This window comes from Ranitomeya variabilis, chromosome 2 (assembly GCF_051348905.1).
Source record: "Ranitomeya variabilis isolate aRanVar5 chromosome 2, aRanVar5.hap1, whole genome shotgun sequence".
NCBI classification, from domain to species: Eukaryota; Metazoa; Chordata; class Amphibia; order Anura; family Dendrobatidae; genus Ranitomeya; species Ranitomeya variabilis.
Window position 1 is genome coordinate 438531082 of NC_135233.1, and position 72089 is coordinate 438603170.

Genomic DNA, 72089 nt, shown 5'->3' on the forward strand with positions numbered 1-72089 from the left:
CCTTTTAAAATCACGTATAGTAATGGTCATCAACCTGAAAGTCATATAAAGCCGCGATCTCCAGCATGAGGTCTACATAAAGCAACGATCGCTAACTTAAGAGCTCCATAAAACAGCAGTGCGCACATAGATCAATGATCTCTAAATTGGTGAGATTTTTGAGTTTTCTATTAAAATGTTCTTCTTATTTCTGAGGTTATAAAGTTCCACCAAATCCATTACTAATATCAGTAAGAAGTTGCCCATCCCCAGAAATCTTTCTGTTAATGGTCTCTGTAGGATTTTAGGAGTCAAAGTCAAAATATTGGACACATCTTTCAAGACAATGGGTTTCATTTACACGGGTCCAAAATTAAAGGGGTTGTACACTACTTTTATATTGATGACCTAAGTTGGTGGGGGTGCGACACCCAGGACCCCCACTGATCCACTGTCTCCGGTGAAGTCCCTGTAATAACCAGAGGGTCATGATTCCTGCTTCCCGCCTTACCGGCAGGGGGTCCCATGTCGCTTTTAATTATAGGACCCCCTATGCACATGGTTTAGTGAACAGACTATCGAACAAGGTCATTTTCTAACGAATGTGTGAAACAATGTATCTCTTTCAATACCTATTTTGGAATGATTATAACAGATCTGACACCCGGAGTTTTGATTCTTATTATCAGATTTGCAGATGTCACAAAAATGATCGAGAAGTAAAAAATATAAAACAAATCCCAGTGAAGATTTCTTATTTCTACGGTTTCCAGACGCCTGTGTAATTTTTCCTGTATTTGGAGTTTTTATTCAGCTTTAAATCCCATCTGCTACAAAGATGAATATTTTTACATTTGCTTCAGACAAAGAATTCTGAGCATGAAAAGAAAAAAAAAACACGTAGATTCCTGTTTTGTGCAATAAAGTTTCAAGGTTAGCAAAGCATTAAATAGTACGGGCTCTATCTTATTCTAACCTTTAGAATTATACTTAAGAAGAATGGAATAACATTGATTTAAAGAGGAAAAGCAAGGTATATTTTTTCTGCGATTTAAAGGGATTGTCTATAGTATAGGATACATTGCCAAAATCAGATTGGTGGGGGTCCGACACCCAGAACCTACACTGATCAGATTTTCACTGTAAGGTGAAGACCACCTAGTTGTCAATTTTTTTATCAATTTTCATAATCGTGTGAAATTTGTCAGGTTACTGGAAAAAAATGGGGCAAGCAGAGAAAAAAAAAGATAAAAAATATGCTCTGAAATTGGGAGGCATGGAAGAGTGAAGGTGTAATATGACCTCACTTTTTTGGGAGCTTAACTGGTCTTTTTTTGAAAACTACCTACAGCCATCACTAGGGGGAGCTAGGACCTTATGTAATTTTAGATATACATAAACAGTATACAGTGAGCTCCACCTAGTGGTGACTGCAGGGAAATTGAATTTTATCATTTAGAGGGTAACTAAACTTTTTTTATAAGTACATATCTGAGTTTTTAATTGGGGGGAATCCTGAGACCACCACTGACTCTGAAATAAGGCAGAGAATCGGTTTATACAACCATAGACACTGATCTGTTCATGCTTCGAGGATCACTTCTTTGTGTTAACAACAATCACTGGGGTCTCAGGATCCAGGCCCCCACCAATAAAAACTTCGGCCATGTAACTATAACGTGTCAAAAGTTTTTTAAAAGTTTAGTCGCCACTTAAGTCAATGTCTACGACCTCTTTCTATATGATAAAATGCCTTCAGTCACTTGCTATATGTGATCCTGAAAGAGCTGAGTGACCCACCTCCCCTCCTTTCTTTTTGCTGTATTTTATGGTGCCTGTATGGTTCTCAACCAGCTTTCCCAGACTCCAGAACGGCAGTTTTTTCTCACCCAGCACTGCGCAGAAAAAATAAAGGTCTTTGCACCTTATAATAACATTAGCAAGCTGTAAATTTAATTGAGCGGAAAGTTTATTTTATTAAAGCTGCAGCCATCGCATGAAGTTCCAAGACAAATGAGCAAGAGAACAATCGTCATGGAAACCATTAATCTATCTAAATTAACTCCCCTTTCTGATTTAGAGGAAAGAAAATTAGTATTGATCTGTCTTCGCTGTTCATCAGGAATAGGGCTGCTCTTTTGTTTAAATCCAGTGTTGATTTCTTTACGCTGCTGGAAAAAAAAAATGTGCAATTGTCCCGCATGGACATCCTGGTGGCCTTGTCATACAAATGACATTGTATCGATATATTGACAAGTCGCCATCGTATTCTATGGGATAATTGTGAGGTTGTATGGAAAAACGTTTGTAGGATGTATGCAGCGTGTGGTCATTAATAATCAGCTGCTTTACGCTGCAACAGGAATATTATCGCTCTTCTTATTAACGGTAATGACATGTAAGTGTCATTCTGTCTTGTGCCAGTAGGCGGCGCTGCTTGCTGATATGTGGAATATTCCCATTGTCTGCAGTATATTATATATATGGCATTTTCTGCATATGGTTTATTATACAGTAGAGATTAGTGTATATATATATATATATATATATATATATATATATATATATATACACATACACACAAGTGCTCTATACACATATTATCAATTTTATTTTCTTATTATACCCCATCATTCTCAGAAGGGTGACTCAAGTGGAGCCCTAATTAGATGCACTAATTCACTCTCTATATATGCATTCTATATATGTACTATTATAAGCACCTAATAGGACCCCCAATAGCACGATCCACCATTTTTACTCCCACATGTCTTAAGGGATAATTGACCTTCTTTATGTGCATTACCATTCCTGACCACATGGTGTGCTGTTCTACTTTATTAAAGATACAAACAGCGTACAGAGTACAGCGCCATCTAGTGGTGGAACCATTAGACACTCTAATTAATTTGCAATGTAACAACATCCTTTGTAAGATAAAAATTCAATGCATGCAATACCAGTACAATTAGAAGGACCCAACAGGGCCACAATCAGAAGATTCTCCATGTATTTCCAACAGGTGGCGCTGTAGAGTTTAAGTACTCTTTTTCTCAGAAGAGGCAATTTGCATATGTATTTAAAACAGTTAACTTCTTTATGTTCAATACCAGGCCTGACCACACGGTGTGCTGTTCTGTTTTTCAATCAAAGAACAAACAGAGTTGAACCATGTGTGCCGTGTCATCTAATCGTTGAAAATTAGATCAGACCTGGGCAAGATGCGGCCCGCGGGCCACATCCGGCACGCCTGATGATTTTAAACGGCCTGCCAGCTAGCTGTCACTTCTGACAGCCGCCCCCGGCACCGCTCGGACAGCCACCAGACGCTTCTGAGGACTGCTGGCGGCTGGAGTGAAGGCCCCGAGCTCTCTACGTCACGTGCAATGTGAGTAGCAGAGCCGGGTTGATCACTGGTTTATCGGTGGCGGAGGCCATCTTCCCGAGGCCGCGCATGCGCAGATGGAGTGCTCTGCTTCACTGGGCTTCAGGAAAATGGCCGCGAAAGGCCGCGCATGCGCAGATGGAGATCGCGGCGGCCATTTTCCTGAAGCCGAGTTTGCAGATTTAGATCTCGGCTTCAGGAAAATGGCAGCTGCGATCTCCATTTTCCTGAAGCCCCGTGAAGCAGATCACTCCATCTGCGCACGCGCGGCCTCGGGAAGATGGCCGCCGCCACCGATATTCAACCCGGCTCTGCTGCTCACATTGCATTCTGGGCCGCTGCGTCACCTCACCGGTGGAAAGGACCCTGCGCACGCCATACCGCACCTCTGCCATCGCCACACCACTGCTGCAACCCCCCCATGGACACCAGGCCGTGGTGTCGCCCACCTAAGCAGGAACGGACCCTGCTCAGGTGCACGCCACACCGCATAACCCCACCTCTGCCGACACCATGCCTCCTGTGACCCTGCTCTGCCACCGCCAGCCCTCAGGTAAGATACTGTAAATTCGGACAATAAGACGGACCCCCATCTTATAAAAAAATCTTTTTTTCTGCAATTTTCACCCCAAATTTGGGGTGCGCCTTATGGTCCGGTGCGTCTTATAGTCCGAAAAATATGGTAATTATATTAGTCCGGCCCTCTAAAACCATCCCAATTTCTCATGCGGCCCCATGCCAAAATTAATTGCCCACCCCTGAATTAGATGCTCTAGTTAAATTGCTACATAAAAAAGTACTCGTCAGATAAAACACAATGCATGATATATCTGTACCGTTAAAATCACCTAATAGGGCCAATTTGGGGAATTCTCCAATATTATGTCCATGCGTCCAAATTCTGTAAGTGCAATACCATGCCTGACCACATGGTATGCTGTTCTATTTGTTAATTAAGAAACAAAAAGCCTTGAACTATGTGTGGTACAGAGTATATTGCCATCTAGTGGTGAAACCATTATATGCACTAATTATTTGTGGTACAGAGAATATCACCATCTAGTGGTGGAACCATTATATGCACTAATTAATTATTTGTGGTACAGAGTATATCACCATCTAGTGGTGGAACCTTTATATGCACTAATTAATTATTTGGGGTACAGAGTATATCACCATCTAGTGGTGGAACCATTATATGCACTAATTAATTATTTGTGGTACAGAGTATCTCACCATCTAGTGGTGGAGCCATTATATGCACTAATTAATTATTTGTGGCACAGAGTATATCACCATCTAGTGGTGGAACCGTTATATGCACTAATTAATTATTTGTGGTACAGAGTATATCACCTTCTAGTGGTGGAGCCATTATATGCACTAATTAATTATTTGTGGTACAGAGTATATCACCATCTAGTGGTGGAACCATTATATGCACTAATTAATTATTTGTGGTACAGAGTATATCACCATCTAGTGGTGGAGCCATTATATGCACTAATTAATTATTTGTGGTACAGAGTATACCACTATCTAGTGGTGGAACCATTATATGCACTAATTAATCATTTGTGGCACAGAGTAGCGCTATCTAGTGGTGGAACCATTAGATGAACTCATTCATTATCCATTGTGAGATGACCATTTGATGCATGCTACTGTATATCTTTACTATTGCCATTACGATTTAGGGCCCCAGTTGGAGTTGGAATATTGCCTCCATGCGCTCAAATGGTTCATCTAACTGCTTTAAGTGCAATACCAGGCCTGACCACATGGTGCGCTGTTTCAATTCTCAATCAAGTGAGTACCATCTGTACCATTATATGCACCTAATAGGGCCAATATTATTTCCATGTGCCTAAAAAGGTTATCCAACGTCTTTACATGTAATACCATGCCTGGCCACAGGGTGTGCTGTTCTATTTTAAGATCAAAGAACAGTGTTGTCTATAAGCAGAACAGAGCACAGTAGAACCATTAGGGCTCATTTCCACATGCGAGAGACAAAACGGTCCGATTAACGGACCGAAAAAACGGAGGAAAATCATGCGAGTGTCATGCGAGTGTCATGCGATTTTTTATCGCAACATCCGTCTGACATCCGTATGACATCCGTATTGCTGTCCGATTTTTACGCACCGGTGTCCTTTGAAAAGCCGGCAAATCAGTGCTGTGTACAGTAAAATCACACTGACAGGTTAGAATAGAGAAGATATATACACATAGAATAGGTATATATACATATATATATGTCAGTGAGACACCTATATATGTATATTTATATTTAATGCAGCGCTAGATAGCATAAAAGCCCCTAATTCAATTGCCGGCTTTTTCCTTCTCCTTCACAAACCCGACAGGATATGAGACATGGTTTACATACAGTAAACCATCTCATATCCCTTCTTTTATTACATATTCCTCTTCACTAATGTAACAAGTGTCTGTGTGTCAAATTTGGGGGCTCTAGCTATGAAATTAAAGGGTTAAATGGCGGAAAAAATTGGTGTGGGCTCCCGCGCAATTTTCTCCGCCAGAGTGGTAAAGCCAGTGACTGAGGGCAGATATTAATAGCCAGGAGAGGGTCCATGGTTATTGACCCCCCCTGGCTACAAACATTTTAATTTCATAGCTAGAGCCCCCAAATTTGACACACAGACACTTGTTACATTAGTGAAGAGGAATATGTAATAAAAGACGGGATATGAGATGGTTTACTGTATGTAAACCATGTCTCATATCCTGTCGGGTTTGTGCAGGAGAAATGAAAAGCCGGTAATTGAATTAGCGGCTTTAATGCTATCTAGTGCTGCATTAAATATAAATATACATATATAGGTGTCTCACTGACATATATATATATGTATTTATACCTATTCTATGTGTATATATCTACTCTATTCTAACCTGTCAGTGTGATTTTACTGTACACCGCGCTGAATTGCCGGCTTTTCAAAGGACACCGGTGCGTAAAAATCGGACAGAACTCGCATGGTGCGAGTGCTGTGCGATTTTTTTCTCGCACCCATTGACTTGCATTGGCGAGTCTCGTCCGAGAATCGCAGCAATACGCAGCATGCTGCGATTTTTTTTATCAGTCCGATTTCGGCTGAGAAAAAAATCGCAAATGAAAAGACAACTATTGAATAACATTGGTCCGAGTGCAATCCGATTTTTTATCGGATTGCACTCGTCCGTTTTCCTCGCCAGTGGAAATGAGCCCTTAGATATGCACTAGAAGACTTGCTGAGTAAACCACATTATCTGATGAAAATGTGATGCATACTTTATCAGTATTTAATACAATTGTAATCAGTGGATCCTCCAATATTGACTCCACCTGCCCATAAGGGTTATCCAATTTTTTAACTGCAATACCATTCCTGACTACACAGTGTGCTGTTCTAGTTTCAGATAAAGAAAAAGTGTTTTCAGATGGGCAGTACAGATTACAGCGCCTTCTAGTGGAGGGAACATTAAATGCAAAAATGTATTTCCTACATAAAACTCAATATTTATTATGAAAAGAATATCTGTATGACATATCTGCAAACTGGTCACATCACCATCAAGGGCATAAGTACAATAGGGACCCAGACTGGTCCAGTTCTCTCCTTGTGGTCCCCAACTAGTAAACAAGTGGAGGGTAATGTCCAGGGGGCCGTGCCTATAGGGGCTGGGAAGGAAGGAATCAGCGGCCATGACAAGCTCTGAGCCTTAGTATCCCAGGGGGAGGGTAGCGCAGACACGGACTGGCACCAGATGGAGATGGCGGCCCCTCTTCCCAGAGAATCGTTAACATTGCACCTACGTGGACGGCTTTTCAACACAATTTGCCGTCACGTAAATGGAGTCTGACGACTTGTCACTTCGATGCGTCGCTTTCCTTTAATAGCCGTAATGGAGCGTAGTATTGAGGACAGTCTCCTGCAGCACATTACTATCAGTATGGCGGCACGTCGCTTCCATACTGGACGGGAAGCTCGGCATATTTTTAGATCAACAAGCACCATAATAACAACTCAGAAGCAATGGGAGGCGTAATTAACTCTAATTGCCAGGTTGCATGATGAGCCGGTTGTATTGACAGCATATGGAGCTGGCAGCCGACAGACCATTTACACACATAATCCGGTGCTTTTCGCTGCCCGCCATTACTTAGAGTATGCAAATACGGCACCCAGTGATGGACGCCTGTCAGAGGAGCAGGGAGGAGATGGAGATCGGCAATCTATGTATATATACGTGCTACCTGTGACATCCCATAGACCAAGTGGAAATCCTGGGGCCCCATATCGAATGTACAAGGGCTCCCCCTATGGGACTGAGGCTGTCATGACATCAATCCATCAGGTTCCCTCTAACGTCTTCAATGTTGCCGTTTACCAGAGCGTGTAAGGGGTTAAACTGCTGCAATCAGAGCTAGCTCCAATAGTAATGGTTACCAGTGGGTGCCCGCTGCCGAAAATACCCAACACACTGACTTCCCCCAACTCATAGACCCAATAGGCGCATGGGTTTCCACCATTGCCAGTACACCACAGCTTTTTCTAGTTTTCCAGAGGGAAGTGTTGCAAGAGTCAGATTTCCTTTAAGATTGTTCATGATTTGTGGTTTGCTCCATTGCAAAAATTAGCCCATGAATGGTCTAATCTGGGTTTTGGATGGAATGGCTTGCATTTTGTTTCCCCCTTGATGACATTTCCATGACCATAAGAGAAAAACGGAGCACTAAGCGCACTTGTGTTGTGCAGATGTGTCCCTCTGGAACTTTTGCTCTTAGCTCGGTAATCCCAAGATGTTTGGTGCTAGAGATCGGCTTTTACATTAAACCTGATTTTGTGATACTCTGCTGGAAGAGGTTTAAGTGTGTTCATGCGGCCACCTGGTGGTTGCGATGTGCATTGCAGCCTGAAGAGGGTTTCACAAGCATATGGCCACTTGCAAGTCAATATGGAATCCAAAGTCCAAAGTGACGGTGTTGTTGGTGGAGAGTGGGGCTTGATGCTGCTCATTGCAGATAGGAGCTTGATGGCGATCTTTGTGGAGTGGAGCTTTATGGTAGTGGTGGAGTACGGTTCTATATTATTCTTGTTGGAGAGGGAGTTTATGATGGTCATGGTGAAGTGGGACTTGATAGTATTCAATGTGGAATGAGGCTGGATGCTGATCCTTGAGTATGACTTGATGGTGATCATGGTGAAGTGGGACTTGATGATGGTCTTTGAGGAATGGGGTTTGATAGTAGTTATTATGGGTTGGAGCTGGTGGTCATCATGATGGATTATGCCTTGATGGTAGTACGTCATTACAGGAGCGTTATAGTAGTCTTGTTGGAGTGTTTTCTTGATTGTGATCATGGTGCACAGTGGCTTGGTGATGGCTGTGGTGAAAAGGGACTTGATGATATTGGTGGAGTGGGGTTTAACATTGTTTTTTGTGGAAAGGGGCTTGATGATGGTACAGGTTGAATGGGACTTGATGGTGACCTTGGTGTAGTGGGGCATACTAGTGGTCTTTATGGTGTGGGGCTTTATAATAGGCATTGTGGATAGGTGCTTCTGGTCGTGGAGGAGTAGGGCTGTATGGTGGTTATTGAGGATAGGGCACTTGATAGTAGTTCAGGTGAAAAGGAGCTTGATGGTGGTCCTGGGCAAGTGGGTTTTGGTGCAGTGGGACCTGATGCTTGTCTTAGTGGAGTGGGGTTTGATTGTGGATAGGGGACTAGATAGTGGTCAAGGTGAGGTTGGGCTTGATGCTGTGTTCTTGGCGAGTTGGGTTTTGGTGGAGTGGAACATAGTAGTGGTGTCCATGGAGCAGGGCTTGATGGTAGGCATTGTGGATGGTGCTTCTGGTCATGGTGGAGTATGGCTTGATGGTATTTTTGGGTGAGTAGGATTTGGTGTAGTGATGCTTGATGCTGGTCATAGTGGAGTGGGGCTGGATGGTGGTTATTGTGGATGGGAGGCTTGATCTCTTGATATTGGTGAAGGTGAAGTGGGGTTTGGTGTAGTGGGGCTTGAAGCTGGTCCTGGTGTATTTAGGCTTGATGGTCGTCTTCGTCTCCTAATCCTAAATTTTGCTTTGAGGCACCATGGACACTTCATACTCCCCTATGATGCATGTTCCCCTGCTAATGGAAGAGGATCACAAACTAACGCAAGGCATGTGATGATTAGGCAGAGCAACGATCAGTAATAAAGTTTCTCTATCCGTATAGTGAGAACACCGTCGCCTGCAACACTTAATGATCGCCATAAATCCAGCCCTCACCCGTGTGCACACATCTTTAATCATTTCGTTCTCTCGCATACATCCCTCTTACTTCATTTCTATGGCGATGCGGAAACCAAAGCATCTCCCCTAATAATGCACATATCAGGAAGACGCCCCCATGCAGAGCGGGGAGAGCGGAGATACAGTGATATGTTAGTAGCGTGAGTCACTGATCATCGCGGGGACCTCGCCGATGATCCAATCTGTCACTGTCACAGCCACATTGATTCCTGCTAGAAAGATACTTAGTAGGATAAATGCCGCAGTCTTATCTGTTTGCTGGGATTCTGCATGTTGATCAGCTCCAGGTCTCCGCAGCTAAACAAGGGATTAGTGGGCACCGGGAACTCGTGCAATGCTGCCCCCAACTACATTATTAGGGAAGTCACTAGAGGGGTCTCCCATCCAGGACCCTTAATGGTCCACAGAGTGGGTACAAGGAGAACGGACATAAGCATGAACCGGCACAAGGCAGCGGGCGGTCGGGCGATGTTGAGAGAAGCAGTGTCCTATGTATAGAGTATACTGAGTGTAATATGGTCAAGTCCCGTGATTGGCGCATGTTGGGGGTTGTAGTATTCAATGTCTAGGGTATAATGGAATTGTGTGAGGGTCATATCTAGTCGTCCGATTATGCTGGGAGTTGTAGTGTTCTGTGTATAGTAATAGTTGAATATGGATCGTGTGGAGTAGTCTTGGGTGTGATGTTGGGAAGTGTAGTCCTCTATTTACAGACTACAATGGAAGTATTAGCATTTACCGTGGTCCTGGGTGATGTTAGGAGTTGTAGTCTTTAGAGGAGAATATAACTTTGATATGTTTATGTATTGCATTCAGGTCATGATTGGAGTTGTAGTGCTCTATATATAACTTATATTGGTCAAGTCATGTGATCAAAGAATAATGGGGGTTGTAGTGCTCCACTTATAGAGTGCAAAAGAATCGTATAGGGATCATGTCCACTGGTTAAATTATGTTGGGAGGTGTAGTCCTCTATGTACACAGTATCATATTATTGTAATATGGGCATGTCCAGTAGTTAGATGATGGTGGGGGTTGTAGTGTTTGTTGCATCGCATATAATAGAATTGTATTATGGGCATATCTGGTGATCAGATGATGTTGGGGGTTGTAGTGTTTGTTGCGTTGCATATAATATAATTATATTATGGGCATGTCTGGTGATCAGATGATGTTGGGGGTTGTAGTGTTTGGTGCACTGAGCACCAAACACTGCAATATGGCCATGTCCGGTGGTTGAATCATGCTGGGAGTAGTAGTGTTCTATATGTAGAGTGATCATGTTGGGAGTTGTAGTGGTGTTTGCTATATATTTGTCCATTTCTCCATCACGTGGCTCAGCGGACGTTATTTGTGCTGTGCCGCCTCGCTAGTTGTTGGCGGAGCACACGCTAGATTCCTCTGTAGTCTGAGCTGCACAGTGGGAGGTAGAATGGGAAAAATCGCTGACGCCTCCCACACAAAGTGATCACAGGAGAGACAGCAGCGGAACACAACGGCCTCCATGGTCTGTGCCGGCGTAATCCTGCCGCAATGTGATTACTCCCAGCGACGGCGTACCACCCCGAGTATGACACCTGTACTGCCGTCACAGTTACCAGTTATCGACTGTTCTCACTTCTCCCATATACTCAGCACATCCACCATTTCATCTCGACAAGCGCAGGCTTATCCGTCACGCTGAGCTTCGGGATATCTTTTTCTTTTTTCCTTTTTTTTTCTTCTTGTTGTTTACCATATGGATTAAATAATTTTAGATTTTGATAGCTTGGGCCTTTTCGACATGACAATAGCAAATATTTTATTTATTTATTTATTTTTTAATTGGGAAATGGAACATGATTTAAGCCCTTAACATTTTTTTATTTTTTCAATATTTATTAAAACTTATTTTTTAATTGGGAAATGGGACGTGATCGAAGCTTTAAAAAAAAATTATTTTTAAATAATTTTATAAAGCTTTATTTTTTAATTGGGAAATGGGATGTGATTTAAACTTTAACTTTTTTATATATTTTTGTTTTTACTTTTTTCATTAGTTTTTATTATATATTTTTATTATATATTTGTTTTCCCTCTAGGAATATTGAACCTGCAATGGTTGGATGGCTTGTACTACATATAGTAAAATTACTGATCTCCATTGAAGCCCAGCCGCGACAGACCAAGATGGTAGGGACAGGGGCCTTTATATTACACCATAAATTTCCTCACTCATGACCTCATCATGGAGTAGCCAAAACGAATGCAACCCGCAATTGTGCCATTAAAATGCCAGTGTTAGTGATTGGCAGCAGCATACAAATGGAGAAACGGCAGAGATCAGAGCTAACTCCTATCTCAGCTGTTAGCGTTTTTGTGGCTCTCACAGATGAAGGTGTGTGTAGAAAGGAAGACCGGAGCGTGTCTGGTGGCATGGCCGGCATCCGCCGTGTGTGGTGCGGAGTCTGCTCCATACAACCAAACCCAACACAGCACCTACAATCACCACCTATGTCTCACACGGGGTAACACTCTGCACTCAGGACACACAGAGGTTTGGTAAAAACAACTAGTTTTCAGGCGGAAACCGCTTTGGAGCACTCCCTCTTTGAGGAGCCTTTAAAGGAGTTTGTAGTTTCTTGGAAAAGTTCTGGGTCATGTAGAAGAGTCCAAAAACTATAGATTTCTCAAGCACAAAAACGTCAGGAAAGTCTCCTTTTTTTCAGAGGAGTTTTGTTTTTTCCTGAAGCGTTCTCTCTCTTTTTCCAGCCTTCTGATTGGACAATCCCTAGTTTGGAGAGATCTTCTTCAGGGTCTCCATAGTAGAAGTGACACGCACCTTCGTTTTTCTTCTAGGTGTTTTTCAAAATAAAATAATAAGCTCTTTGTGTGAAGAGGAAAGTTGATTTCCCATAGAAATGAATTGGAAGAGTTTTTTAAGTAGTTTTTTCAAGAGTATTTTTAGAGAGAATCCATTCAAGTGAAAACTATCTGAACATAGCCTTAGTACAGTGCTCCAAAAAATACCTATAAACAAACTCTAGGGCTGATTCGGCAAAGATTTTATGCCAAAAAAAACTGGCATAAAAGCTTTGGAAAGTCCCAATTTTTGAGCAGGGGAGTAGCCGAGCTGTCGTCATGCCCATCTGTCCAATTCATTAACCCCTTAACGACCGCCGATACGCCTTTTAATGGCGGCCGCTAAGGGTACTTAAACCACAGCGCCGTTAATTAACGGCGCTGTGGAAAAAGTGAATAGCGCCCCCTAGAGTCGGATTTTCTCTGGGGTCTCAGTTGCCGAGGGTAGCCGAGACCCCAGAGAACATGATTCGGGGGGTTTTTACCGACCCCCGAGTTGCGATCGCCGGTAATTAACCGTTTACCGGCAGTCGCAACAAAAAAAAAAAAGCGATTTGCCATTTAATTTCTCTGTCCTCCGATGTGATCGCACATCGGAGGACAGAGAAATAGTGTCCCCGATGGCCCCCAATAGCCCCCCAATACTCAACTATCTCCCCCGGTGCTCCTCGTGGCTCCCGATGGGCGCCGCCATCTTTTTTCCGGGAAAAAATGGCGGGCGCATGCGCAGTGCGCCCGCCGCCCGGCACCCGGAAGATCTTTGGGGTCTCGGCTGCCGGGGGTAGCCGAGACCCCAAAGAACATGATCGGGGTCGGTTTTTACCGACCCCTGTTTTGCGATCGCCGGTAATTAACTGTTTACCGGCGACCGCAAAAAAAAAAAAAAAAAAAGCGATCTGTAATTCTCTGTCCTCTGATGTGATCGCACATCAGAGGACAGAGAAATAGGGGGATACAGGAACCCTATCATACTCACCCGGTGTCCCCGGGTCCTCCTGCGTCTCCTCTTGCCGGCCGGCTTCTTCCTCTGCAAAGAAAATGGCGGGCGCATGCGCAGTGCGCCCGCCATCTGCCGGCCGGCAGGAGAGACGAGTTGGGGCTAAAATTAGGGTTAGGGCTAGGGTTAGGGTTAGGGTTAGGGTTAGGGCTAGGGTTAGGGTTAGGGCTAGGCTTAGGGTTAGGGCTAGGGTTAGGGTTAGGGTTAGGGCTAGGGCTAGGGTTAGGGCTAGGGTTGGGGCTAAATTTAGGGTTAGGGTTAGGGTTAGGGTTAGGCTACTTTCACACTAGCGTTTTTTGGCTTCCGTCGCAATGCGTCGTTTGAGAAAAAACGCATCCTGCAAAAGTGCTTGCAGGATGCGTTTTTCCTCCATTGACTTGCATTAGCGACACATTGCGACGGATTGCCACACGTCGCATCCATCGTGCGATGGATGCGTCGTGCTTTGGCGGACCGTCGGCACAAAAAAACGCTACATGTAAATTTTTTGTGCGACGTGTCTGCCATTTCCGACCGCGCATGCGCGGCCGGAAGTCCGCCCCCGCCTCCCCACACCTCACAATGGGGCAGCGGATGCGTTGAAAAAACAGCATCCTCTGCACCCGTTGTGCTGCGCTTACAACGCTAGCGTCGGTACGTCGGCCCGACACACTGCGATGGGCCGAGAACGACGCTAGTGTGAAAGTAGCCTTAGGCTTCTTTCACACTTGCGTCGGTACGGGGCGGTCGCAATGCGTCAGCCCGACGTACCGACGCACGTTGTGAAAATTGTGCACAACGTGGGCGGTGGATGCAGTTTTTCAACGCATCCGCTGCCCAGTCTATGTCTTGGGGAGGAGGGGTCAGAGTTACGGCCACGCATGCGCGGAAATGGCGGACGCGACATACAAAAAAAAGGTTACATTGAACTTTTTTGTGACGACGGTCCGCCAAAATACAACGGATCCAGTGCACGATGGACGCGACGTGTGGCCATCCGTCGGTAATACAAGTCTATGGGCAAAAAAGGCATCCTGTGGGCACATTTGCAGGATCCGTTTTTTGTCCAAAACGACGGATTGTGACGGATGCCACACGACGCAAGTGTGAAAGTAGCCTTAGGGATAGGGTTGGGGCTAAAGTTAGGGCTAGGGTTAGGGTTAAATTTAGGGTTAGGATTGGGGCTAAAATTAGGGTTAGGGCTAGGGTTGGGGCTAAAATTAGGGTTAGGGTTAGGGTTGGGGCTAATGCAGCGCCCCAGAGTCCTGGTCATTGCAGTACTGATGCTCCGCCGCTAAGGGGGGCTATGGTACGTCTGATGGCACTGAAGGAGTTCTTCTGACCAGGTATCACAGTCACCAAAACACTTCACAGTCTGGCCTCCAGGGGGAGCTAAGGGTGCTATGTATTAGGCCACTCCTCACAATCTGGTAAAACTGGGGGTTAGGCAGAAAGTTAGACAGAAGCTGACTGGGAATCGAACAGGCAACATCCTGTGGCAGAGGGTGTTGCGGGGAGAGACTCAGGGGGGTCCCTGTCAGGGGTGGGATCCTGACAGAGGCCTAGCGAACGTTACGGGATCGCGTCTGCACTTGATCGCGGCGGTGCCCTAAGAAAGGACAAGAAGCGAGGTATATTGTGCTGAGTGAGAAACGGGATCAACGCAACAAGGAGAAATACCAGTAGGAGTCGTGCTGTAAGATGAGGCAACATCCTACTGAGGCGTGTAGCCGGTGGCCGGAACGCCGAGGAAGTACTAGGCTCCAAGCAATACTTCAAACCTACGGCAGGACAGTCAGCTATAGGTGGGCTGTCTCACACAAATCACCTACGAAGACACAGGGGGCAACAATAGGAGAGGGGCGACGCTAGGGTCCCGGAAGAACTCCGAGCCTACCCGTCATACTGGTGCGTCCTAGCCATATAATCTGGGGGACGAAGAAGAACATCAGAATCGAGTTGTGAGGGAACTTCAGAAACAGACACAACAGTTGTGGGGACTATCCCGTAAGCACAGCAGGGGAGGACCACAACACACAAGCGCTAGAAGGTAGGCACAGATTTCCACCTGCAAAGGGAACTCTGGAGGTGCCATCGGACCGGCCGGACTTGCGCAGCCCGGTTAACCGTATTCCGGACTGAGGATCCTGGGACCTTCAGTAAAGAGGTAAAGAGACTGCAACCTGGTGTCCTCGTTATTTAACCTGTACCGCACCACCACAACATCATCACCATTCCCTCTACCTTCATTGTACGCCCCTCACCAGGGTCACGGACCGGGTCTAGCCACCGTGACAACCCCAGAACAGAGACTCAGAGGCCCGGTACCGGGTACCCTTCGGCCCTGCGACAGTGGGGGCGCTACAACTTGGCGTCACGAACAGGATCTACTTAAGCCTGAAGAATCAGGTCATGTGTGCCTTGGAACTGTGATTTATTGTGCTTGGACTGTGACTTATTGCAAAGACTGTGTATTGCCACTTGCCGCCAGAAGTTCCCGCCAAAACCGCCGCCATTACAGCGCTAAGGAGAGCGCAGGAGAAGAAGAGGGGCGTGAAGTGGGCGTAAACAAGCTGAAGAGCGCGAAAGACAATGGCCGCCCAGTCTAAGTATTTTTGTCGCTTGAGGACGTGTCCGTCAGCAGCCGAGATCCGCCTCCTAATCCTTAGTGGAGGGCGGAGGCAAAGAAAGCGAAACCGCCCACGAAGGAGAGAGCGGGAAAAGGACCAGGAAGAAGAAGTGAGCGACGTGGAGGACGCCATGGCGAGCCACCCGGAGCGTGGGGTCGGAGCAGAGGACTCCCCCAGCTACCCGGAGGGAAACCGTGACCAGGCCTCCACCGCTGATACTGACTTCCTGCAGGCCGGAGTGGATGAGCTCAGCGACCAACTCCTGCGGACGCAGCTGAGCACTGAGGCCGGGTGGAAGAAGACCTTCATCGGGAGCCTCACCAGACGTCTGTCGGCAGCCTCGTCTGGTCCGGAGCAAGAAAGAAGTTCCAGCGCTCCGAAGCCAGAAAGCAAGGCCCTGCCGGAAAGCGAGATGCTGCAAACGGAGATGACAGCGCCGCAGCGCAAGGCCCTGCAACCAGCGTTCCAGACCCCAGCGGAGACGGAGCAGATCGGCACCGGAGGGACCGCATCTGAAGCAGGTATGAAGAACGACCCTGCCTCGCCAGCAGAGGACTTGCTGATAGGCCCCGTCGCGGTACCCCCTCTCCCTGGGACCTATAGACTCCGGCGCCTTACACCCTGGGATCGGGCCACGGGTATGGAGCACTTCTTAAAGGCCCCGATCTCGCCGATCACCTTTCCGAGCGAGGTCTATGCGGAGCTACGGCCGCCAGAGCGAGAGTAAACCTCGGAACCACGAGTATGTAAATAGTTAACTGTTTGTCCTCTTGCTGCTATGACCCTACTAGGGTTAACTCTTAAAGGGATCCCTTTGTTTACCCGGGATCCCTTCTTCTGCTTTTTGTTTTGTTTCCTGTTTTATCATTGTTGAAAGAACTGCTGGATCATGAACACTGCATGATTACAAACTCCTTGTAAATAGTTTGCACCTTCTTAAAGGTGCCCTCTACTGGTTTTATAAAGGAAAGGACTCTTTGCAAAGAAACTGTTCCTGGAGCAGTACCGGAGTCCTTGCTGCATACGGACTTGCAGCTTGAGAAGTTGCACTACCTCATAGAGACTTGGTTCCTTCTTAAAGGGAACGTTCATCGATAGTACTTAAAGAATGATGATGCTTTAAAAGAGAGTATTAATAATGCTTACGTATAGAGAGGTTATATGTAGTGAGCTAGTTAATTGTGAGAAATGTTTAATGATGTTGCTAGAAGAATGGGGACAGGAAGTGAACCCAGACGGGGTTAGTCGGTGAGTCCTCCTAGGAGCCATACAGAGATGGCTCGGTGATTCTGAACTGAGAGATGGAAGATAAGTTCTATACTGTGTATAGTAGCAGAAAGGCAGTAGGCCCGGGCTGAAAGGGGCGGTCCTGTAATAGAACGAGAGGCAGTAGGCCTGGGGCAGACAGACAGGCGGTCCTGCAGATGTAAAGATGGAAAATGAAGGAAAAGATGATTAGCCTTATAGCGTTTTATAAGAAGGTCTTTAGTGGATTCAGTGTGTACATCCTTAAAGGCAATGTTAAATTATTGTTCAGAAATTTGCACTTAGTAGAATACCCGGATGGGTAAGAAAAGTTATTTATAGTATGTTATTTAAAGTATTTAACCATGTTTGTAACGTTCAAGTGTCCTCACCTCCCATAAAGGGAAGCTCTGTTCAAACTTACTTATTGTTACTGCATTTCAAAATTGTATGTCTTTTGCTGACATGTATTGTAGTTTTCTTCCCAGTCCAGGAGTACTGGATTTAACCGGGGAGGAGTGCAGCGCCGCAGAGTCCTGGTCGGTCGTTGCAGTACTGATGCTCCGCCGCTAAGGGGGGCCATGGTACGTCTGATGGCACTGAAGGAGTTCTTCTGACCAGGTATCACAGTCACCAAAACACTTCACAGTCTGGCCTCCAGGGGGAGCTAAGGGTGCTATGTATTAGGCCACTCCTCACAATCTGGTAAAACTGGGGGTTAGGCAGAAAGTTAGACAGAAGCTGACTGGGAATCGAACAGGCAACATCCTGTGGCAGAGGGTGTTGCGGGGAGAGACTCAGGGGGGTCCCTGTCAGGGGTGGGATCCTGACAGAGGCCTAGCAAACAGAGAGAACGTTACGGGACCGCGTCTGCACTTGATCGCGGCGGTACCCTAAGAAAGGACAAGAAGCGAGGTATATTGTGCTGAGTGAGAAACGGGATCAACGCAACAAGGAGAAATACCAGTAGGAGTCGTGCTGTAAGACGAGGCAACATCCTACTGAGGCGCGTAGCCGGTGGCCGGAACGCCGAGGAAGTACTAGGCTCCAAGCAATACTTCAAACCTACGGCAGGACAGTCAGCTATAGGCGGGCTGTCTCACACAAATCACCTACGAAGACACAGGGGGCAACAATAGGAGAGGGGCGACGCTAGGGTCCCTGAAGAACTCCGAGCCTACCCGTCATACGGGTGCATCCTAGCCATATCATCTGGGGGACGAAGAAGAACATCAGAATCGAGTTGTGAGGGAACTTCAGAAACAGACACAACAGTTGTGGGGACTGTCCCGTAAGCACAGCAGGGGAGGACCACAACACACAAGCGCTAGAAGGTAGGCACAGATTTCCACCTGCAAAGGGAACTCTGGAGGTGCCATCGGACCGGCCGGACTTGCGCAGCCCAGTTAACCGTATTCCGGACTGAGGATCCTGGGATCTTCAGTAAAGAGGTAAAGAGACTGCAACCTGGTGTCCTCGTTATTTAACCTGCACCGCACCACCACAACATCATCACCATTCCCTCTACCTTCATTGTACGCCCCTCAGCAGGGTCACGGACCGGGTCTAGCCACCGTGACAACCCCAGAACAGAGACTCAGAGGCCCGGTACCGGGTACCCTTCGGCCCTGCAACAGTGGGGGCGCTACACTAAAGTTAGGGATAGAGTTGGGATTAGGGTTAGGGTTTGGATTAGGGTTGGTATTAGGGTTACGGTTGGGATTAGGGTTACGTTTGGGATTAGGGTTACGTTTGGGATTAGGGTTGGGATTAGGGTTAGGGTTGGGATTAGGGTTAAGGTTAGGGTTGGGATTAGGGTTAGGGGTGTATTGGGATTAGGGTTAGGTTTGAGGTTAGGGTTGAGATTAGGGTTAGGGGTGTGTTGGATTTAGGGTTTTGATTAGGGTTATGGTTAGAGTTGAGATTAGGGCTGTTTTGGGGTTAGGGTTGTGATTATCGTTAGGGTTGTGATTAGGATTATGGATCGGGTTGAGATTAGGGTTAGGGGTTTGTTGGAGTTAGGGTTGGTGTTAGAATTGGGGGGTTTCCACTGTTTAGGTACATCAGGGGGTCTCCAAACAAGACAGACAATTTTACGCTTAAAAAGTCAAATGGTGCTCCCTCCCTTCTGAGCTCTGCCGTGCGCCCAAACAGTGGTTTACCCCCACATATGGGGCATCAGCATACTCGGGATAAATTGGACAACAACTTTCGGGGTCCAATTTCTCCTGTTACCCTTGTGAAAATAAAAACTTGGGGGCTAAAAATCTTTTTTGTGGGAAAAAAAATATTTTTTTATTTTCACTACTCTGCATTATAAACTTCTGTGAAGCACTTGAGCATTCAAAGTTCTCACCACATATCTAGATAAGTTCCTTAGGGGGTCTAGTTTCCAAAATTTGGTCACTTGTGAGGGGTTTCTACTGTTTAGGTACATCAGGGGCTCTGCAAACGCAACATAACACCCACAGACAATTCTATCAAAGTCTGAATTCCAAAATGGTGCTCCTTCTCTTCCGAGCTCTGCCGTGTGCCCAAACAGTGGTTTACCCCCACATATGGGGTAACAGCATACTCAGGACAAATTGGAGAACAAATATTGCTGTCCAATTTCTCTTGTTACCCTTGTGAAAATAAAAACTTGGGGGCTAAAAAATCTTTTTTGTGGAAAAAAAAAATATTTTCTATTTTCGCTACTCTGCATTATAAACTTCTGTGAAGCACTTGGGCATTCAAAGTTCTCACCACATATCTAGATAAGTTCCTAGGGGGGGTCTATTTTCCAAAATGGGGTCACTTGTTGGGGGTTTCTACTGTTTAGGTACATTAGGGGTCTGCAAACGCAACATAACGCCAGCAGACAATTCTATCAAAGTCTGCATGCCAAAACGGCGCTCCTTCCCTTCCGAGCTCAGCCATGCGCCCAAACAGTGGTTTACCCCCACATATGGGGTACCAGCATACTCAGGACAAATTGGACAACAACTTTTGGGGTACAATTTCTCTTGTTACCCTTGTGAAAATAAAAACATGGGGGCTAAAAAATCTTTTTTGTTAAAAAAATAAATATTTTTTATTTTCACGACTCTGCATTATAAACTTCTGTGATGCACTTGGGCATTCAAAGTTCTCACTACACATCTAGATAAGTTCCATCGGGGGTCTAGTTTCCAAAATGGGGTCACTTTTGGGGGGTTTCTACTGTTTAGGCACATCAGGGGCTCTCCAAACGCGACATGGCGTCCGATCTCAATTCCAGTCAATTTTGCATTGAAAAGTCAAATGGCGCTCCTTTGCTTCCGAGATCAGCCATGCGCCCAAACAGGGGTTTACCCCCACATATGGGGTGTCGGCGTACTCAGGACAAATTGTACAACAACTTCTGGGGTCCATTTTCTCCTGTTACCCTTGGTAAAATAAAAATTTGGAGGGCAAAAAGATCATTTTTGTAGAAAAAATGTGATTTTTTTATTTTCACGGCTCTACGTTATAAACTTCTGTGAAGCACCTGGGGGTTTAAAGTGCTCACCACACATCTAGATAAGTTCCTTAAGGGGTCTAGTTTCCCAAATGGTGTCATTTGTGGGGGGTTTCCACTGTTTAGGCACATCAGGGGCTCTCCAAACGTGACATGGCGTCCGATCTCAATTCCAGCCAATTCTACATTGAAAAAGTAAAACGACACTCCTTCTCTTCCAAGCTCTGCGGTGCGCCCAAACAGTGGTTTACCCCCACATATGGGGTATCGACGTACTCAGGAGAAATTTCACAACAACTTTTGTGGTCTAATTTCTCCTGTTACCCTTGTGAAAATAAAAATTTGGGGGCAAAAAGATCATTTTTGTAGAAAAAATGCGATTTTTTATTTTTACGGCTCTACGTTATAAACTTCTGTGAAGCACGTGGGGGTTCAAAGTGCTCACCACACATCTAGATAAGTTCCTTAAGGGGTCTAGTTTCCAAAATGGTATCACTTGTGGGGGGTTTCCACTGTTTAGGCACATCAGGGGCTCTCCAAACGCGACATGGCATCCGATCTCAATTCCAGCCAATTCTGCATTGAAAAAGTCAAACGGTGCTCCTTCACTTCCAAGCTCTGCGGTGCGCCCAAACAGTGGTTTACCCCCACATATGGGGTATCGACGTACTCAGGAGAAATTGCACAACAACTTTTGTGGTCTAATTTCACCTGTTACCCTTGTGAAAATAAGAATTTGTGGGCGAAAAAATCATTTTTGTGAAAACAAATGCGATTTTTTATTTTCACGGCTCTACGTTATAAACTTCTGTGAAGCACTTGGGGGTTCAAAGTGCTCACCACACATCTAGATAAGTTCCTTAAGGGGTCTAGTTTCCAAAATGGTGTCACTTGTGGGGGGTTTCCACTGTTTAGGCAAATTAGGGGCTCTCCAAACGCGACATGGCGTCCGATCTCAATTCCAGCCAATTCTGCATTGAAACAGTCAAACGGCGCTCCTTCACTTCCAAGCTCTGCGGTGCGCCCAAACAGTGGTTTACCTCCACATATGGGGTATCGGCGTACTCAGGAGAAATTGCACAACAAAATTTGTGGTTAAATTTCTGTTTTTACACTTGTGAAAATTTAAAAAAATGGTTCTGAAGTAAAATGTTTGCAAAAAAAAGTTAAATGTTCATTTTTTTCTTCCACATTGTTTCAGTTCCTGTGAAGTACGTAAAGGGTTAATAAACTTCTTAAATGTGGTTTTGAGCAGCTTGAGGGGTGCAGTTTTTAGAATGGTGTCGCACTTGGTTATTTTCTATCATATAGACCCCTCAAAATGACTTCAAAGGTGATGTGGTCCCTAAAAAAAACATGGTGTTGTAAAAATGAGAAATTGCTGGTCAACTTTTAACCCTTATAACTCCCTAACAAAAAAAAATTTTGTTTCCAAAATTGTGCTGATGTAAAGTGGACATGTGGGAAATGTTACTTATTAACTATTTTTTTGTGACATATCTCTCTGATTTAAGGGCATAAAAATACAAAGTTTGAAAATTGCAAAATTTTAAAAATTTTCACAATTTTCCGTTTTTTTCATAAATAATCACAAGTAATATCGAAGAAATGTTACCACTAACTTGAAGTACAATATGTCACGAAAAAAACAATCTCAGAATCAGCGGGATCCGATAAAGCGTTCCAGAGTTATAACCTCATAAAGTGACAGTGGTCAGAATTGTAAAAATTGGCTCGGTCATTAAGTACCAAATTGGCTCTGTCACTAAGGGATTAAGTGTTGGTGATCTGTAAGCCAGAAATGTTACTCGTGTTTGACTAGAGTAGCATTTCTGAAAACCTCGGCTTTGCTCATGACTACATCTCTACTTGCCCATTTTGTCCTTCTTCATGTCCCTCTGGATTTGATCCAGCTTCAAGACTACTCTACTGACAGCTCAATCCTCCGGTCATCGGATACTCTATGGACACAACACAGAAGCCAGATCCTGATACAGGAAAAACTGAAGCGTTCCTTAAGACCTTTTGGATGGAGTGTCTGGTGCTAAAACTGTCCATGGAAGGTCTTTTTAGAGCTTCCAGATCTCCATGAATTGTCCAGGATAGGTCACCGATATTAGATTGGTGAGGTGCCAAATGTCAGACCCCACCAATAAGCTGGTCAAGGTCCTATGGTGGCCAGGAGTACACAGTGGATGAAAGCAGAATATCACAGCTCTGTACACCATATAGTGGCCGCTCCTGGTACTGCAGATCAGCCGCGGTACCCAAGAATGGCCACTACACAGTGTACGGTGCCATGATTTCCTATGGGTAGGTTATTGAAACCTAGCCCTTTAATAGATTATTTATGCCTTTAAGAGTCTACCTTGTCCAATCATAACAATTCTAAATCGGACAATGTATCTTGATTTACTGTTATAATATATTTTCATGTTTTCCGCCCGTCATCTCCAGCACGGGAAGTGTTAAATCTGCCCGTTATGTGCTGAGGCTGCATCATCCTGTGTGTGAATTATGGCATTGTACACGCTACGTCTCTGCAGGCAGTCCATGCTGTACCAGGGAGCTGTTCCGTTATTATTACCCTGACGGCCGCTCAATATTGCGCCATAAGCATGACCTCAATAATTAGAGCCCTTTAAATGAAATTCTCCTGCGCCGCCGCGTCCTTGGTGGTGACGTCAGGCTTCTGTTGTAAAGCAACAGCAGGTAGCATTAAGTAATTTGCCCCAGGCGCTTGGAAATGACATGCTTATTCAATAACCGAGCAGCCGGCTTGGCTCCAGGGTACAATGAATGCAGAGTACTCATTTTACAGAACTGAGGGTTTGCTAATTACACCGCGTGGAGGAGACGCTCCATCCCTGGCCCTCAGTCACCGGCTGCCACCATGCTGGGCTCACCCAGTAATAAGTGCCAGATCTCCTACCTATATACAGGGACATCTCAGCCTTATGGAAGGAGGAGAATCGTGCGGATCAGATGCCGCCTCTTGTAAGGGACTGATTTACTATATGGGACTACTACATACAATGTGCGGCAGGTGCTTTACTGGCGCCACCAATGACGCCTCTCCGAAAGGGACCCTTCTTATAGATACGTGATCATGCTTAGATGTACAGTAGATTCACCAGTGGGGTAATTAGAGTCCCATGGGCACTGGTGCAGAATTTGGACCTTGGCCCCCACTTCCATTTTGGTCAGATGTATGGACCCTTATAGCATTCTAGATCCTATAAAGACATAGGCATTTACCCCCATGTAGTAATGTCCCCATCCCTTCTTTTAATAATTTTATTTATCCTAGGCTCCTTCTTGATATAATGTCCTCATTCTGTGCCCCTTCCTGGTATAATGTCCCCATCCTGTCCCTCTTGCTGTTGTAATGTTCCCCATCCTGTGCCTTTTCCTGTTGTAATGTCCCCATCCTGTTCCCTTACTGTAATAGTATCCCCCATCTTGCCGCCTTCTTGTAACAATGACCCCTTTCCTGGTTTAATGATTACATCATGGGCCCCTTTGTTGTATATTGTCCACCATACTGAGCCCCTTCCTGTTGCTATGTCCCCTATCCTGTGCCCTTACTGTAATAATGTCCCCCATCCTGACCCCTTATTTTAATAATGTCATTTATCCGAGGCTCTTTCTTGATATAATGTCCTCATTCTGTGCCCCTTCCTGGTATAATGTCCCCCATCCTGTGCTCCTTCCTGTTCTAATGTCCCCTGTCCTGGGCCACTTCCTGTTGTAATGTTCCCCATCCTGTGCTCTTTCCTGATCTAATGTCCCCTGTCCTGGGCCACTTCCTTGTATAATGTCCCCATCCTGTGCTCTTACTGTAATATTGTCCCCCATCCTGCCCCCTTCTTGTAATAGTTACATCTCTCCTTGTTTAATGAACTCCATTCTGGGCCCCTTTCTTGTATATTGTCCACCAAACTGAGCCCCTTCCTGTTATGTCCCCCATCCTGTTCCCTTACTATAATAATATCCCCACATCCTGGCCCTTTCTTGTAACAATAAAACCTATCCAGGTATGATGACCCCTATCCTGGGCCCTTTTTTTGTATATTGTCCACCATCCTGGGCTTCTTCCTGATATAATGTCCATTCTGCCCCTCTTTTACAACACATTAAAAAAACATAACGATTCTTCTTGCCTTCCTTCACTCCCACAATGTGCAGCGTCGTCTTCTGCAGCTGACTTTAGCATACCAGCCATGGGCAATGCATGATGTCCGTCCTGTGTGCCCCACTTGTGATTGGCATGCCGACATGAGCTGCTGACCTCTGATTGGCCGGCGCTGTGTATAGCAGTGCAGGGAGTCGGCGGGTCTGTGCATTGCGATATACTTCAACTGAATGGGACGCACATCCAGTTGAAGTAGGTGCTGACGATGGTGGGCCTGTACAGGTCTGGTGACGGTTGCATCATCCATGACCACGATCGATACACCCTGAGCTTCACCTTTATGGTGGGAACCTTGTATATTGTGCTTTATTATATAGGTCAATCAATGACTTGTAAAAGCCTCTTAAAAAGGTTTACAGACCATGTAGAGCAAATGGAAGAGAGGGACACAGCTCAGGGTGGAATCCCATGGACAGTATGGATATGACCCAGGCTCCAGTTCCTCATAGATAATCCAATGCAGAAATGGACAGTATGGTCACCCTGCTCTTTCCTGGGTGCAGCGATGTGATGTTATGCTGGAAGGGGCTCCATTTGCTTCCATGGGAACCTCTCAATTGTACGACGCCGGACATTTATAAGTAGATGAAACGTTAAACTCTTAAGCTGGATCTACACTGGCCGATTATGATTGACTACCCTAGGGTCATCCTGGTCATCATTCAGACTGCTAATCACTCGGAGGACAAAAATCGTTCATCGGGATGAAATTATTTCTAAGCAGCCTTAAACATCATCCTCCTCAGCAGCACATCATGCAGTGTAAATAGGACAAGTGCTGCCGAGAAGAATGGGAGCTTATGGAAATGTAGACTGCCGATCGGCAAACAAGTAGATGTATTAACAGAACTTGCAACATTGTATCACTATTGGATTCCTCGATGGCTCAGATAATTCTTACAGGGAATCTGTCAGCAGCACGATTTCACTGCCCCAACTATTTCTATGTGCATGTAGCCTCATCAAAGACAAGTCCAGCAATACCTTTGCATGGCTCTGGTAGATCTGAAGCCTCGGTCACTCCAGCCCTATTCCTCACCATGCTGTTTGACCACCAGCCTCTATGCTGTGCGACTTCAGTCACAGGAGACATCAATGAAGCAGGAAGAGGCAGTGCTGGGTGGAGAATAGAGCTAGAGTGACGGAGGCTTAATTTGCAAACACTGATTTCTCAGTAATGGAGGAACGGACCGGCCATGTGAAGGTATCGCTGGACTTGTCTTTGAAAGAGCTACATGCACATAGAAATAGTTTGGGGGGTGAAATTCTGCTAACAGATTCCCTTTAAGGCTGCATTTTTCCATTTTCTTCTGTCTGTTATTTCCACCATCTGATACTTCACACTTTTACTGTATTTTTAGACAAAGCAGCAGCAACAGAACATGAAAGATAGAAAAAGAGAAAAAACAAAACCACCCCCTCCCTGCCTCCAATCTTTCTTTCTATATGGCTGCAGTATTTTAAACTTTCCTACCAAGATTTATTTGCTACATCCTTCGCCGATGTAGATGCCCTCCCCACGCACATCTCTCGTCTCTGTCTGCTTAGATATATGATTCCCAGAAATGAGCCCAGCTCTCCAGGAGAGATCTCACAGGTGATCTACAAACTGTCAGCACAACATCATCCCTCTTACCACTAATAATTCCTCACCTTGCCGTCTAAGCGTCCTGCTGGCAATCCTAACCGTAGCAATCCATAACTTTAAAGCCTCCTGACCACCCAGAATAATTACGCCGATCCTGTTATAGAGATTGTGGCGTTCAGTGGCACAATATCAGGCCGGCATAATTTGGTTATAGGGCTCACCGGAGACGACGATAGACAGGAAGGTTAAAAGGGTAACGCTTTTAAGACTTTATAACTTCCCTAGTCCTCAGGCATTGCTCCTGTAACACCTTTATTATTACAGTGTCTTGCGAAAGTATTTGGCCCCCTGGAACTTTTCAACCTTTTCCCACATATCATGCTTCAAACATAAAGATACCAAATGTAAATTTTTGGTGAAGAATCAACAACAAGTGGAACACAATTGTGAAGTTAAACGAAATTTATTGGTTATTTTTAATTTTTGTGGAAATTCAAAAACGGAAAAGTGGGGTGTGCAATATTATTCGGCCCCTTTACTTTAATACTTTGTTGCGCCACCTTTTGCTGCGATTACAGCTGCAAGTCGCTTGGGGTATGTCTCTATCAGTTTTGTACATGGAGAGACTGAAATTCTTGCCCATTCTTCCTTGGCAAACAGCTCGAGCTCAGTGAGGTTTGATGGAGATCGTTTGTGAACAGCAGTTTTCAGCTCTTTCCACAGATTCTCGATTGGATTGAGGTCTGGACTCTGACTTGGCCATTCTAACACCTGGATACGTATATTTGTGAACCATTCCATTGTAGATTTTGCTTTATGTTTGGGATCATTGTCTTGTTGGAAGACAAATCTCCGTCCCAGTCTCAAGTCTTTTGCAGACTCCAACAGGTTTTCTTCAAGAATGGTCCTGTATTTGGCTTCATCCATCTTCCCATCAATTTTAACCATCTTCCCTGTCCCTGCTGAAGAAAAGCAGGCCCAAACCATGATGCTGCCACCACCATGTTTGACAGTGGGGATGGCGTGTTCAGGGTGATGCGCTGTGTTGCCTTTACACCAAACATATAGGTTAGCATTGTTGCCAAAAAGTTCGATTTTGGTTTCATCTGACCAGAGCACCTTCTTCCACATGTTTGGTGTATCTCCCAGGTGGCTTGTTGCAAACTTTAAACAACATTTTTATGGATATCTTTGAGAAATGGCTTTCTTCTTGCCACTCTTCCAAAAAGGCCAGATTTGTGCAGTGTACGACTGATTGTTGTCCTATGGACAGACTGTCCCACCTCATCTGTAGATCTCTGCAGTTCATCCAGAGTGATCATGGGCCTCTTGGCCGCATCTCTGATCAGACTTCTCCTTCTTTGAGATGAACGTTTAGAGGGACGGCCGGGTCTTGGTAGATTTGCAGCGGTATGATACTCCTTCCATTTCAATTTGATCGCTTGCACAGTGCTCCTTGGGATGTTTAAAGTTTTGGAAATCATTGTGTATCCAAATCTGGCTTTAAACTTCTCCACAACAGTATCACGGACCTGCCTGTTGTGTTCCTTGGTCGTCATGATGCTCTCTGTGCTTCAAACAGAACCCTGAGACTATCACAGAGCAGGTGCATTTATACGGAGACTTGATTACACACAGGTGGATGTTATGATCCGGTGGTAGGATCACCAACTGACCTGATAGGTAAACCTGAATAGAAGGACAAGCTCCGGGGATGTGGGAACTATACCGGCCGCAATCCTGATCCTATCCACACACACTAAAGGCAGCCGTGGAGCGTTACCTAAAAAACCTAGACGCCTCTTCACGGCCTGAGAAACTAGCTACCCCTAGAGGGAAAGCAAGCCTCACTTGCCTCAGAGAAATAACCCCAAAGTTTTAGACAGCCCCCCACAAATAATAACGGTGAGTTAAGGGGAAAATACAAACGTAGGAATGAAAAACAGGTTTAAGCAAATGAGGCCCGCTAACACTAAATAGACAGAAGATAGCAGGGATCTGTGCGGTTGGTACAAAAACTATCAAAAACTATCCACGCAGAAAGTACAAGAACCCCCACACCGACTCACGATGTGAGGGGCGCACTCTGCTCCCCAGAGCTACCAGCAAGCGAAAAATCACATATAAGCAAGCTGGACTGAACACATCATATACTGAGAAACATTTTCAAGGAAACAATGAGCAAAAAGAACTAGCAAGACTTAGCTTCTCATAAATAGACAGGTCACCAGGAAAATCCAGGAGAGGTCAGAACCAGTACTGAATACAATGACAGCAGGCAACAAGTAAAGGTCCAGGTGGAATTAAATAGGAACCAGCATAGCAGGAAATGAGGCAGCTGAGCCCAGCTCCAGACCCGCAGTATCACTAAAGGCCACCAGAGGGAGCCCAAACGGAATTCACAACAGGTGGATTATATTTATCATTAGGCATTTAGGACAACATTGGATCATTCAGAGATCCACAATGAACTTCTGGAGTGAGTAAGCGGCACTGAAAGTAAAGGGGCCGAATAATATTGCACGCCCCACTTTTCAGTTTTTGAATTACCACAAAAATTTTAAATAACCAATAAATTTTGTTCAACTTCACAATTGTGTTCCACTTGTTGTTTATTCTTCACCAAAAATTTACATTTGGTATCTTTATGTTTGAAGCATGATATGTGGGAAAAGGTCCAGGGGGCCGAATACTTCCGCAAGGCACTGTAAGTCTCAGGTACTTGCGTTGCTCCAAGACTTGAGCACAAAAGCTGGAGAGGATGCAGCAATCCCAAATTGGTGATGATTGAGGGAAACCAAAGACCACTTGTGAGGGCTGGCGGAATGCACCGAGTTAATATGGATGTTATAATTGGTGCGTTCGCAGCCTGGGGTCCACCATGCAGGAGACAACCTGCTGCTAGAAAATGACGGCACCATATGGCGGTATAAGTGAACTCAGTTACTTCACTGAGTCACACAGAAAAGAACACGCTGTGCCCTGTTAGCGTTACAGGGGAACACAGCTAACTGCTGAGCTGATGGCAGTCAGTGGTCACGCACACAGAGAAGCACACAAAAACTCCTCACAGGAGGTGCCGGTATTCTAGGGGCTTATTTCAGCCGGGTCCTTGAATACAAACATCCAAACTCCTCACCCGAGGTGCCGGTATTCTAGGGGCTTATTTCAGTCAGGTCCCTGAATAAAATCATACAGGCGCGACCACAATTAGCAAGCTCATAACATGAAGTGATACTAGCGCATGGCGTGCGGCCATGCAAACCTTTTATAGCTGCAGCAGCTTCAGGACCTTCCTAGAGGACCAATGGAAGCTGCTACAATACCAGAGCATTACCTGAGCATGTGACCCCTGACCTCCAATGAGAGGTCTTACCCTGGGCATGCTTAGAAGGGAAAAAGCAGGACTTAGTCCCAGAGACGACCGCTCGCCACTGACCAGTACTGGCTACAATGGCTGAGCCTGGGAGAGCAGCAGAAACCATCCGCACAGTATCAGGCTGGGACCGACGTCTCTGCTGAGCAGGCTCCACTGCGGCTGGGGAGGAATGGGAGCCCGCAGAGGAGATGGCTCGAGATTCCCCCTGTGCAGAGGCGGGAACACAACCCCTAACATTACCCCCCCTCCTTGGGCCTCGCTACGCTCGAAGGCAGCAATGAGCAGCGGAGCTCGAATATTCTCAACAGGCTCCCAGGACCTGTCCTCTGGGCCATAACCCTTCCAGTCCACCAAATAAAACTTTTTCCCACATACCACCTTGCACCCCAAGATAGGGTTCACCTCGTAATCGTTCGAAGACAAACCTGATGTCCCGGCAGATGATTCGGAAAACCGGGACATGTGTACGGGTTTTAAGAGGGACACATGAAAGGTGTCGGTGATACCTAGGCGTGGAGGAAGGGCTAGATGATAGACCACAGGGTTAACCTGCTCGAGAACCTTGAAAGGTCCCAAGTAGCGAGGAGCAAACTTAGTGGACTCAACCCGCAGCCTGATGTTACGGGCGGAGAGCCACACTAAGTCGCCAGGAGCAAAGGTCGGAGCGGGGCGCCGATGTGCATCGGTGGAGGACATCATTCTCTCCTTGGAGACCCGGTTGGCATCCTGAGTGCGGTCCCAAATGTCCCGTGCCTCCACAGCCCAGTCTGCCACCCTGGAGTCGGCTGAAGACACGGGCATAGGCACAGGAACCCGTGGATGCTGACCATAATTAAGGAGGAATGGAGTCTGACCAGTGGAGTCGGCAACGGCATTATTAAGTGCAAACTCTGCCCATGGTAGCAAGGATGCCCAGTCATTCTGCCTGGCAGAAACGAAATGTCGCAAATATGTGACCATGGTCTGATTGGTCTTCTCTACCAATCCATTCGTCTCGGGATGATATGCTGAAGAGAGATTTAACTCAATGCTGAGTAAACGACAAAGCTTTCTCCAGAACCGAGATGGAAACTGGGGACCCCAGTCACTGACAACTTTGTCCGGCATACCGTGTAGGCAGAAAATGTGTCTTATAAACAACGCTGCCAAGGCCCATGCAGAGGGTAACCGTGGAAGCGGCACCAGGTGCACCATTTTAGAAAAATGGTCGGTGATTACCCAAATGATGGTGCAACCATGAGACTTGGGTAAGCCCACCACAAAGTCCATCCCGACCATCTCCCAGGGCCTGTTGGCCACTGGCAGGGGATAGAGTAACCCAGACAGCCTTTGTCGAGACTTATTTTTGGCGCAGGAGACACGTGCCCGAACATAGTCTCCTATGTCAGGGGCCATATGTGGCCACCAGTACGTCCTCGCCAACAGCTCAGATGTCCTCTTGGTCCCAAAATATCCACCCACCCTGGATGAATGAGCCAAAGAGAGAACCTCCGGTCACAAATTAGTAGGTACAAACGTCTTGCCCGGAGGCACCGATTCTAGCAAAACTGGAGCCACGGTTCTTAGGCTCTCAGAAGGGACTATAAGCCGAGGCTCCTCTTCCTCCTCCAGAAACGACACAACGGAGCGAGAGAGAGCATCAGCAGGAATGTTCTTCTCCCCAGAGAGATAATGAGGGTAAGATGGAACTGGGAGAAGAATAAGGACCATCTGGCTTGGTGAGAATTTAGCCGTTGAGCTGATTGTAGGTACACCAAATTTTTGTGGTCAGTGAAGACTTGGAAGGGAAGGCGAGCCCCTTCCAGAAGGTGTCTCCACTCAGAGAAAGCCAACTTCATAGCTAGCAACCCCCTGTCCCCGATGGAATAATTCCACTCTGCTGGAGTGAAGGTCTTGGAAAAGAAGAAGCAGGAATGCTTCCGACATTGAGCATCCTTTTGGAAGAGGACTGCACCAGCACCAACAGATGAGGCATCCACCTCCATTATGAACAGCTTATCTACATCGGGGCGATGTAGGATGGGAGCGCTAGCAAAATGAGATTTTATAGAGAGGAAGGCCTTGGAGACTTCCTCCGACCACAACTTGGGATTTGCTCCCTTCTTGGTGAGGGCTACCAAGGGAGCTACCAAAGTCGAGAAATGCTGAATGAACTGACGGTAATAATTAATGAACCCCATAAAACGCTGCACTGCGTCGAGAGAATGAGGTTCCTGCCAGTCCATCACAGCCAATAGTTTGGTAGGATCCATAGCCAATCCCTGAGCGGAGATGATATAACCAAGGAAAGGCAAGGACTCCTGCTCAAGCACACATTTCTCCAACTTGGCATAAAGAGAATTTGCCCGTAAGAGGTCGAAGACCTTGCGAAGCTCTCTCCAGTGGGAGTCAATATCTGGAGAGTAGATGAGTATATCATCCAGATAGACTACGACCGAGGTGGAGAGCATATCCCGGGAAGATGTCATTCACAATGTCTTGGAAAACGGCTGGGGTATTACAGAGCCCAAAGGGCATCACCTGAATACAATCATACAGGCACGACCACAATTAGCAAGCTCATAACATGAAGTTATACTAGCGCATGGTGTGCAGCCATGCAAACCTTTTATAGCTGCAGCAGCTTCAGGACCTTCCTAGAGGACCAATGGAAGCTGCTACAATACCAGAGCAACTTCAGGACCTTCCTAGAGGACCAATGGGAGCCGCAGCAGTACCTGAGCATGTGACCCCTGACCTCCAATGAGAGGTCTTACCCTGGGCATGCTCAGAAGGGAAAAAGCAGAACTTAGTCCCTGAGACGTCCGCTCACCGCTGACCAGTACTGGCTACAATGGCTGAGCCTGGGAAAGCAGCAGAAACCATCTGCACAGTATCAGGCTGAGCCAGACACTGGGACAGATGTCTCTGCTGAGCAGGCTCCATTGTGGCTGGAGAGGAATGGGAGACTGCAGAGGAGATGGCTTGAGATTCCCCCTTTGCAGAGGCGGGAACTCAACCCCTAATACCACTCTGAATTTAATTCAGAATGTTTTTGAAACAATACATTTTTGGAATTTTGAAAATAATTTATAATTTTGTAATTTTTTACAAATTTTTGATAATTTCTTGATATTTCCTTATACTCAGCTGCTTCCATACAGTAACTATTTGTGTTGACTTTATTATTATTACTATTACTATTTATTATTATAGCACCATTTATTCCATGGCGCTTTACATGTGAGGAGGGGTATACATAATAAAAACAAGTACAATAATACTTTGGACACAGAATGTACCCAGACATGTGAATTAGTCTTAAAGGGGTCATCTAGGATTATAAAAATGTTGCTTTTTTTTCTAGGGCCGGCTCCACTCATGGGATGTAATGTCACTTGTGATGAGCGAATGTGCTCTGATAACATTTGATCCGAGCAATCTAGGGTGTTATCCGAGAATCTGGGCGTGCTTGTATATTATGTTGGAGTCCTTGCAGCTGCATGATTTTCAGCTATTAGACAGCCTCAAGACATACCGGGATTGCGTAACAAACAGGGAATCCCCACATGATCAGTTTGTATAACGGCCGCAAATCGTGCAGCCGTGGTGACTCGAACATAATGTAAGAGCACACCCAGATACTCGGATAACACCCGAGTGTGCTCCGATAAGACGTTATCCGCATGTTCACTCATCACTACTTGTCACATAAGTATGTGATATGTTCCACTCTGTACTTCCTGGCAGAGATGCTGGGAAGAACACGTGAAGTGAACTCAGAATTCTGACTGACAGGTCAGCTTAAACCCTTGGTATTTAACTGTACATGTATTTAGCTAATAAATAAATGAAAAAATGATGTAGAGTCCCCCTTATTTTTAGGAACCAGCTAAAGGAAAGCAGGCAGCTGTGAGCTGGTCTTAATAGTCTGGGAAGGGGCCAACATCCATGGAGCTTCCCAGCCTATTAATATCAGCTCACAGCTGTCTGTGTAGCCTTTACTGGTTATTAAAAAGAGGGACACTAAAAAAATGATGTGGGTCCCCCTTATTTTTAATAACCAACAAAGGATAAGCAGACAGCTGCGGGCTGGTATTAATAGGATGGGAAGATCCATGGCTATTGGCCCCTTCCCAGATTAATAAGACCAGCTCACTGCTGTCTGCTTTCTCTTATTTGGTTAGTAAAATTAAGGTGGACCCCACATCATTTTTTTTACATTTATTTCTAAAAGGCTGCCGGATGCAGAGAATTACTGTATGTAAAAGATAATGTTAAAAGCAAATGTCATACGCATGTCAGACGGATGTCATTTTGGACAGGAAGTATGGCGGCGTCTAAAAATCACTACAATTGATAAATCTCCGGGCCCGGATGGGATACACCCCTGAGTACTGCAGGAATTAAGTACAGTCATTGATAGACCATTATTTTTAATCTTTAAAGAATCCATAATAACAGGGTCTGTACCACAGGACTGGCGTATAGCAAATGTGGTGCCAATATTCAAAAAGGGGACAAAAACCGAACTCGGTAATTATAGGCCAGTAAGCTTAACCCCTACTGTGAGTAAAATCCTGGAGGGCATTCTAAGGGATGCTATACTGGAGTATCTGAAGAGGAATAACCTCATGACCCAGTATCAGCACAGGTTTACTAGGGACCGTTCATGTCAGACTAATTTGATCTGCTTCTATGAAGAGGTAAGTTCCGGACTGGACCTAGGGATCCCAGTAGATGTAGTGTATATGGACTTTTCAAAAGCTTTTGATATGGTGCCACACAAAAGGTTGATACATAAAATGAGAATAATGGGGATAGGGAAAAATATGTGTAAGTGGGTTGAGAGCTGGCTCAGGGATAGGAAACAAAGGGTGGTAATTAATGGAGCACACTCGGACTGGGTCGCGGTTAGCAGTGGGGTACCACAGGGGTCAGTATTGGGCCCTCTTCTTTTTAACATATTTATTAATGACCTTGTAGAGGGCATTCAGAGTAGAATTTCAATATTTGCAGATGACACTAAAGTCTGCAGGGTAATCAATACAGGGGAGGACAATTTTATATTACAGGATGATTTATGTAAACTAGAAGCTTTGGCTGATAAATGGCAAATGAGCTTTAATGGGGATAAATGTAAGGTCATGCACTTGGGTAGAAGTAATAAGATGTATAACTATGTGCTTAATTCTAAAACTCTGGGCAAAACCGTCAATGAAAAAGACCTGGGTGTATGGGTGGATGACAAACTCATATTCAGTGGCCAGTGTCAGGCAGCTGCTACAAAGGCAAATAAAATAATGGGATGCATTAAAAGAGGCATAGATGCTCATGAGGAGAACATAATTTTACCTCTATACAAGTCACTAGTTCGACCACACTTAGAATACTGTGCACAGTTCTGGTCTCCGGTGTATAAGAAAGACATAGCTGAACTAGAGTGGGTGCAAAGAAGAGCGACCAAGGTTATTAGAGGACTGGGGGGGTCTGCAATACCAAAATAGATTATTACACTTGGGGCCATTTAGTTTGGAAAAATGAAGACTAAGGGGTGATCTTATGTTAATGTATAAATATATGAGGGGACAGTACAAAGACCTTTCTGATGATCTTTTTAATCATAGACCGGTGACAGGGGCAAGGGGGCATCCTCTACGTCTGGAGGAGAGAAGGTTTAAGCATAATAACAGACGCGGATTCTTTACTGTAAGAGCAGTGAGACTATGGAACTCTCTGCCGTATGATGTTGTAATGAGTGATTCGTTACTTAAATTTAAGAGGGGACTGGATGCCTTTCTTGAAAAGTATAATGTTACAGGTTATATACACTAGATTCCTTGATAGGGCGTTGATCCAGGGAACTAGTCTGATTGCCGTATGTGGAGTCAGGAAGGAATTTTTTTCCCCAATGTGGAGCTTACTCTTTGCCACATGTTTTTTTTTTGCCTTCCTCTGGATCAACATGTCTTGCCAAACAGTCGATCCCTCTGGTGACACAAAATAATTTGTTAAGACATCACGAACTTTTAGGCCTGATGGCTGACGGCGTGAAGGAAGAACAAGTGTAGTAGACAAGACAATATTTGCAGAATCAACTTCATCATCAGCAGATGATGGGCAATCATGGTATCTTGTAAAGTTGTGAAGAACAACACATGCTTTTATCACGCCATTGACATTGCCTTCACTCAGTTGAATTGCGGACTGAAGTACCCGCCATTTTGCAGTGAGAATGCCAAAGGTACACTCTACCAGACGGCGGGCGCGGGAAAGACGCACATTAAAAATTTGCCGCCGGTAGTCCAGGCCTCTCCGTGGATAGGGCCTCACGACGTTCCTTGATAATTGAAAGGCCTCATCTGCTACCATCATGTAACACACCGCATCCAAATTAGCCCCTGGTATGTGACTTGGGGGTGGGAGATCCAAATCATTGTTGCGCAGCCGCCGACCCATAATGGAAGAACTGAAAACGCTAGAGTCTCCAGTTCTCCCATAGGCCCCAATATCTACAATTATAAACCTGTAGTTGCTGTCGACCAGGGCCAACAGCACTACAGAGAAAAACTGTTTATAATTATAGAATTGGGTCCCTGAGTTCGGCGGCTTACGCACACGGATGTGCTTTCCGTCCAAAGCACCAATACAATGCGGAAATTGGCACGTGTCCTGAAATCCTTGGGCAATACGTAACCAGTCTGACATTTTAGGCTCAGGCATCACCTCTTGATGGAGTCTTTTCCAGATTTCCAAACATGTATCCCGCACAATTCTTGAAATTGTGAATGTGTCCAGTAAAAACTCTAAATGCAGTGCCGCATATGAAAGGCCAGTGGCAAGGAATCTAAAAGAAAACAGTATGTTTTAAAAAATACATAATGGAACACATTACAGTGTTATATGGGCAAAACCTAAGCTAAGATAACTAAGAAGCCATGTTTAATCAAACATTAAGGACATGCGATGGCTTTGATGTTCTCTAAACTAAAATATTATAAAAGCACAAATGATGTTGAAGCTACATAACAATTTAATGATATAATTCTAAAAAGGGCTAAGACCATGAAAGGAAAAACATTATTTATAAAAAGAGGATTTATACATACCGTAAAGTAAGGATAAGGCGCTCCTCTGCAGAAATAGCTTTGCGCATCCTGGTGTCCTTCTTGGTGACAAAATCTCCAACAAAATATCAAACGTTTGTATCCTCATCCGACAATAGTTGAAGAACTTGTCTGGATTTGTCCTCAGAGCAGCATACAGACAGTTGAAATGGCCTTTATTGATCCGTTGCTTCAAAAGTGGATGTACCCACATCCGTCTCCGCCTCCTCGGAGCTACAATAACTGGGTATGGCTCCCCAAAACGTTGGGAAAGTACCCAGTTGTAAAACACACGCTCTGTGGTGTTAAAAGTCAGTAGATCTGACATGTTGCTCAGCAAGAAGAAATCCACCAACAGAAGCATAGATTGTTGGCTGCCACCTGTTTTAGGACCACTAAATAGTGTTCTTGATGATGATTTAAATTATTTTCAGGTTAAAAAATCGTTATATGTCCATTTTGCAAGCCTGCGAGAAAATCTCGCCATACGGGTGTCACACGGATAATTTGATGTGAGGAAATCGCATCCTCGCAGTGCACACGGATCACTGTTTTGCAAACATTTGTGCGATTCTCGTCCGTGTAAAACGGACCGTATTTTTATACGTTGTGTGTGTCCCCGGCCTAATTCTGAGGCTGCTGGAGTCGGTAGAAGTGGTGTATTCTGCTGAGTTTTGGAGAAATCTCTTGCTATATTAGTAGTATGTTGTAACTCCGGAGGAAAAGAGAGCAAACAGGTATAGAAAAAGAAAACACTTTATTATTAAATACATGAACATGCAAAATACAAAGAAGTGCATAAAAAATAGCAGGGGAATGCCCAAAGGGGAACCACAGGACTCCAAAACAGAATGACCAGACGTTTAGACACACGGCACAGGTTCAGTTCACAACCTGGCATAAAGTGCATGGTGCATAGTATAGTAGTAATACCGTGTCTAAATGGCATAACCACCAATTACCCCATAAATGACCGCATAGTGCTGTAACAATATGATGACGGGTAACCCCTAAGGGTGGGATGCTTACCGGGCATAAAGTTTGCAGGAGTCCAGGGTCGGGTGTGCGTCTCCCGACGCGCGTTTCGCGGGTAACAGACCCCGCTTTCTCAAGGGAATGACATAATGGCCCAGGCAGGACCTTAAGTTAGCCTCTGACCTGACATGTGACAACATGCCGGCCAATCACAGTTAGGATTAACGGCGCATGCGCACCGCAGTTGCCAGGCGCTCGGCCAGAGAAGCAGAGCGTCATCGTCGTCACATGGGAGAGGGGAGGAGGAGCAGTCCCCTGACCCATGGAAGAAGATAAAGACGCGCCGCTACACAGCCAAATGCCGGCACCGCAGCACTCATGCGCACCCCTACTGCGCCACCACTGTATAAAGTATATATGCGCCAAAGAGATCTCAGGTACAGAATGCTAATACAATACATATAAATACGGCGCCACTGCGCCACCAATGTAGAACGTATGTGTACAAAAAAGATAACTAAAGGTACAAAAACATAAATACAGTACATATAAATATGATGCCATATAGAAGCATGATAATTCCAAGATGGTCTAGGGTGTACAGCATCACGTAATGTCCCATCCCTTGTGCATATTCGGATGGTCCAAAAGCAATATTGAAGAATAAGGGCGATATGAAGGTGAACATCTGTGTCCAATAAAAAGTATCCTGCCTGGGATAACAGAAATAAATAGAAAATAAAAAGACAAGTTAAAACCAGTGGGTTAAAAACAAAAACAAAAAACACACACACCCTAACCCCGCCAGGGGGGAGCAAGAATGACAGGAATGCTGATTTTTCTTAATATTTTGAGGAATAAATATAACTATATATAAATCATAGCAACTCAGAGAAAGGAGGAAAAAGAAAGTGACTCATTTAGTCCTTTTGGGGTCATAGTGTCTAAAGCCACAATCCATTTGGCCTCTACCTGTGCGAGTAGTTTTTTATAATTCCCCCCTCGAATCCCCAGATGGATCACATCAATGCCGCGCACCAACAGTGATGTGGGGTCACATCCATGAAATTGCCTGAAGTGGCGCGGGATTGTCTTGAGGAGGGATAAATCAGTCACTGTCCTGGCCGCGCAAATGTCCCGCACGTGCTCACGCACACGTACTCTAAGTTCTCTTGATGTTAAACCGACGTAAATTTTTGAACAGCCACACGTGGCGTAATAGATAACATTAGTAGTCCCACATGAAATGCGGTGCCTAATATCAAACTCTCTTTGGCCATTGGATGATTTAAATGTAGTGCACCGCAGGACATTTGCGCATGCCAGGCAGTGACCGCAAGGTATAGATCCAACACAGGGCCCTCTGGACCCGAAAGGATTGGCTCTAGATGGGACATAATGGCTTTGTGCCAACAGATCTTTTAAATTCTTCGATCTCCTGGCAGTCATAGAAGGACCCATCCCTAATGATGTTTGTAGGGCGGGTTCGGCCCCCAGAATGGACCAGTATTTTTTGAGAATACGTCGCATCTCCTCCCATTCGTGGTTGTAAGTCGAAATATACCTAATTGGGCCATTAGCAGGGGTCCCTCTTTTAGTCCTTGAGGGCTGTAGTAGGTCATTACGAATGGTCTCTCTAGCCCTCTTATAACCACGTTTGATGCATCTATTCGAGTAACCACGCGCAGAAAACCGTGTTTTAAGATCAGCGCACTGGCTCTCGAATTTGGCATCTGCTGAGCAGATCCGTCTCATCCTCAGGAACTGGCCAACCGGGACGGCCCTAATCGTGGATGGATTATGGGCGGAAGATGCATGAATAAGTGCATTAACCGATGTGGGTTTGCGATAAACATCCGTCTGAATGCGACCAGCATGGTCCACTTCAAAGGTGACATCCAAGAAATTGACTCTCTTGGTGTCGTAGGTATACGTTAGACGGATGTTTAAAGCATTTTGGTTTAATGTCCCCATAAATTCACCCAGCTGCTGCACCGTCCCGTCCCACAAGAAGAAAACATCGTCTATATAACGATGCCAGCACAGCACATGGGAGGTGGCCCGTGGGCCCTCGTCGCTAAATAAGAATCTCTCCCAGGAACCCAGGAAGAGATTTGCGTACGAGGGCGCACAGGCCGCGCCCATGGCTGTGCCGCGCGTCTGAAGGTAAAAGGCGCGTCTTTACGAGATTGGTAACAGAGGAATTCAAGGGCCTGTCCACTAGACGGCGCTTTGATAACCTCACTAGAGACGAAAGGACGGCTATTTTAGATCTTCAAAAATTACCCAATATTGTTTTTAAGGCGGCTGACAATGGGGGCAACATAGTCGACGACGACGACGATGACGCTCTGCTTCTCTGGCCGAGCGCCTGGCAACTGCGGTGCGCATGCGCCGTTAATCCTAACTGTGATTGGCCGGCATGTTGTCACATGTCAGGTCAGAGGCTAACTTAAGGTCCTGCCTGGGCCATTATGTCATTCACTTGAGAAAGCGGGGTCTGTTACCCGCGAAACGCGCGTCGGGAGACGCACACCCGACCCTGGACTCCTGCAAACTTTATGCCCGGTAAGCATCCCACCCTTAGGGGTTACCCGTCATCATATTGTTACAGCACTATGCGGTCATTTATGGGGTAATTGGTGGTTATGCCATTTAGACACGGTATTACTACTATACTATGCACCATGCACTTTATGCCAGGTTGTGAACTGAACCTGTGCCGTGTGTCTAAACGTCTGGTCATTCTGTTTTGGAGTCCTGTGGTTCCCCTTTGGGCATTCCCCTGCTATTTTTTATGCACTTCTTTGTATTTTGCATGTTCATGTATTTAATAATAAAGTGTTTTCTTTTTCTATACCTGTTTGCTCTCTTTTCCTCCGGAGTTACAACAGTTTTCATTGAGCGGGTTCTCTTTTGTGGCTCTTGTCATATCTTTTTTGAGTGACATGTGTGGCATTGATATGATGCCCTTGAGGTTGTGTTATTTATATTAGTAGTATTTAGCTGTTTATATTGTTTTTGTTTCTTTGGTTTATTGCAGAAAGTTTGCACATATTGCTAATAAATCCAAATCATAATATGTTAAATAATTATATATGGGCTCTCTGCAGTCCATTAGCTCTTCATAATTCACATCTGCTCCTGTTTTGGAGGTAGAAATGGGCGCCCTTACCTCTTGGTATATAGAATTAATGCAGAGTGCAGCAATCCTTTTAAGACATCCATGGTCTGGTCCTTTATTGTAGTCTCATCTACAACAATTAAAATGGAACTTGGACCAGAGAACAGAAAGTTTCTGGCTCTTGACAGAATGTTATAGGTTATATTTGCATAGTAAATGTTATGCACATATAAAGCACAATTTACTGTGGCTGTGACTTTCCAACTGTGTATGGGAAAAAAATGAAATTCTGGAAAATCAGTCACTCTTTTTGGTCATAGAAAATTTATAGCATTTCTGCTCCAGGGTATGAGTGACACTTAAGTAATATGGTGCACAATTATCTGTTCTTGTCAGGCGCAGGATATGGTGAAGGAAATCAATCAGCGATTATGCCCAGAAGAACTTCTGTAGTCTGACAGGTGGCAAAATATCAAACTTTCCAGATTATTAGATGTAATTAAAGGGGTTGTAAGTGAAAGCTGATCCATTTATAATTATCCACCAATATCAATGCAAAGTTCTATATATCTTTTCTGGATTAAATAATGAAAAATCTTAGGCTATGTGCACATGTTGAGTATTTGGCTGCAGAAATTTCTGCACCATTTCTGCATCTATTGGCAGGAAAAACACAGCGGCAAAAAGATGCATTTTTCCATGCGTTTTTGGACAACAACGAATTCTATATTATAGTTAATAGATAGAGATAAATGGATATAGATAGACATATAACTGCAAAACCTCCAGACATATTATAAAATTGCACCATGTGGAACTTATTGGACAGCTTTTTATGATTAAATAAACCAAAAAAAAAAAAAAAAAAAAAAAAAAAAATTTTGATAACCAGCCAAGGTAAAGAAGACAGCTGTGGGCTGATAATATTAGGCTGGGAGGGTCCCTGCCTCTGGTTATTTGGCCCGTCCCAGCCTAAAAATATCAGCCTGCAGCCACCCCAGAACTGGCACATCACATTAGATACTCCAATTCTGGAGCTTCGGCTTAGCTCTATCCGATTATTCTGGTGCATTGGAAATCAGGGTAATGGGGCTTGGGGTTCATGTTAGCTATGAACTGTGAAAAAAACACATTTCACATCACACCTTGGTGTTAGTAATTGCCCCACTTGACACCACATCAGGGCAAGTGGGAAGAACGAGGCTAAGTACCACATTTGGTGAATCTTATTGATGTGCCATTTCTTGGGCGGCTGAGGGCTGATGTTTTTAGCCTGGGAGGGGGGAGTGGACAATATACTTAGCCCCTTCCCAGGCTATTAATATCAGCTCACAGCTGTCTGTTTAGCCTTTGCTTGTTAGAATTATATATTTTTTCTTGGGTCCCCCAAAAACTAACCAGTAAAGGCTAAGCAAACAGCTGTGAGCTGTTATTAATAGCCTAGGAACATTTAGGGCTATTGGCCCACTTCCCAGATTATTAATATCTGCGCCCAGCATTCAGCTTTCCCTCTGCTGGTTTTGGAAATTGAGCCCACACATTTTTTTTAAAAAAAATTGCTTACTTAAAAAAAAAACAGAAAAAAAATCATCTAACATGTCTCATCACTATCTATATCTTTGAACATCTTTAATACATAACACTCTATCATTTCTATTCTGCATTTCATTCCATACGTGTCACACTGACACCACACAGACACATGGGTACAGACAGCACAGGGACACAGAGATGCCACACGGATGTGGCACACGGATACACGGACAGCAAATGGATACACAGATGTCACATACGTACATACGGATGATACACAGACGACGGATCTCACCAGTACTGGTTTTTCCAGTACACCAGTACAGAAATCACCAGGATGTATGAAGGAGGCTTTAAAGGGAATGTGTCATCCAGAAAATACCTATTGTTTAAATCTGTTTTATTTGTGTTAAATATATCTGTTTTTAATTTGGAAAATGTTTACTTTTCTATATCATAATCTTTTTTTAAAAAAAAATAGAAATCTTGGAATTTACATACTGGCAACTGGGGCTTTTTTTCAAATTCCTGTTTCAGGAAATCCAGTTATACATTAGCCGCAATGATCAGATTGAAATTCTATTTATTTGCAATGAAGCATCGAATGAGTGTGTGCAAAAGGCATTGTGTAGGTAGGAGGAGGAGGTGAGCTGTAATGTCACCAACTGTGACTGATGGATTGAGTGATCTACTGTATATAGTATCAGTCATTTTACAGGAGGAGTCAAGCTGTGATATCACCTATTGTGAATGGTGGATCCTGTGCTATCTACTGTAAATAGAGGTGTTATCAGTCATTGTACAGGAGGAGGAGGTGAGCTGTGACATCACCTATTGTGAATGGTGGATCCTGTGCTATCTCCTGTATATAAAGGTGTTATCAGTCATTGTACAGGAGGAGGAGGTGAGCTTTGACATCACCTGTTGTGAATGGTGGATCCTGTGTTATCTCTTGTAAATAAAGGTGTTATCAGTCATTGTACAGGAGGAGGAGGTGAGCTGTGATATCACCTATTGTGAATGGTGGATCCTGTGTAATCTACTGTACATAGAGATGCTATCAGTCATTGTACAGGAGGAGGAGGTGAGCTGTGATATCACCTATTGTGAATGGTGGATCCTGTGTAATCTACTGTACATAGAGATGCTATCAGTCATTGTACAGGAGGAGGAGGTGAGCTGTGACATCACCTATTGTGAATGGTGGATCCTGTGTTATCTCCTGTATATAGAGGTGTTATCAGTCATTGTACAGGAGAAGGAGGAGGTGAGCTGTGACATCACCTATTGTGAATGGTGGATCCTGTATTATCTACTATATATAGAGGTGCTATCAGTCATTGTACAGGAGGAGAAGGTGAGCTGTGATATCACCTATTGTGAATGGTGAATCCTGTGTTATCTCCTGTATATAGAGGTGTTATCAGTCATTGTACAGGAGGAGGAGGTGAGCTGTGATATCACCTATTGTGAATGGTGGATCCTGTGTTATCTACTGTACATAGAGGTGCTATCAGTCATTGTACAGGAGGAGGAGGTGAGCTGTGATATCACCTATTGTGAATGGTGGATCCTGTGTTATGTCCTGTATATAGAGGTGTTATCAGTCATTGTACAGGAGAAGGAGGAGGTGAGCTGTGACATCACCTATTGTGAATGGTGGATCCTGTGTTATCTACTATATATAGAGGTGTTATCAGTCATTGTACAGGAGGAGAAGGTGAGCTGTGACATCACCTATTGTAAATGATGGATCCTGTGCTATCTCCTGTATATAAAGGTGTTATCAGTCATGGTACAGGAGGAGGAGGTGAGCTTTGACATCACCTGTTGTGAATGGTGGATCCTGTGTTATCTCCTGTATATAAAGGTGTTATCAGTCATTGTACAGGAGGAGGAGGTGAGCTGTGATATCACCTATTGTGAATGGTGGATCCTGTGTTATCTACTGTACATAGAGGTGCTATCAGTCATTGTACAGGAGGAGGAGGTGAGCTGTGACATCACCTATTGTGAATGGTGGATCGTGTGTTATCTACTGTATATAGAGGTGTTATCAGTCATTGTACAGGAGTAGGAGGTGAGCTTTTACATCACCTGTTGTGAATGGTGGATCATGTGTTATCTACTGTATATAGAGATGTTATCATTCATTGTACAGGAGGAGGAGGTAAGCTGTGATATCACCTGTTGTGAATGGTGGATCGTGTGTTATCTACTGTATATAGAGGTGTTATCAGTCATTGTACAGGAGGAGGAGGTGAGCTTTGACATCACCTATTGTGAATGGTGGATCCTGTGCTATCTACTGTATATAGAGGTGTTATCAGTCATTGTACATGAGGAGGAGGTGAGCTGTGACATCACCTATTGTGAATGGTGGATCCTGTGCTATCTCCTGTATATAAAGGTGTTATCAGTCATTGTACAGGAGGAGGAGGTGAGCTTTGACATCACCTGTTGTGAATGGTGGATCCTGTTTAATCTCCTGTATATAAAGGTGTTATCAGTCATTGTACAGGAGGAGGAGGTGAGCTGTGATATCACCTATTGTGAATGGTGGATCCTGTGTTATCTACTGTACATAGAGGTGCTATCAGTCATTCTACAGGAGGAGGAGGTGAGCTGTGACATCACCTATTGTGAATGGTGGATCCTGTGCTATCTCCTGTATATAAAGGTGTTATCAGTCATTGTACAGGAGGAGGAGGTGAGCTTTGACATCACCTGTTGTGAATGGTGGATCCTGTGCAATCTCCTGTATACAAAGGTGTTATCAGTCATTGTACAGGAGGAGGAGGTGAGCTGTGATATCACCTATTGTGAATGGTGGATCCTGTGTTATCTACTGTACATAGAGGTGCTATCAGTCATTCTACAGGAGGAGGAGGTGAGCTGTGACATCACCTATTGTGAATGGTGGATCCTGTGTTATCTCCTGTATATAAAGGTGTCATCAGTCATTGTACAGGAGGAGGAGGTGAGCTGTGACATCACCTATTGTGAATGGTGGATCCTGTGTTATCTACTGTATATAGAGCTTTTGTCAGTCATTGTACAGGTGAGGAGGTGAGCTGTGACATAACCTACTGTGAATGATGGATCCTGTGTTATCAGCTGTATATAGAGGTGTTATCAGTCATTATACAGGAGGAGGAGGTGAGCTGTATCATCACCTATTGTGAATGGTGGATCCTGTGTTATCTACTGCATATAGAGGTGTTATCAGTCATTGAACAGGAGGAGGAGGAGGAGGTGAGCTGTGACATCACCTATTGTGAATAGTGGATCCTGTGTTATCTACTGTATATAGAGGTGTTATCAGTCATTGTACAGGAGGAGGAGGATGTGAGCTGTGACATCACCTGTTGTGAATAGTGGATCCTGTGTTATCTACTGTATATAGAGGTGTTATCAGTCATTGTGTTGAGGAGAGCCATAAGATCAAATACTTAATTAACCTCAAGATATAAGAGATTGAGAGAAGCAACCCATAACGTGCATTGTTTAACCTTACATAAGTTTTCTCAGATCAAAGTGAGACACTAAAGATGGCTGCCATTTCCTGTATCAGCATACCATGTGCTGATATCCAAGATGACGCCCACCCTGATGACCTCATGGATCCACCCACAGTGACGCCCACCCTGATGACCTCATGGACCAACCCACTCTGATGACCTCATGGATCCGTCCATGGACTTGCTCATTGCCCAACCCACTAACCAATGGAATACATCCGATCACTCCCATTTGAGAGCTAACCGAGCCCCCTTGCAGGAGTTATATAAACTTGTGTTCTGACTGAATAAAGCCCCTTGGAGCTGAGCCATGGATTGATCAAGGAGAGTTTACATCTGATTGTGTGTTGTCATATGTTTCTTTCTTTGGTGCGCACCTGATCAATATCCATTAGGCCAGGAGTAGGCAACTAGAGAGTGAACATTTTATTAACTGTTCAACCTAACAATTGTACAGGAGGAGGAGGAGGTGAGCTGTGACATCACCTGTTGTGAATGGTGGATCCTGTGTTATCTACTGTATATAGAGGTGTTATCAGTCATTATTCCCTTCCTGCTACACTTATTCTCATCATGCTGACATACGCTCTAACAGTTTTGGCTCCATTACTCCTCGCTCTCCTTCGCTATCCTCAAACCCCAGCACCCCCTAACCAAGTAATAATCTCTCCTTCCCTCCTGCCTCCCCACCTGACCTCCTCTGCTGACCTGCTCCCCATCTCAGATCTCTCCTAATAAAACACAAAACAAGCCGCCCACTCTCCTCCCACCTGCTCTGTCTCTCTCTGCTTCTCCTCACTGCTGGTGACATATCTCCCAACCCTGGGCCCCCACAGATCATACCTACTATTACTACCCCCTCCTATCGCTCCCAACCCAATATAAACACCCAAAATCTTGCCCACCTCAAATCCGTGCCCATCACACCCACCCCCCTGCACCCTCTCTCTGGATCACTATGGAATGCCTGCTCCATCTGCAATAAACTCCACGTGATTCACGACCTCTTTACCTCTCATAATCTTTTCTTTCTGGGCATCACCGAAACATGACTGACACCCTCTGACACAGCCTCCCCTGCTGCACTATGTTACGGTGGCCTCCACTTCACCCACACTCCTCGCCCTGGCAACAAACATGGTGGAGGAGTGGGCCTTCTCCTTTCTTCCAACTGTACCTTTAACCCAATCCTACCTCTACCCTCCCTTATCCTCCCCTCTTTTGAAGTCCACTCTGTCCATATCTACTCCCCCTACAACCTCCAAATGACCCTCATATACCGACCTCCGGGCCCGACCACTGCCTTTATTGACCAATTCTCCACCTGGCTCCTTCACTTTCTGTCTGCTGACATTCCCACCATCCTCATGGGTGACGTCAACATCCCCATTGACACCCACCAGTCAGCAGCCTCCAAACTCCTGTCCCTTACTTCATCCTTTGGACTTACTCAGTGGTCCTCCTCAGCCACCCACACAGACGGACACACATTAGACCTGGTCTTCACCCGTTTATGCTCCCTAACTTCACAACCTCCCCTCTCCCTCTATCTGACCACCATATACTCACTTTCTCATCCCTGTCCTCCTCACCTGTCACCCATGTCCAGCACCATGCGCACCGATGCAGGAACCTCGCACACCTAGACACCCACACACTCTCTGACTCTATCCTACCACTGTCCTCTATATCTTCACTCCACGACACAGACTCTGACACTGCTTTCTACAATTCCACTCTTGCATCAGCTATTGACACGGTCGCCCCTGTCATGCATAGCAGAGTGCGACAAACCAATAGACAACCCTGGCACAATAACATCACTAACAAGCTTCAGCAAGTATCCAGAATTGCAGAACGGCGTTGGAAGAAAACGCATTCACAAGATGATTTCACTGCACTCAAACAAGCAACACTCGCATTCAAATCAGGTCTCACCTCTACTAAACAGGCCTACTTCACAACCCTTGTATCTTCCTTATCTCACAACCCAAAACAGTTGTTCAACACTTTTAACTCCCTCCTCCACCCACCACTGCCCCCTCCGAGTTCCCTAATCGTTGCCAAGGACTTTGCCACGCACTTCAAAAATAAGATAGACCAAACAAGTCAAGTCTTTGTTGTCCTACCACCACACCCCCTTTGTATGAGAGACCAATGCCCAAACCCCATAACTTCACTCTCCAAAATCTCTGAAGGGGAGCTTGCTCATCTTCTCTCCAAATCACACCTCACCACTTGTGCACTTAACCCCATCCCATCCCACCTCCTCCCCAACCTCACCACCACACTAATCCCATCCCTAACCCATCTCTTCAACCTTTCACTAACTTCTGGTACCTTCCCCTCTGACTTCAAACATGCCACAATCACACCTATCCTCCAAAAGCCATCCCTTGACCAAAGCACTATGTCCAGCTATTGCCCCATATCTTTGCTCCCATTTGCTTCCAAACTCCTTGAGCAGCACGTCCATGCTGAACTTTCCTCTCACTTTGCATCTAACTTTCTTTTCGACAACCTACAGTCTGGCTTCCGTCCCCACCACTCCACTGAGACTGCCCTGACCAAAATTACTAACGACTTACTTACAGCCAAAGCTATCAGACAATTCTCTATACTCCTCCTCCTAGACCTGTCCTCTGCCTTCGACACAGTTGACCACTGCCTCCTACTACAGATCCTCTCTTCCTTTGGGGTCAAAGACCTTGCCCTATCTTGGATCTCCTTATACCTTGCCAACCGCACATTTAGCGTTTCCTACTCCCATACTACCTCTTCATCTCGCCCCCTCTCTGTTGGAGTCCCCCAAGGCTCTGTCCTAGGACCCTTACTCTTCTCAATCTATACACTCGGCCTGGGTCAACTCATAAAGTCCTATGGCTTCCAGTACCATCTATATGCCGATGACACTCAGATCTACCTCTCGGGCCCAGATGTCTCCTCTCTGCTCTCCAGAATCCCAGAGTGTCTATCAGCCATATCCTCCTTCTTCTCCCCTCGCTTCCTCAAGCTCAATGTGGACAAATGTGAACTCATTATCTTTCCTGTTGTGAATTCTGCTCTTGGGCTCCCTCCGGTGGTTGTAAGTGGTAGCGCTGCTGTCTCTGAATCACAGCATTTATCAGGTGTTTTCACTTTTTGCAATTTGGACTGGGCTATTTAGTCTTGCTTCAACCTTTAGTCAGTGCCAGTTGTCCATTGTTCCTGGAGGATTCACATCCCTGCCTGGTCTCTTCTGCTTTGCAGTTCTTTTCAACAAAGATAAGTTCTGGCCTTGATTTTGCTGTCCACATGCTGTGGTCTTATTGTTCGGTACTTTTCTATGTTTTGTCTTGTCCAGCTTGGTCTGTATAAGGATTTTTTTAGCCAAGCTGGTATCTCTGGAGATGCAGATATACCCTCCATATCTTTAGTTAGCTGTGGAGTTTTTGTATTTTCTGTGGTGGATATTTTCTAGTGTTTTAATACTGTCCGCATAGTACTCTGTCCTGTCCTTTCTATTTAGCTAGAAGTGGCCTCCTTTGCTAAATTCTCATTTCAGTCTGTGTAAGTTTTTTCCCTCTCCTCTCACAGTCAATATTTGTGGGGGGTTGCCTGTTCTTTGGGGATTTTCTCTGAGGCAAGATAGTTTTCCCTTTTCTATCTCTAGGGGTAATTAGTCCTCCGGCTGTGTCGAGATGTCTAGGGAGCGCTAGGTACATTCCACGGCTACTTCTAGTTGCGGTGTTAAGTTCAGGGTCTGCGGTCAGTACTGGTACCACCTTCTCCAGAGTACGTCTCATGCTGCTCTTAGGCCACCAGATCATAACAGTACAACTGGCCAGCAATGAGTTAACCGCATCTCAGAAGAAGGGAAGGAAAGTGCTGAGCCATTTTTTTTTCTGTAGTCTGTTGTGGTTTTTTTTTCTCTTCCCTCTTTGCCTCTGGGTGGTTCAGGAGTTCGGCGCTGGTATGGATGTTCAGGGATTGGCTTCTCGTGTGGATCAACTTGCTGCTAGAGTACAGGGTATTTCCGATTATATCGTTCAGACTCCAGTTTTATAGCCTAGAATTCCAACTCCTGATTTGTTTTTTGGGGATAGGTCCAAATTTCTGAGCTTTAAAAATAACTGTAAACTGTTTTTTGCTCTTAAACACCATTCCTCTGGTGATCCCATCCAGCAGGTTAAAATTATTATATCTCTGCTGCGTGGTGACCCCCAGGATTGGGCATTTGCCCTGGAACCTGGGAATCCGGCGTTGCTTAATGTAGACACCTTTTTTCAGGCGCTTGGGTTATTGTATGACAAACCTAATTCAGTGGATCATGCTGAGAAGACCTTGTTGGCCCTGTCTCAGGGTCAAGAAGCGGCAGAATCATATTGCCAGAAGTTTAGAAAATGGTCTGTACTGACTAAATGGAATGAGGATGCCTTGGCGGCAATCTTCAGAAAGGGTCTTTCTGAATCCGTTAAAGATGTTATGGTGGGGCTCCCCACGCCTGCTGGTCTGAGTGATTCTATGTCTCTGACCATTCAGATTGATCTGCGCTTGCGCGAGCGCAGAGTTGTGCACACTATGGCATTGTCTTCCGAGCGGAGTCCTGAGCCTATGCAGTGTGATAGGATTGTGTCTAGAGCTGAACGACAAGGATTCAGACGTCAGAATAGGTTGTGTTTTTACTGTGGCGATTCTGCTCATGTTATTTCTGATTGCCCTAAGCGTACCAAGAGAATCGCTAGTTCTGTTACCATCAGTACTGTACAACCTAAATTTCTGTTATCTGTGACCCTGATCTGCTCATTATCGTCATTTTCTGTCATGGCATTTGTGGATTCAGGCGCCGCTCTAAATTTAATTGACTTAGAATTTGCCAGACGTTGTGGTTTCCCCTTGCAGCCTTTGCAGAGTTCTATTCCTTTGAGGGGCATTGATGCTACACCGTTGGCTAAAAATAAACCTCAGTTTTGGACACAGCTGACCATGTGCATGGCGCCAGCCCATCAGGAAGATTGTCGTTTTCTGGTGTTGCATAATTTGCATGATGCTATTGTGCTGGGTTTCCCATGGTTACAGGTGCATAATCCGGTATTAGATTGGAAATCTATGTCTGTGACTAGTTGGGGTTGTCAGCGGGTTCATGGTGAAGTTCCTGTGATGTCAATTGCCTCCTCCCCCTCTTCTGAAATTCCTGAGTTTTTGTCAGTTTTCCAGGATGTATTCAATGAGCCCAAGTCCAGTTCCCTTCCACCGCATAGGGACTGTGATTGTGCTATTGACTTGATTCCAGGCTGTAAGTTCTCTAAGGGCCGACTTTTCAACCTGTCTGTGCCAGAACATACCGCCATGCGGAGCTATGTGAAGAAGTCCTTGGAGAAGGGGCATATTCGGTCATCTTCTTCACCATTGGGAGCAGGTTTTTTTTTTTTGCCAAAAAAGATGGCTCCTTGAGACCCTGTATTGATTATCACCTCTTGAATAAGATCACGGTCAAATTCCAATACCCTTTGCCTTTGCTTTCTGATCTGTTTGCTAGGATTAAGGGGGCTAGTTGGTTTACTAAGATTGACCTTCGAGGGGCATATAACCTGGTTCGTATTAAGCAGGGGGACAAATGGAAATCTGCGTTTAATACGCCTGAAGGCCATTTTGAATACCTTGTGATGCCATTCGGACTCTCTAATGCTCCATCTGTGTTTCAGTCCTTCATGCATGATATATTTCGGAATTATCTTGATAAATTCATGATTGTATATTTGGATGATATTTTGATTTTTTCAGATGATTGGGAGTCTCATGTGAAACAAGTCAGGATGGTATTTCAGATCCTTCATGATAATGCCTTGTTTGTGAAGGGGTCTAAGTGCCTCTTTGGAGTACAGAAGATTTCTTTTTTGGGCTTCATTTTTTCTCCCTCATCTATAGAAATGGATCCGGTTAAGGTTCAGGCCATTCATGATTGGATCCAGCCCACATCCGTGAAGAGCCTTCAGAAATTTTTGGGCTTTGCTAATTTTTATCGTCGTTTCATTGCCAACTTCTCCAGTGTGGTTAAACCCCTGACCGATTTGACGAAGAAAGGCGCTGATGTTACGAATTGGTCCTCTGCGGCTGTTTCTGCCTTTCAGGAGCTTAAACGCCGATTTACTTCTGCCCCTGTGTTGCGTCAGCCAGATGTTTCTCTTCCATTTCAGGTTGAGGTTGACGCTTCTGAGATTGGGGCAGGGGCCGTTTTGTCTCAGAGGAATTCTGATGGTTCCTTGACGGTTAGCAAAACGCTGAGCCCCCTCCTGAGACAACTAGCTAAGTAACTGAACAGACTACAAACTCTGGGGAAGTGGTAACTGAATTGACCGCAACCTGATCCTATCCACACACAACTATAGGTAGCCGTGGAACGTTACCTGAAAAATCCTAGACGTCTCGTCACGGCCTGAGAAACTGACTATTCCTAGAGGGAATGAAAGTCCTCGCTTGCCTCAGTGAAATGACCCCAAAGATATAGAATAGCCCCCCACAAATATTAACGGTGAGTTAAGGGGAAAGCACAAATGCAGAGATGAAATTAGATTTAGCAAATGAGGCCCACTAACACTAGATAGCAGAAAATAGAAAGGGAACTGTGCGGTCAATTAAAAACCCTATTCAAAAAATCCACGCAGAGATTGCTCAAGCCCCCGCACCAACTAACGGTGCGGGGGAAGCAACTCTGTACCCCAGAGCTAACCAGTGGCAATAATCACATATTAGCAAGCTGGACTAAACTCATCATACACGGAAATCATATTGCAGACTGATGAGCAAAAAATAATTAAACAGAACTTAGCTTCTCCTGAAGAGACAGAAACCGAAGATAATCAGGAGTAATCAGAATAGCACTGAATACATTGACAGCCGGCAACAAGTGGAAGTGGAACAGAGCTAAATAGGAAACTCCCAAATGAATAATGAGGCAGCTGATCCAGCCACAGACCCGCAGGATAACAAACAAAGCCACCAGGGGGAGCCCAAAACAAAAGTCACACAATACCACCTGTGACCACAAGAGGGAGCCTGAAAACAGAGTTCACAACACCTGCCCCGGTGTTGATTGATGGGGAGTTGGAGTATGTGGTTGAGAAGATTTTGGATTCTCGTTTTTCGAGGCGGAGGCTTCAGTATCTTGTCAAATGGAAGGGTTATGGCCAGGAGGATTATTCTTGGGTTGTTGCCTCCGATGTTCATGCTGATGATTTGGTTCGTGCCTTTCATTTGGCTCGTCCGGATTGGCCTGGGGGCTCTGGTGAGGGTTCGGTGACCCCTCCTCAAGTTGGGGTACTGTTGTGAATTCTGCTCTTGGGCTCCCTCCGGTGGTTGTAAGTGGTAGCGCTGCTGTCTCTGAATCACAGCATTTATCAGGTGTTTTCACTTTTTGCAATTTGGTCTGGGCTATTTAGTCTTGCTTCACCCTTTAGTCAGTGCCAGTTGTCCATTGTTCCTGGAGGATTCACATCCCTGCCTGGTCTCTTGTGCTTTGCAGTTCTTTTCAACAAAGATAAGTTCTGGCCTTGATTTTGCTGTCCACATGCTGTGGTCTTATTGTTCAGTACTTTTCTATGTTTTGTCTTGTCCAGCTTGGTCTGTATAAGGATTTTTTTTAGCCAAGCTGGTATCTCTGGAGATGCAGATATACCCTCCATATCATTAGTTAGCTGTGGAGTTTTTGTATTTTCTGTGGTGGATATTTTCTAGTGTTTTAATACTGACCGCATAGTACTCTTTCCTGTCCTTTCTATTTAGCTAGAAGTGGCCTCCTTTGCTAAATTCTCATTTCAGTCTGTGTAAGTTTTTTCCCTCTCCTCTCACAGTCAATATTTGTGGGGGGCTGCCTGTTCTTTGGGGATTTTCTCTGAGGCAAGATAGTTTTCCCTTTTCTATCTCTAGGGGTAATTAGTCCTCAGGCTGTGTCGAGATGTGTAGGGAGCGCTAGGTACATTCCACGGCTACTTCTAGTTGCGGTGTTAGGTTCAGGGTCTGCGGTCAGTACAGGTACCACCTTCTCCAGAGTACGTCTCATGCTGCTCTTAGGCCACCAGATCATAACACTTTCCTCCATCACGCATATCTTCCCTACCTGATCTATCAAAATAAATGAAATCACACTTTCCCCTGTCCCCAAAATCCACTGCCTCGGAGTAACCCTTGACTCGGCCCTGTCCTCCAAACCGCACATCCAAGCTCTCGCCACCTCCTGTCGCCTCCAGCTCAAAAATATTTCCAGAATCCGTCCATTCCTCAACCGACACTCTACCAAAATGCTCGTGTATGCCCTAATCATCTCCCATCTCGACTACTGCAACATCCTCCTCTGTGGCCTACCTTCTAACACTCTCACACCTCTCCAGTCCATCCTTAACTCTGCTGCCCGACTAATTAATCTCTCTTCTCGCTACACTCCTGCTTCCCCGCTTTGTAAATCCCTTCACTGGCTCCCAATTTCCCAGCGTATCCAGTTTAAATTACTAACACTGACCTACAAAGTCATCCATAACCTTTCTCCTCCGTATATTTCCACACTAATCTCTCAATATCTTCCCTCATGTAATCTTCGGTCCACCCAAGACCTCCTCCTCTCCTCCATGCTTATTCGCTCCTCACCCAATCGCCTCCAAGTCTTCTCCCGAATATCACCCATCCTCTGGAATTCAGTGCCCCAGCACGTCCAGTTATCCACTACTTTTGGATCCTTCAGAAGAAACCTGAAAACCCACCTCTTCAAAGAAGCTTATGCAGCGTCCCAGAGTCCTGGTCATTGCAGTAATGTCATTCTTCCACCAGGGGGAGTGATGTTACATCTGAAGGCAATAAAGGAGATCTTCTTACCAGGTATCACAAACCACACATCACACTCCACACACCAGTCCACCAGGGGGAGCTTTGCTCCTATTTAGTAAGGCACTCTTCACAATTAGGTAAAACTGGTGGGCTGGACAGGAAGTTAGGCAGAAGCGAGCTGGGCTTCACCCAGTAAGCTGCTATCTGAGCTCCACTCAGGTAGTGGGTCCCTGACAGGGGTGGGATCCTGTCAGAGGCCTAGACAGAAGGCCACGGAGCTGCGCCTGCCCCACGTGCGGCAGCATCCTAAGAAAGAGACATTGGAAGGGAATTGTATTGTAGCGAGTGAGAAACGAAGTCATAGCAAAAGGAGAGGAAACCAGAAGGAGTTCTGCCCTGCAAAAGGCTGTCTCCTTTCTGAGGCACAGGATCCGGTAGCCAGAACACCGAGGGAGTCATCGTCTCCAGGCCTGGCTCCAGAGATCGGCAGGACAGCTAATTCCATATTAGTTGCCTGACCCATACCCAGGAGGCACGGTGGCAACTGTGGGGACCAGGGCATGATAGAGTCCCTGTAAAAAGCCTCAGGCCATCAGTCATACGGGTTTGTCCTATCCTTACCATCGGGGACAGAGAAAAAGAGACTTAACATCTAGAACACCAACATCAGTTGTGAGGACCATACCGAGAAGCTCAGCAGGGAGGTACTACCACACCCAGGCACTAGAGGAAGGCTACTGATCTCCACCTGGATAAGGGGACTCTGGATTTGCCTTCAGACCGGCTGGACTCTGCCTACCCTGTGATCCGGTGCTCTGGACTGTGGACGCTGAAGCCTTCGGTAAAGGTAAAGAGACTGCATCCTTGTGTCCTCGTTCTTCACTGCGCCTCACACCATCCACCATCTACACATTGGGAAGCCCTGGGGACATACTTCACCTGTGGGAAGGTATACCATCTAGCTGCCATAACATCACCCCAGCGGACCCCTTAAAGCAGCGTCGATCACCCTGACCAAATACCACAGGTGGCGTCACGAACATTATCCCTTTAAAGACCTTTCCTCCACTTACAATGGACGTCCCTAGGGCCACGGACCGGGTCAGCCACCGTGACATCCCCACTGAGAACCGAAGGGCCCGGCTCCGAGTGCCCCATAGCCCCTACTGGGGGCGCACCAATCTTTTGGCGTCACAAACAGGATCTACTTAAGCCTGAAAATCGGGTCATGTGCGCCCAGAACTGTATTTAAACTGTGATTTCCTAAAAGACTGTGTATTGCAAAAGACCGCCAAAATTCCCACCAAAACTGCCACCATTACAGCACCACGAGGAGTGCAGAAGAAGAAAGGTGTGGCGTTGTGGGCATGAACGAACTGAAAAGCACGAAAAATAATGGCCGCCCAATCTAAATATCTTTGTACCTGGAAGACGTGTCCGTCAGCAGCCAAGATCCGCCTCCAGATCCTTGATGGCGGGCGGAGACAAAGAAAACGAAGTCGCCCTCCGGGAGAGGAAGGAGCGGAGATGGAAATTGGCAGGGACTCAAGAAAGAAAATGGCCCAACGTAGACCCCCGTCACCGGAGGAGTACTAGGACATGCCGCCACTGGAGAGTGTGAATCTCTCGGAACTGTTCATGGGGGAGCCACTGTCTGTGCCGCCGCCGGTCCTGGCGCCTTCCCCGGAGGAGTGGAATGGCGTCGGTGGAGCCACATCCCGTGCAGGTACCAGATACAGCTGCCCTCCAGGGATCTGTCTGACCCCTGTGCCTGCTTCTTTCCCCGCTACGACCGCTTGAACCCCGACAGCCCCGTTACCCGGCTACGGATCGCAAGAATATGACCTTAGGGTCTTCCCTTGGGGAGAATACTGGCGACATTTAATAGCAGAGTGGAGGGAGGAAGCGGAACAGGAGGCCCGGAGTGACCTGCGAGATGACTTTCCACCAAAGTGGGGTGTCGTGATCTTTCACCCCCAGAAAGGAAAGGGCTTCATCCAGGAAATCAGGTTGCCGGTGAGGGTCCACGTCGCCCAGGATGAAGTGGAACCCTGCCTCCGAGGAGACCACGCGGACTCAGACTTGTACCCTGGGGATGCTGTGGCCTACATCCGGTACCGGAAGGGAAACGGTTGGTGGGCACGGGATGTGCAGAGGTGTGCAGCCCTTATGGCAATACCTAGGGCCCAGGAAAATGAGCTCACTGCCGATGTAGCTGCAGCAGCCCCTGCCGTAACAAATGCTCACCACCAAGCCACCCAGACCTCCATTGCGGCCCGTGACCTTACAGTTCATGAGAGACAAACCAATGGTATTTATCCCGCACCGGGTGTAATCCTGGACCCTACCCTTCCCAGGCCAAGAAGGGTTATGTGCCAGGTAAAGCCCTGGAAGCTATCCAAATAAGCCTCGAAAAACTGAAAAGAATGTAAATAGTTCTTAAAAACATTTCCTTTTTCCTGCCTTTAAACCCGTCCAGGGTTAACTCTTAAAGGGATCCCCTGCTTAAAGGGATCCTATGTTTTGTTTGCACCAGTTTTGCACAAGTTCATCATTGCCTTAAAGAACTGCAGGATCATGGACGGTGAATGATTCCTGAACTGCTTGTAAATAGTTTGCACCTTCTTAAAGGTGCTTCCTACTGGTTTTACAAAGGAGGCTTTTACGGAGACTGCCTCTTAACAGAAACTGCTGTTAATCTTGCTGTAAAAATTGCTTTGCTTTGCTTTGCAGACCTGAAGAAAAACCCGTTGGTGTGGCAGAATTTCGGGTCAGGATTACACGTCTTGTAGCCCACCCAAGACCAACGTTGGGGGTTCGTCACGGGTCCCTCGCTTCACATCACCTTTAAGTAGACTTGAATATTGATGATGTGATTGATATGTTGCTCTACCTCAGAAAAGACTTGAATGCTGTTGCACTGTGCCAAAAAGTTAATATATTATAAAGTTAATATAATAGATAGTGAGTTAATACAATAAAGAGAAAGGTAGATAGTAATAATGTTTATATAGCTGATAGTTAGTTTGAAATTATGTGCTCTGAATAAAATTGAAGGAAGATACAGTGAGCCCGTGGGGGTTGATAGACCAGATGTGTCAAACTGCATTCCTCGAGGGCCGCCAACAGGTCATGTTTTCAGGATTTCCTTAGCATTCCACAAGGTGCTGGAATCATTCTGTGCAGGTGATTAAATTATCACCTGTGCAATACAAGGAAATCCTGAAAACATGACCTGTTGGCGGCCCTCGAGGAATGCAGTTTGACACCTCTGTGATGGACTGTTAAAATGAACCTGTGGAGGTTAGTGAATCAGTGAATTACTTAGTTAGTAAGTTGAAAGTTTTCACTTAGGGAAGAATACCGTTTTGCACTTAAATAAAATGTTTGCACTTAATAGATAGTATACCTATACGGGTAATTGTATTTCCAGATCCAGAAGCGAGTTGGTAATGTAAATATGTTCTTGTTTTGCAACATTCAAGTGTCCTCACCTCCCATAAAGGGAAGTTTAGTATATTAATTTGTTTTATAGCATTAAAAAATTTGCATGGCTTTTTGCTAATGTATTGTTGTTTTCTTTTCGCAGTCCGAGAGTACTGGATTTAACCGGGGGGGGAGTGCAGCGCCCCAGAGTCCTGGTCGTTGCAGTAATGTCATTCTTCCACCAGGGGGTGTGATGTTATGTCTGAAGGCAATAAAGGAGATCTTCTTACCAGGTATCACAAACCACACAACACACTTCACACTCCAGTCCACCAGGGGGAGCTGTGCTCCTATTTAGTAGGGCACTCTTCACAATTAGGTAAAACTGGTGGGCTGGACAGGAAGTTAGGCAGAAGCGAGCTGGGCTTCACCCAGTAAGCTGCTATCTGAGCTCCACTCAGGTAGTGGGTCCCTGACAGAGGTGGGATCCTGTCAGAGGCCTAGACAGAAGGCCACGGAGCTGCGCCTGCCCCACGTGCAGCAGCATCCTAAGAAAGAGACATTGGAAGGGAATTGTATTGTAGCAAGTGAGAAACGAAGTCATAGCAAAAGGAGAGGAAACCAGAAGGAGTTCTGCCCTGCAAAAGGATGTCTCCTTTCTGAGGCGCAGGATCTGGTAGCCAGAACACCGAGGGAGTCATCGTCTCCAGGCCTGGCTCCAGAGACCGGCAGGACAGCTAATTCCATATAAGTTGCCCGACCCATACCCAGGAGGTATGGTGGCAACTGTGGGGGCTGGGGCGTGATAGAGTCCCTGTAAAAAGCCTCAGGCCATCAGTCATAAGGGTTTGTCCTTTCCTTACCATCAGGGGGACAGAGAGAAAGAGACTTAACATCTAGAACACCAACATCAGTTGTGAGGACCTTACCGAGAAGCTCAGCAGGGAGGTACTACAACACCCAGGAGCTAGAGAAAGGCTACTGATTTCCACCTGGATAAGGGGACTCTGGATTTGCCTTCAGACCGGCCGGATTCTGCCTACCCTGTGATCCGGTGCTCTGGACTGTGGACGCTGAAGCCTTCAGTAAAGGTAAAGAGACTGCATCCTTGTGTCCTCGTTCTTCACTGCGCCTCACACCATCCACTATCTACACATTGGGAAGCCCTGGGGACATACTTCACATGTGGGAAGGTATACCATCTAGCTGCCATAACATCACCTCAGCGGACCCCTTAAAGCAGCGTCGGTCACCCTGACCGAATACCAAAGGTGGCGTCATGAACGTTATCCCTTTAAAGACCTTTCCCCCACTTACAACAGACATCCCTAGGGCCACGGACCGGGTCAGCCACCGTGACATCCCCACTGAGAACCTAAGTGCCCGGCTCTGAGTACCCCATAGCCCCTACTGGGGGCGCTCTACTTACAGCCTGTAAAGACCACACGGCCACCTCAACACCATTGGAGCTAATGCAACCCTCGACCTACTGTCTCCTTAATCCTGTAGAATGTAAGCCCGCAAGGGCAGGGTCCTCTTCCCTCTGTACCAGTCTGTCATTGTTAGTTTTGTTTACTGTAAGTGATATTTGTATTTTGATGTAACCCCTTCTCATGTACAGCACCATGGAATTAATAAGGCTATATAAATAATAATAATAATAATTATACAGGAGGAGGTGAGCTGTATCATCACCTGTTGTGAATAGTGGATCCTGTGTTATCTACTGTATATAGAGGTGTTATCAGTCATTGTACAGGAGGAGGAGGAGGTCAGCTGTGATATCACCTGTTGTCAATGGTGCATCCTGTGTTATCTACTGTATATAAAGGTGTTATTAGTAATTGTACAGGAGGAGGAGGAGGTGAGCTGTGACATCACCTGTTGTGAATGGTGGATCCTGTGTTATCTACTGTATATAGAGGTGTTATCAGTCATTACACAGGAGGAGAAGGAGGTGAGCTGTGACATCACCTATTGTGAATGGTGGATCCTGTGTTATCTACTGTATATAGAGATGTTATCAGTCATTGTACAGGAGGAGGTGAGCTGTAACATCACCTATTGTGAATGGTGGATCCTGTGTTATCTACTGTATATAGAGGTGATATCAGTCATTGTACAGGAGGAAGAGGTGAGCTGTGACATCACCTATTGTGAATGGTTGATCCTGTGTTATCTACTGTATATAGAGGTGTTATCAGTCATTGTACAGGAGGAGGAGGAGGTGAGCTGTGACATCATCTATTGTGAATGGTGGATCCTGTGTTATCTACAGTATATAAAGGTGTTATCAGTCATTGTACAGGAGGAGGAGGAGGTGAGCTGTGACATCACCTATTGTGAATGGTTGATCCTGTGTTATCTACTGTATATAGAGGTGTTATCAGTCATTGTACAGGAGGAGGTGAGCTGTGACATCACCTATTGTGAATGGTTGATCCTGTGTTATCTACTGTGAAATAGAGGTGTTATCAGTCATTGTACAGGAGGAGGAGTTGAGCTGTGACATTGTAAGAGGGTGGTGCTGTTATGGACAGTAACACGCTGCCACTTTAAGAGACAGCACCCCCTTGTCTGGTGTGATGGAATGTCCTGCTTCCCCCTGCTTTAGGCTGTGAAGATGAACTGCCATAGAATTAGGGGAGGAGTTGAGCCTGAACTGTGTGTGTGAGCGGAAGCTGCTAGAGAGAACTGTGTGCTGTTTGCTACAAGAAAGGTCCCACAGCCTGGGACAAAGTGTATTTGTGAAATTTGCAAGACTTTTCCGGGTACAGCAAAGGTGGCTGTTCTGTGCTAGTTTGTGAAGCCACGAAGATACTGAGAAAGGGACTTACAGTTTCCGGGAGCATCCCTAGGATCCAGAAGCAAGGAGAAGACCACGCTTCACAGAGCTGACAGAAAGCCGTGCGCACCACCGTATAGACTGCTGGGGGCCCCCCTGGGACTGGACCTCAGTCCCCAACATCACCGTGAGTCTGTTCCTGTTTGATGCACCTGTTAGGGCCTAGTGTAGGCTTCAGTAGTCAGTACACGGCAGCCGTGTGGCCTGCTTAGTAAGGGCCAGGGAGGTTATACGTAGAGTAGCATCATTATTTGTGTATTGTTTAAAGTTGCTTGTGAGACATTTTCCATTGTATACCCCTGTTTGCATCTTCCTCACCCACTTCATTCCTTGCCTCCCAATAAATCTACCCTTTGTTGTTTGCACCTTATCTTGTGTACAGTAGTCTTCCTGCACCGTGGTGGTCCCCTGGCCATCGCTTCAAGTGGCGCTGCGAGCAGGGTACTGTCACGAAGATGGAGGCAGCAGACAGCAATGGCGGGAATGCTAATGTTAATGGGGATGCCATGGGCATTGGTGGAACCCCTGCAAGGACACTCCCTATGGGCACCATATTTAGTGTGCTACCAAAGTTTGATGGCAAGAATATGCCACTGTCCGACTGGGTGTCCTGGCTGCAAAGCACCCTGAGGATTTATAACATCAGCCCAGACCTTGAAGTGGACATTGCATTAACTGCCCTAGAGGGGGAAGCCCGTAGAAACATCTGCCTACAACCAGAACTCACCCGCAGTACCCTGAAGGAGCTAGTGAAGTTCCTGGAAGAGATCTACGGCGAGACTGCTAGCGCCGGACACCTTCGCGCCAAATTTTTCTCCAGGCTGCAGCGGGAAGAAGAAGGAATTTCTCAGTATGCAACAGCAACAGAGAAAATAGGCAGATGGATTTGGCGGCATGGGCTCTAAAGACCGGATACTCCGGGAGCAATTCATTCTGGGACTGCACAGCACATCCTTGAGGCGAGCACTGTCAGAACGGGTCTGGGCAGATCCGGCTCTTACGTTTCGTTAAATCCTGGCGGAAACAGTGGCCCGAAGTAAAGAAGAGAGCTATGCATCAGGAGTGATGCGTGTCCAGGGCGCCAATACCAGAGGGGACCCAAACCATCAGGAGGTACTGGTCCAGGTGGTGCAAGACTTGCAGCGGTCCCTTGTCAACGTGCAAGAGAAACTGACCCAGGTGAAGCAAAGAGTGGGGGAACTACAACAGTCTGACCCACCATGCTCATGCAACCATTTTTCAGCCCGACCGATAAGGGATCAGTGGGAGAAAGCCCCCTCCCGTCAGGCATCGCAGGCACGAGGACAGGTTCGAAGTACCCCCTGGCGAGGAGGAGGCATCCAATGCTGGGAATGTGGAGGACGGGGGCACCTTGCCAGAGACTGTCGGAACTATACTCAAGGCCAGGTTAAACTACCAACCCCCACTACTGCGGGGGAGGCGAGAAGAAAGGCCGCTCCCCTGACGAAGCTGTCTTAGAACAGCGACACGCGTTGGGCTTCCCCTCCGGTCGCATTTGCCCTGTGACTATTCAGCCTCACAGCCTCTTGCAGCAGGTTTCATCCTATGTTGCTCTTTCCAGCACTATCCTCACCTTTTGACCACTCCTAGGACCAGACTATGCAGGGTATTTCAGGTTATATATTTGGACATCTTCCTCTGTCCCTTTCTTTGGATATCTAGGGCAGTTTATTTTATCTGCTCCCTTTGGAAGCTGCATATTGTGTTGGGGTGTTGCATGCTATTTGCATGCTGTGTGGCTTGTATCATACTTGACTGTGTGCATATTTGCTGTTATATGGTTGTATACAGCGTGTTCATTCTCCATTTTGTCTATATATAGTTATATTATAATATTAAGTGCAGAGGGCAGGGACACGTCTGTAAGATTTCATATGTTTATTTACCTATATATAGTGGCATACAGTGTTCACAGGGGCATCTGCACGGAGAGTATGTGTGATTTTAGATGTTTTTAATTATGTTCCCAATAAAGCTTATATTATTTTAACTTCGGTGGTGTGCAGACATTTTGATGGCTCTTGTTTCTTGTGCTTTGGTAAGAAAGGCCGCTCCATATCATAACGAACACTTGATTGCTGGGAGCCCCATCCTACATGCTGAATTCGAAGGAGTTCTAGTGGATTGCCTGATAGATACCGGGTCACAAGTGACAACGATGCCAGAAGCGTACTTCAAGCAGCATTTCCAGGACCTGGCCAAGCCAGAAAAAGAGACATTGATCCGGTTGTTTGCTGCCAACCAACAACCGATCCCGGTCACAGGGGTCGTGTGGATGAATATTCGAATCTGTGGGCAAGAAGTTGGGAGAAAAGGGATCCTGCTAGTCCCTGAGCCTATCAAGGAAGATATGTCTGTAGTACTGGGAATGAATATCTTACGTGAACTCGATCAGATTATGTTTACCAAATGGGGACCTGGATATTGGAAGAAGGCTACTCCACATAAGCCTACTCAAGAAGCCCTTCAACGACTGATCCGCATCTGTGGGACGCAGAAGAGTGTGTCATCTTATCAGACAGTAGGGGTCATCAGGGCTCTTGGTAAAGAACCTGTAATCCTACCTCCCGAGCGACAAACTATAGTATACCTTCCAGTGGGGACTCACCGCAACCTTGATGGGTTGGAAGTGGTTGTTCAGCCTGTGGTAGGCGGAGGAGTGGACCAAGAAGTAATGATAGCTCGTACGATAGCTGTGGTCCAGCGAGGACATGTCCCCATAAGAGCTTTGAATGTGGGCCCCAGAGAGGTCACCTTGCCACGAGGGACAGATCTGGCCCTGGTGTACCTACATAAGGGTGAAGGGGTGAGTCAGAAGGAGATGTCTTTATCACCAAAAGAAGGTGTGGGGTGGACCCTAGCAGTTGCTGTGGGGGACGAAGAGACAGCATCCCCGGAGTGGACGGGTCATCCTTGATCAAATGGAAGTGGATGTGAAGGCTATGGGCCCTGAGCGTGTGCAAGCAATAGAAACTATGCTGTGGGAAAATCAGGCCGCATTCGCCCGTCACGTCGAAGATTTTAGCTGTACTGAAGCCATCACGCCTGAGATACCGACTGGGGAAGCTCGTCCAATTCGAGAATGATACCGGCAGATACCGCCCAAGATGTATCAAGAGGTGAAAACATTACTGAGGCAGATGCTGGATTCAGGAGTGGTGCAGAGTAGTCAGAGCCCTTGGGCAGCCCCGGTGGTGCTCGTCAAGATAAAGGATGGGACCATCCGGTTCTGTGTAGATTACAGGAAACTCAATGCCTGCACTGTTCGAGACTCGTATCCGTTGCCCCGCATCGAGGAATCCTTGACAGCGCTGGGGAAAGCCAAGTACTTCTCCACCCTTGACCTAGCAAGCGGATACTGGCAAGTAGCTGTGGCAGAGAAAGACAGAGAGAAAACCGCCTTCATCCTCCCTATGGGGCTGTTCGAGTTTAACAGGATGCCCTTCGGGCTCTCCAATGCTCCAGGCACCTTTCAACGGCTGATGGAAAAGTGTTTGGGAGATTTAAATTTTGAGGCTACCCTGATCTATCTGGATGACATCATTGTGTTTTCAGCCTCATTCGAAGAACACCTTGCCCGGCTTGGACAGGCACTCGGAAGACTGCGGGCCCATAACCAGAAGGTGAAGCCAAAAAAATGCCACCTCTTCAAGAGAGAGATCGAGTACCTAGGCCACATAGTGTCACAAGATGGAGTTCTACCCTCGCCAGAAAAAGTGGCTGCTATCCAGAAGTGGCCAGTCCCTCAAACAGTGAGAGAACTCCAGGCCTTCCTGGGACTCGCTGGGTACTACCGCCGGTTTGTTAAAGACTTCGCGAAGATGGCAGGTCCTCTCAATGAGTTGCTGAGGGGGCCCGCTTGAGTGCCAAAGACCCAGCGCATCCCCTGGGCACAGGGACAAGACGAGGCCTTCCAGGCTATAAAGAATGCCCTTACTTTGGCCCCGATTTTGGCCTACGCAGACTTCGATCAACCGTTCCTGTTGTACACCGATGGTAGTCTTCATGGACTCGGTGCAGTACTCTCTCAGATACAGGATGGACATGAGAGAGTCATCGGGTATGCTTGCAGGTCCCTGCGAGACAGTGAAAGAAACCCTCACAATTACAGCTCCTTCCGGTTAGAGCTCCTGGCCCTGGTGTGGGCCATGACAGAAAAGTTTGCAGGCTTCCTGACAGGTACCAAGATTCAAGTTTGAACAGACAATAATCCCCTGGCCCACCTTGAGAATGCTAAATTGGGGGCCTTAGAACAACGGTGGATGGCTCGCCTAGCCAAGTTCGACTTTACCATCCGGTATCGCTCTGCTACCGAAAACGCAAATGCTGATGGGCTGTCAAGAGTGCCTGTGGAGACTCCAGTGGGGGATCTTGATGAGCAACTCAAAGAGGAGGAAACCCCAGACTTTAATAAGTTTAAGACCCCAATGGTTGCCGCCCAGTCAAGAAGGGACGCCTGCGCATTACCCCGGACCCTGGGGAGAACCAATAAGGAATGGGGACACGTACAGGATGAAGATGAAGGGCTGAGACAGATGAAATGGTGGGTAACGCAAAAGGGGAAGCCTGGCAAACAAGAGAGAGATTATCTGGACTCTGAAATGAGGAGTGTGGTGCACCAGTGGGATAGACTGGAAGTGCGAGAGTCAGTGCTATATAGTAAGAGGCAACAGCCAAAAGATATGGAAGTAAGGTGGCAAGTGGTCATCCCAGGAAGAATAGCTCAAGAAGTAGCTAAAGAAGCCCACGAATTCGGAGCGCACTTCGGCCCCACAAAGACCTACCAATGGTTACAGCGGTATGTGTATTGCCCCTGGTTGGAGCTTGTGGTGGAAGAGGTTTGCCGGCAATGTCGAGTATGTGACCTCATTAAGAGTACTGAACAGAGGGCACCCATCCAGACCATACAAACGAAGGAACCGCTAGAAGTCTTGATGATCGACTATCTCCTCGTGGGACACTCGGCCTGGGGGCTGCAATACTGTTTGGTGATGACCGATCATTTCTCTAAGTTCGCAGTAGTCACTCCGACTAGAGATCACACTGTGGAATTGGTGGCGCGAGTCATCTGTCAAGATTTCATCCGGGTGTATGGGTGCCCAAAGCGCATACACTCCGACCAAGGCACATGTTTCCAAGGCAAGGTGATGGAAGAATTGTATCACATGTATAGTATCGAGCGGTCCCGGACCACCCCTTACCACCCTCAAGGCAACGGAGCTTGTGAACGCTTCAACAGAACCTTACTTCAAATGCTGAGAACGTTGGAGGAGGATAAGAAGGCATGTTGGCCAGACTATCTGCCAGAATTGGTCTGGACCTACAACAATCGGGTCCACTCCACCACGGGTTATACCCTCTATCTACTGTTGTTTGGAAGAGCTGGACGAGAGATCATTGAGCTAAATTTGGAACAGCCAGAGGAGCTGATGGAGCGAACTGTCACCTCATGGGTGAAAGAGCATCGGCAACGATTGCAAACGATACGGCGGTTGGCGGGTCAGCAACTGCAAGAAAAAGAACATATGGGCCGCAAACCGACTCAAGAGTTACCGCTCCAACTTGGAGACCGAGTATTAGTCAGAGAGAAACGCCCTAAGGGAAAACTAAGTGAGAGATGGGAAGTACAGCCGTATAAGGTTATCGACCGAGTGTATGCTAACAGCCCTGTCTACAAGGTACAGATTGAGAATGGGGCATCCGCCCCTAGAGTACTTCACAGAAATATGGTGCGGCCTTGCGCGTCTGAGGTCTGTTCTACGCCATTGTCGCCTGAAGGCGCCACTCCACTTCCTGAATCTGTCATGCCTGATGGTGAAATCGATGATGAATGGTGGACCATCCCTGAGACAGTAGGGGGTCCTCAGCCGCACAGAGACAGTAATCCTATGGATGTACCAGTACCGCCATGTGAGGACGAGACCAGACAAGAGCTCACAATGTCTCCTGCAACAAGTGTTCCTCTGGAAGATATTCAAGCCTTGCCTGACAGCCAAGAGCTTCGGAGATCCCAGAGGTCTAATGCAGGGGTTCCACCAGTCCGAAATGTAGAACAGTGTGCTTTGTCTGTTGTTACACCTTTGTTGCCTCCTCTATAGGTGCTGTTCCGCATTGCACGTTCCTTCATTACGCTTCAACCTTGATTCTGTGATGGTCGAGGACAACCATCATTAAGAAGGGAGGCATGTAAGAGGGTGGTGCTGTTATGGACAGTAACACACTGCCACTTTAAGAGACAGCACCCCCTTGTCTGGTGTGATGGAATGTCCTGCTTCCCCCTGCTTTAGGCTGTGAAGATGAACTGCCCTAGAATTAGGGGAGGAGTTGAGCCTGAACTGTGTGTGTGAGCGGAAGCTGCTAGAGAGAATTGTGTGCTGTTTGCTACAAGAAAGGTCCCAGGCTGGGACAGAGTGTACTTGTGAAATTTGCAAGACTTTTCCGGGTACAGCAAAGGTGGCTGTTCTGTGCTAGTTTGTGAAGCCACGAAAATACTGAGAAAGGGACTTACAGTTTCCGGGAGCATCCCTAGGATCCAGAAGCAAGGAGAAGACCACGCTTCACAGAGCTGACAGAAAGCCGTGCGCACCACCGTATAGACTGCTGGGGGCCCCCCTGGGACTGGACCTGAGTCCCCAACATCACCGTGAGTCTGTTCCTGTTTGATGCACCTGTTAGGGCCTAGTGTAGGCTTCAGTAGTCAGTACACGGCAGCCGTGTGGCCTGCTAGTAAGGGCCAGGGAGGTTATACGTAGAGTAGCATCGTTATTTGTGTATTGTTTAAAGTTGCTTGTGAGACATTTTCTGAGTCTGTAATAGTTGGAGCACCGTGCTATTTTACGGACAAGATAAAGTGTATAAGTCTTGTAAAGTGTCTCTTGCCATTGTATACCCCTGTTTGCATCTTCCTCACCCACTTCATTCCTTGCCTCCCAATAAATCTACCCTTTGTTGTTTGCACCTCATCTTGTGTACAGTAGTCTTCCTGCACCGTGGTGGTCCCCCAGCCATCGCTTCAACATCACCTATTCTGAATGGTGGATCCTGTGTTATCTACTGTGTATAGAGGTGTTTTCAGTTATTGTACAGGAGGGGGAGGAGGAGGTGAGCTGTGACATCACCTGTTGTGAATGGTGGATCCGGTGTTATCTACTGTGTATAGAGGTGTTATCAGTCATTGTACAGGAGGAGGAGGAGGTGAGCTGTGACATCTCCTATTGTGAATGGTGGATCCTGTGTTATCTACTGTATATAGAGGGGTTATTAGTCATTGTACAGGAGGAGGAGGAGGTGAGCTGTGACATCACCTATTGTGAATGCTGGATCCTGTGTTATCTACTGTATATAGAGGTGTTATCAGTCATTGTACAAGAGGAGGTGAGCTGTGACATCACCTATTGTGAATGGTGGATCCTGTGTTATCTACTGTGTATAGAGGTGTTATCAGCCATTGTACAGGAGGAGGAGGTGAGCTGTGACATCCCCTGTTGTGAATGGTGGATCCTGTGTTATCTACTGTATATAGAGATGTTATTAGTCATTGTACAGGAGGAGGAGGAGGAGGTGAGCTGTGACATCACCTATTGTGAATGATGAATCCTGTGTTATCTACTGTATATAGAGGTGTTATCAGTCATTGTACAGGAGGAGGTGAGCTGTGACATCACCTATTGTGAATGGTGGATCCTGTGTTATCTACTGTGTATAGAGGTGTTATCAGCCATTGTACAGGAGGAGGAGGTGAGCTGTGACATCCCCTGTTGTGAATGGTGGATCCTGTGTTATCTACTGTGTATAGAGGTGTTATCAGTCATTGTACAGGAGGAGGAGGAGGTGAGCTGTGACATCACCTAATGTAAATGATAGATCTTATAGGTGTTATCTGTCATTGTAATCCTGTCTCTGATGACAATGAACCTACTGTAAACTCATGAAAAGAAGAGTATGTATGAGTAAAAAATGGTCTCAGTGGTCAGTATGAAAACTGCAAAATTACAAATTTTTGTTTTATAATAAAGATCAGGATATGAAAAAAAAAAACATTGGCTAACAACAGAAAAAAAGATTTCTAATTTTTAATTAAGATTGCAAAAAAAAATTGTAAAAAAAATACATGAAAGACAAAAACCTGCTTTAAACAATAGGACATTTTCTCATGACACATTCCATTTAAAGCTAAAGCTTAGATACTTTTTGCATCAATGATTCCGGTGTGTAAGGTAATGATTATGATTAATTGTCTGATTAGAGATATACTGTGCTGAGACTTCCCGCTGGGAGAGGGGAGAGAGAGCGGCTTGATTGCCTGGACTCAGATATTTATATGACTTAGGCTGGAGAGACCCCACATTGCTATAATAATGGTAGATATGTAGTTTATTAATATGCACACTTACATTTTTGTAACGAAGAAACTCAGTTACAACTGTTTTCAGTAAATTAACACTAGAGAAAACCAAAGTAAAAGTGCAAGGGTGCTCTAAAGGGACAGGAGCATCACCAAGAGGCATGGATAATAATGTTGCCCGATACACTTATCACTTAAAGGGAATCTGTCAACAGGTTTTTGCCACCTAATCTGAGAGCACCATAATGTGGAGACAGAGACCCTGATTCCAGCAATGTGTCATTTGCTGGGCTGCTGGCTGTAGTTTACATAAAATCACAGTTTCATCAGCAGGAGATTATCAGTGAAGGACCAGTAAACCTGCAGCTAGGTGGTCAAACCCCACCCCCACCACCACTGATTGGCAGCTTTCTTCCTATGCACAGTGTACACAGAGATCAGCCAATCAGTGATGTGGGCGGGGTTATACAGAGCTGAGCATTCAGAGAACTAGTAGATCTGAACAATCTGACCATTGACACTGGCAGGAATTCCCAAAAAAGAGGGCCAATGTCCCACTGGGGCTTCCTATAGGTGCTGCTATACTTCCCGGGTTTCCTATGGGCCAGGCTGTTCCTGCTCTGTTTGGGGGGTTTACAAAAACCATCTGTTCTTGAGTTGTTTCTGTGATAATTAGCATAGATGCGCCAACAAACGTGGCGAAAGCGCTGGCACATAAAAAGCCTATAAAGGTTAGGAAGTAATTGCATCCTTAATGCTCTCTGATAGCTCGCAGGATAGACGAACAGACAGATTGGAGGAAGGCAGAGCGGCCGCAGCACAACTCCTGGAGGAATCGATAATTGGAAATAGTTGTTAAGAAGAAACAAAAACACATTGTTTACATACTGTATATCATTAGCGACCATTGTGCGCATCCTGTGCGCGGCATCACTTATTCCCTTCACTTACCTGAACTAAAGATCCTGTGCAGGAGCTAGTCTTACCCCAGGGAGGCCGCCATCGCAGCCGCACCATTATCTGCTCCCCGTGGGATTCTGGGTAATTAAACATGGCCGCACTGAGCAGTATCAGAATAACGGGTTCTCAGGTACTGCGAAACCTGCGCTACCTTTAGATCCAGTACAATAGTAAAGGATGATAAATCATATGCTCCAGTATGAGAACAATCTCTACTAATGTTCTGCCCCTATTAGGTTATGGGAAAATGTGCTGACAGCCGGCATCAGAACTTTCCAGAAAGCATCTTATCTACAGAAGGATTCCGGGTACAGTAAGAAATAGTCCTACTCCTGTACTGATCCCGAAATACATCCTGTATTATACTCCAGAGCTGCACTCACTATTCTGCTGGTGCAGTCACTGTGTACATACATTACATTACTGATCCTGAGTTACATCCTGTATCATTCTCCAGAGCTGCACTCACTATTCTGCTGGTGCAGTCACTGTGTACATACATTACATTACTGATCCTGAGTTACATCCTGTATCATTCTCCAGAGCTGCACTCACTATTCTGCTGGTGCAGTCACTGTGTACATACATTACATTACTGATCCCGAGTTACATCCTTTATTATACTCCAGAGCTGCACTCACTATTCTGCTGGTGCAGTCACTGTGTACATACATTACATTACTGATCCTGAGTTACATCTTGTATTATACTCCAGAGCTGCACTACCTATTCTGCTGGTGAAGTCACTGTGTACATACAGTACATTACTGATCCCGACATACATCCTGTATTATATACTCGAGAGCTGCACTCACTTTTCTGCTGGTGCAGTTACTGTGTACATGCACTACATTACTGATCCTGAGTTACATCCTGTGTCATTCTCCAGAGCTGCACTCACTATTCTGCTGGTGCTGTCACTGTGTACATACATTACATTACTGATCCTGAGTTACATCCTGTAGATCTTTTATTATAAAAATGAAAAACATAACAATAATAATAACAGAAACAAAACAGAAATATCAGCCAGAAAATAATCAGTATAATGAAAACTGGTCCAGCCGCTCATCCTTTCCTCTCACACATATTATATATACAGAATAATAACTAATAATAACTAACATTAAGTACTTACACCTTCTGGTTCGGTCACCAAACTAAATAATAGCAAACAATATAAACAATAGCACACAAAAACAAATAAACAATAGCAAACAAAGACTATATACACATACATATTTTTTTTATTATTTTTATTATTTTTAAAATTTTTATTTATCTATTTTTTATTTTTTATAAATAAAATAACCACAAACTATGCAAATATATACAATACTAAGCTAACCACCACCCCACAATCAAGCACACTATTCCCAACCTCCGCACTGACCTGAGAGCTGGCCCTGCTTCTCATGCCTCAGTTCATGTCCAACATCCATAGGCCAGATCAGGCA